We start from the raw sequence: 71898 nt of genomic DNA, 5'->3' as shown, positions 1-71898 counted from the left end.
CCCCCCCTTTCTTCTGCGTCCCTTCCCCACTCCGGTTCAAGCTGTTGTTTCTCACTCTAGTTGTGTAGGACACAGCTCCCTGGCCCATGCTGGTGTTATGAGCCTTGCGCTCCCCTCGGCTGAGGCAGTCGGTCGCCAATCGTCATAGACATTCTTTTAATGAGGGCTTGTTCATGGAAAACTCATTTATTATTTCTCTGAAAATTTCTTTACCTTGTCCTTTTTCTTGATAGACAGTTTTGATAGGTAGACAATCCTGTATTAACAGTTCATTTTCTCAGCACTTAGAAGATGGCATTCAGCTCTCTCCTGCTTCCATTTCTATGGCAAAGTCAGCCATCAGTCTAAGTGTAAAATAATCTCTTTAACTTTGTTTACACATTCCTTACAATACATCTGTGTGCAAATTTCTCTTTATCTTCCTTTGTGTTTCCTGGATCTGTGGATTCATTGGTTTGTCAGTTCTGGAATATTCTAAGATATGAATTCTTTAAACATTGTTTTCTCCTTGCTCTCTATTTCCACCTGAAGAGGCTGTGGTTAGCTGTATTTTGAGCCTCTTCATTCTGTCCTCAGTGTTTCTTTGTTCTGCATTCTGTGTGATTGTTTTGGACTCTCCCAGTGCAGTAACTATTCATTGCTTCTGCTGTTGAAACCCATCCAAGGAGTTTTTATTTCAAAGACTATTATTTCTAAAAACTCAATTTAATTCTTTCTCAAAACTGCCAGATCATTTGTTACATTTGTCTCTTGCTTGCTTTTTGCTTTTTTTTTTTTAACTTGAAGTATTTCAAACACAGTTATTTAAAATTCTGAATCTGAAGTGTTTGGGGGCCTCAATCTGTTATTTTTGTTTCAAAGTTCCCCGCGTCGCTGAGACTGTGTCATATGTGGAGTTAGAGGACTGAACAGTGAGGTCAAATCCTCATGTGGACTTTGAGGTCCACCCAGCAATAACCTCAAAACTCTCAAAAAAAAAAAAAAGGAAAAGAAATAAAGACTACATTGCATTATTTATAACATTGATGTTCTAACACAAAACATAACAACTTAGCTCTTTGTTAAGACAGGTGAAATAAGCGTGATTAGATGAGCATTTTGGTTAATGCAGTTATTACAGGATAGAGGCTCTGCATGGAGAGGCTCTGTAGACAGGTCGGGGTCCACGAACTCATTTACATTTTGTGCAATAGGTCAGGTTCATTTTGGGGGAAAGGACCCATGTGTCAACAAGATGCATAATCTCGAAAAAGGTTACAAATCGCAAGGAACTCCGAAAGTGAAAACGTGCTCTGCATTATCACCCTGCATCTTTCTTTACCACGTCTGCTCTTCTTGCTCCTGGTCCATCTTCCTGCAGCTTCCAAGTCAGGCCTTTGTCTGTTTTTCACTTGTGCTTTTGGAGTCACACAAATTGGAAAGAAAAGCATTAAAATCCCAGTAGATAAGTGAGCAAAAGAAAGTCTGCAAAACATTAAAATCAGATGGAAAACAGACATGTAAAAAATGGTGAACTTTTGTCTTAAAGAAGGGGATCACAGTTAAAATAAGGTCTTTGCACTAATGAATGAGCAAACACTTGGAAAAGCACATTTCCCAGTATTGGTGAGGTTGCAGTGAGACTTGAGGCCAGTGAGAGGCCACCATTCCAGCTTTCCAGAAGGTGATTATGCAATATGTACACAAAGCCCTAAGCATATGATGACTCTTTGGTCCATTGATCCCACTTTGGGGAGCCTTTCAACAGAAAATAACCCAAAGGGTAAAAAACCACCTGATTAATTTAGTTAAGATGAAAACAGCACACAGGAGAAATCACAATGTTCCAATAAGGAAAATTAATAATAATGTTACACTGTTGGGGAATGATGCGGCTAAAATGTGTAAGTTTGAAGCCTGGGTGGCAAACATGAAAAGTGCTTGTGACACTCTGGTACTGTCGTTGCACCCACTGGGGCTCCGGGAGAGAGGGAGCTCTGAGGGCGTGAAGCCAGGGTGCAAATTCCCCTCCATTGTGAGCCGTGGTTGTGCCTCCTGATCAACAGCCACACATCTGAGTCCCAAACCAAGAAGTCTGACTACACTTGTAGACTTTCTGGTTTTGAGCAGACAAACGCCACCAAAAGTGCTGCCCTGACATACACAATGAGCAACATGTGGCCACAGAACAGAATGCTGAGTGGCCCAGATGTTCATTTTCTTGGTTCTGATGAGGACCCAGTTGAAAGGTTAAGGGTTTTCTTTTCACAGTATCTTCGGTTGTCATCATGCCAACAGTGTCCCCGGATGTCATAAGCTCTTGACTCACTGTGGTGGTCACCAACCCACTCACTCTTCTCAAACATGAGGAAGTGTGTGCAGGGATGTCACTGAGCTGGGACCCCAAGAATCTGGCCTAGGTCCGTTAGTGTTCCACAAGCCTAGCGGCACAGCTGACACCTAGTGGGCACTTAGACGTGCTCACAGCCTATGAAACAGGTTTTCTTTGACCCATATTGTACTAATGAAGAAAGAGAGGTTCAGAGAGGCTCAGTACTTGTCCAAGGTCACAGAGCTAGTCAGTGGTGTGGCCAAAATTTAAAACCAGGTTTCTCCAACTCCAGATCCCATATTTGATTCGTTTTTCTGTGGCTTAAACGTGGTCTGATTTCAAGACACTTCCAGTGGCAGTGAGGAAACAGAAGGAGTCTCAACGTGCCCTCACACAGTGTAGCAACATGGAAATGAAGTGAAGGGGACAGAAGCCTTGGGAAGGTTCTCCTGCTGGGGGGAAATGTCTGTGCACCTGCTCAGTGCTCAGCATCAGCGAGTTCTTGCCAGAAGAGGGGCCTTCTGGGTAGAGGGAGAAACATGGAAAGACTTGAAGGGCCTAGGTCAGGTTCTTGGGCTCCCAGCTCAGAACCGTACCGTGTGGGCTGGGGGAGGCGTCTACAGCACAGGACGCCCAGCTCGTTGAGCCAACATGAGCCCAGCTCTGAGTCTAGAAATCAGGAGCTCCTTCCCCTGTCCCCTTGGAGCCCTCAGACACTGGGGAGATCCCTTCACACACTTCCTCCTGTGCCCACGTGGAGGACGCCCAGGATTACCAGGGCCAGGAGAAGTTACATACCCCAGACACTGCCCGGTCTCCTGCCCCCTCCTCTGCTGGGCCAACAGACAGTGAGTCATTGCTGACATCACCATGACACCCACTGGTCTGGGAGCCCGTGACCTCATAACATGATGAAAATTTCCTTCTGAGAAGCATCTCTTCTCCCACTGACATCGCTCTGAACTCTACTTACCTCTAACCTCTTAAAGTAACCCTCAACCCTGACATTACCTACTGGGGACCTCATCTGTGTCACTGAGAATTAGGACATCTGTCAGGAACTGCTTTGACTTCCTTCCTCAGAACTGCAGTAAAACCATAACACCACAAAATGATTTTAAAAAAAAACCAAACTAAGCGAAAAACAAAACAAAAAGCACAGTTTGAAATCAGATTCGACCCAGAGAAGAGTCTGGTTTTTGTCTGTTATTAGATGAGTAATTTGATCACATCTCCTGACCCCTGGCCACTCACCTGTGAAAATAAGATTAAAAAACAAAAAAACATCTCCGAGAGGTCCTAGGCAGCAGATAAGATAACTTGGTGAAGGAAACAGAAACCTTGTAGGTACCCAACAAATACTGGTTGTTATCCACTTCTTTTCAAAATACTGTTTTTTTCCTCCTGCCCCTGAACCTCCAGCTGTGGGATGGACGTCTCCCCAGTGGTGTGCACTCTACATGTGACACCCAGAGCCCCCACGACACAGTAGTCAGCCTCACACCCCACCCTTCTGACTACTCTCTTTCTGTTGGTGACGTGACCCTTCCTATGGTCGTTTCCTGTTGCTGCTGTAACGAATTGCCTCACACATAAGGCTGCAAACACAAATCTATTATCCTATAGCTCTGTATGTCAGAAGTCGGACACGAGTGTCACCGGGCAAAACCAGATGTCCGCACTCCTGGCTCCTTCTGGAGGGTCCAGGGCTGAAGCCTCTTCCGTCTTCTAGAGGTGCCCACATTCCTTGGTGCATGACACCACCTCTTTGACTGCTCCTTCTGTTATCCTCGGGGTTCTTGGCCACAAGGTGGATACCCAGAGAAGAAGTGCGGCCTTTGTTTCAGAAGACTGTTGGCTGAACTTTATCTGGTGAGCATGGGTCCAACAAGCCCTGCCTGGCTGTACAGCGTGGCTGGGCAGCTGGGGAAGGACACCCTGTACAGGGCTCCGCTTGCCCCACTGTCATACACAAGCAGCTTCTGGTTACTGCCCCTCAATAAAGATGGGCACAGGCCTCTAATCCCTCCAGCTATCCCCTCAGTGCCACCAAGGCTGAGAAATGAGGTTTCCAGCATTTCTCAGCCTGCTTGTAGCTGAGGTGCCACGTGTGACTTCAGTTCTGCCATCAGACACACTGTGGGACCTGGGGACTTGGGCCGATTCTTTGGGGGAGACTCACCCGTTCTCTTACTGCAGATTTTGGCAAGCACAGCACACCTCAGAGGCAGCGCTCTGGGCTTCCTGATCCTGAGCCAGGTTCAGCAGCCTCTTGACGACCCCCAGAAAGCTGTGTCTGGACGCCCAGCCTGAAGGCCACCCCTCTCGTCCCTCAGCCGACTCAAACTTCCAAAGGGACAATATGAAACATCTCCTGGTTAAATCAGCCAGAGTATTTTCTGTTACCTACAACTAAATCCTGACAAACACAGCACATTTCTCCATCGTGCTTGCCTCTGAGCTGAGCTCGTGTCCTTTGCTCTGAGGACAAGCCCTTTCACCCTGACTCATTTTCTGCCTGCTCCCAGCATGGGTCAGGCCCTCCTCTGCCTTTTTCCCAAGCACTCTCCACTTTTTTTCTTGATTTATTCATTGACCGCATTTATTACCGTGACACAGTCACTGGAGACACAAACATGCACGGGGCAGGGCCCTCCCGGGAGGCTACTTATAGATCAACTGAAGAGGCTCACAAGAAAATGTAGTTTGTCACCGGCTGGGATGGGGTGACCCAGTATCCCACAGGGGAGTGGGGAAGAGATTCGTAATCTGGCCACTGAGCTACACATCATTTATCTGAGGGGCTGAGTCCTTAGCTTTGCCCTGAAGGAGCAACGCGTGCAAAGACATCTAGTGGGAGAGCACAGCATCCAGGGGGACTGACAAGAGGCTCATGGTGGCTGTTACGTGCGGTGTGCTCAGGGACTCACGAGGGCAATGGACAGATGAGCTGGGGGTTGGCAGGGCCCAGACTATGAGGGATCTTGTTTGTGCCAAGAGCACAGGGGAACCATGGAAGAAAGTTGGGGACCACCCGATACAGCAGCAGGGGCCAAGGTGGGGCCCAAGGCGAGTGCGGCAAGGAGGCTGGTTGCGGGGTGGCTCTGGAACCCACAGATGAGGAGACGAGGTCCAAGCTATGGACATGATTGTCAGGGCAGACAGAAGGCCCTAGAAATATTTAGAAGGTAAATTCAACGGGACTTAGTGACTACTGAAGTTGGAGATCAAGGTTATTCTTGTTTTGGGCTTAGGTAACAGCAGTAGAATCATTTATTGAGAAAGAAGACACAAGGAGGACATGATTGTTCTGAGGGCAGCAGAGGGAGATGCTTAGTTTCAGTAGTGTGGTATTTGAGGCATGAGTGGGACCCCGGTGGGGAATGAGACCCCTGGGGGATGGGGTGGGAAATGGGACCCCAGTGCAGTTGGGCCGCTGGTGGGGATGGCCCCTGGTGGAGGTGTCTAGGTAACAAAGATATGTAAGTAATGGTTGAGGCCTGAGAGAGAAAGAAGAGGGCAGGTGATATTTCAGCTCATGTTATTTTGTAATGTCATATTTAAAACTGTTCTCCCAACTGGGTTATGAACTGTCACGTTTTTTTAAATCTCTGAGTCTCTAGTTTCTACAATAGTATCTGGAACATAGTAAGAGCTGGGAAAGAAAGAATACATGAATCAATAAAGAATGAGTTTAGTCATTTTAAAAGGGAAGGGTTTTCACTGCAGCTAGAACAACGTATCTGAAGCAGTCTAGGTGAGGAGACAATGAGCGTGTGGGGCTGCAGGGTTCCTGAGGCAGGAGAGCTAGGCTGGGGGGTGGCCTGGGCCTGAGTGGCATCTTGGGTGCCCTGGCTGTCAGGACACCCAACAGCATCACAGGAGTTACAGCTCTACCCGCCCCCCCCCCAGTATCATTCCTGGTGTCCCCCTACCTTATCCACAGGTCTATTAGGAGAGTAAATTTCCTATGTTTACTGATCCCTAGTAAGTGCAACGTACTTTTCTTTGCCCTAAAAAGTCTTCTCTAAGCCTCAAGGAGTGTCATGTCTGAAGTGCTAGCCACTTCCCTTTACTCAACTTCCAGAATACACCACTGCTCCCTGAGCTGTGTGCAAACTGCCTGCCGAGGCTGCCTCCTGCCCCCACAGCAAGCAGCTCCTCCAGTGGCTCTCGGCCTGTAGGTGGTGGCGGCGGTTGCGAGTGCCTATCATTGGCCCAGCCCGCAGCACAGGTACCTGGCCACAGCTTCTCCCGGAGGCCACAATGCCGTGAAAACCCTGGCAGCTATCGTCTCGCCTGATGATTTGCAAACCCTGGTGTCCACCAGCTTTCAGCAGAGCTGTCTCTTCCAGCAAACTTTCATCCAACAGTCTGTCTAGGCTTGCCATTGACAAGGGTTCCACTGCATCCTCCATTCCCCTTAGGGGACACCATTGTGACAGAGAAAAATCCCCACTTCCTCCACATACCCTTTGCTCTTCATCTGAGAGCCCCATTTACTTTTTCTTCACAATCTGTATCCCTATCCAAAATTATATTGAGTGCTTATTCAGGAGTTTATCCTCTGTCTCTCCCACTAGAATGTCCCACTAGACATTCCCACTAGAATGTCAATTCCTTACTCTGTCTTATTTATAAATACATCCCTGTGCCCAGAACAGCGTTGTACCCACCTGGTACATGATGGCTGCTTTGTAAAATGAGTGATTCTCTATAGCAGTAAGTTCCTTTTCCTAAACACCCCCTCAGTTCTTGCCCTGGCTGACACCTGGCTCTCTTCCAGGACATTGCTCTCCCTGCAGCCTTTTCAGGGAGAAACAGCTGACACCTCTACACCAGATAGTTCAGGCCAGGAAGTTGGGGTCAACATTGGATCACGTCTGCACTGACATCAGATGTGACAACCAAGCAAAATGAAACAACCAAGCAAATGAACAACTGTAAAATGAACAACCAAGCAAAACAAATGAAAAAGAGTCTCAGCCCTTCCAAGTTAGAGCACCCTACACCTCTCTGTAGCTGTTGGCTCCTGGCCTCCTGTTACGGCCCCTGCCACCATGTATCAGTGTTTGACACCTGGAACCATGTCCTACTCTTTGTTCTAAATCCCCAGAGACCTCTCAGTCCCTTGACTTTCTCACCTCCAGTGATTTCCATTTCTCTCCACTTTCAGGGCTACGTCCTATGTCTTGTCATCACTGCCAACCTCTCTAGCTCCTAAAAGTTCAAAATGCTACCCTCTAATGACAACAGACAGTCCTCATGGCCCATTTCTCCCTCCCTCCTCTCCCCCACTGTCCCTCACTCTCACTACATTTTCCCCACTACTGTGTCTGTCATCACCAGGGACCCAATTCTTTGACCTAGTCAACCTTGCTCTCCTCCAGTCTTCACTTCCTCCCTGCCCCTCCCTTGGGACATTCTTTTGTCAATGACCCCCCTCCACTGGCAAAGCTCTGCATTGTCCAATGTCAGCCCCCTGGACTCCACGCCAAAGCCACTAAGCATTTGGAGACCACCGCAGACTGGCCCTGCACAGCAATGGTACCCAATGCCACTGGCCTCTGTGGTTGCCCAGCAACCCTTTCATGATTGTACAATTTGCTGGCTATTCCATCTCTACAGAGAACATTGCAAACCTCCCTCACTTTGTTCTGTCTCCTCTCTCCTCTTCCCTCACTTACAGCCGTGTACCAGAACTCATGGAAGACGACTTTCCCAACTCCCCACAAACCCATACAGAAACCCATGAATACTTGCTGTCCTTTCCTTCTCGCTCACGCAGCACACACAGGAGCTGCCCCTACCCAACGCACCTCCCACAGCCTCCTTGGGGCTCCCCCAACCCCGGTCACTTGTAGTCCTTAGTGAACACCCTGTGTGCTGCCTCTGTGTCAGTTTCCTCAGTCTCCCCAAAAGCTGTGCCATGCCAAGTGCTGTCAGCACATAGTGGGGAACACACCTATGCTCCTTACTCCATCATTAAATAACCTGCTGTTTCATTCTTTTCCAAAATGGGTAAAATTAAGTGCAAAGGCGTGCCCTCTGCTGTTCATACAGCTGACATGACCAGTGGTGCTAGTCTTCATAGTGACAGGCAAGAAAGTCTCAGCGACACAGGTGTCCAGTGAGAGGATATGCTTCTGCCTCATAAACTAGTTTGAAGGGTCCATTTTGAGAAACAGTAAACTGAGAACAGCTGCAAAGCCATCACTTGTTTCTTGTACAAGGTGGAAACCTGCACGAATCTTCATTACAGTCACTGTCTTTTCTGTTCCTAGTTAAAATAAATGTGCCCTTGCAAGTATTATTTAAACAAAAGTGTCTGAAAGAATGAAGAAGGGTTCAAGAGTTGTTATGTCCTGTAAAAATCACCCTGAAAAAACCTGCAATTTTAATTTGTCATCTTAATGGGCAATGTATTGCTGTTCTTGTTTTTGAAACAAGCCCATATGTTCTTTGAGACTTTTGTATTAAGACCTGGAGTCTAATGCCCCCTCCCCCATCCCAAAAGCAGCTGACATTGGTGACACAATGAATGAATGCAGTGAGGTAGAGGTGACACTGAGTGACTTCCAAAATCAGGTCATCAAAAATAATATAGCTCCTGCCTGGCTTTGTCCCTCAAGACACACACTCTGAGAACCTAGTCGCCACATTGTGGGGAAGCCCAAGCTACCTAGAGCAACTGACAGGTCCCGGGGAGAGCCAGCGTTCTCTCCAGACTATCAGGTGACGCCAGTGCCGCCCTTGACACTCTCAGCTGACTCTGCGTGGGTAAGAGATGAGGTGTCCCCATGGAGGCAGGTCAACTGCAGGTTCACAAGCAGAATAAATATTGCCTTCTTCTCCTCCCCTCCCCACCTCTCCGTTGTTTTTTTTTAAGCTACTATGTTTTGGGACTGTTATTTCACAATAATAATGCGGAAATAATGTGGATAAAGCTTGTCCATATCGTTAACTGGCGTAGACATTAAAAAGATTTCTTAAGTCTGAGGACAATCATCAGTACTTTCCTTCCAGATGCATCAGGGAAAGATAAAAGCGAGTGACCCTGTTACATCTGTAATTTTAAAGGTGACTCGAGTGTGTCCACTTCATTTGACTTATTCAGATAAGAAATGGCAGAGTAAGAATCTAAACTCACACGAATTTTTCTCCAGAGCCCATGCACTTAGCCACAAACCCCTAGTGACCACCTGTCCCCTCCCCCCCATTTTTCCCAACCTGTCCTTCCCATCAGCTTTTACAGGTGTTTAAATCGGTCACGTTGAAAAATCCTTCTCCTTAGCCTCACATTCCCTCGAGCTACGCCATCCCTCTTTCCTCACCTCGAAGCAGACTTAGTGCAAATGTTGCCTGTGCACATGTCTCTGGGTCCTCATCTTCCACTCACCCCCAAAGCCCCTGCTTTGAGCACTTGCTTGGCCTTTGTCCTGACAGCGTTCGAGGGTCTCTGAGCTCCTGGGGACAACACACTCTCTGAATTTTGCCAGACTCGGTGCACAGTTCAGTGTTAGTGTTAGCGCTGTGGATTCACTCTGAGGCCATCCCCTGTCCCTATGTCCAAACTACGTGTCCCCTGGTTGTCCTCCCACAGCCCCACCATTGTACCTCTACCGAAGGCCCAGAAGCCTCTGCCCAGCTCTCAGATAGCTCTGCGTCCTGTTATACAACCCCTACTTCCCACTATCCCCATTTCACTTGCCCCATAAGTTCAATCTTCTTCTTTATGCTGAAAACTCCAACTTTAAATCTGCCACTCTTGAACTACAGGTCTACATAAATAATGGCCAAATGACCACCTCAAAACAGCACAAAGCAGAGCATACGAGGTCTGACAATTAAGTTCGAGAACTCATCCTGGAAAAAGTCCTCCATACCTCAGTGCTGAATATCACTATGGTCACCTTCGAAGTCCTCCCCTTGGGAAGCTATGCACTGATGCCAACACCTAGTCCACCCTTCAAAGCAATTTTGGAACTCTTTTTCTGGAATGGCCATCAGAGCTGTCATCGTATTAACCTTGATGTCCTGAATGTCATCAAAATGTCTTCCTTTCAATATTTTCTTTATCTTCGGGTAAAGAAAGAAGTCACTGGGGGCCAGATCAGGTGAGTAGGGAGGGTGTTCCAATACAGTTATTTGTTTACTGGCTAAAAACTCCCTCACAGACGGCACCGTGTGAGCTGGTGCATTGTCATGATGCAAGAGCCATGAATTGTTGGTGAAAAGTTCAGGTCATTTTAGTCTAAGTTTTCCACACAGCCTTTTCAGCACTTCCAAAGAATAAACTTGGTTAACTGTTAATTCATTTTTTAATAATCCCTCTGGTATCAAAAAAGGTTAGCAACGTTGTTTTGACTCTTGATTTGGACTGACGGAACTTTCTTGGTGGTGGAGAACTGGCTGACTTCCATTGTGCACTTTGATGTTTTGCTTCAGGGTCGTATTGGTAAATACATGTATCATCACCAGTGATAATACGGCCCAACACATCGTCTTGCCTCTCCAAAAGGTCTTGGCAAACTTTGACTCTCCTTTGCTTTTGTTCATTGGCGAGCTCCTTCAGGACCATTTTTGCACACACCTTTCTCATGCCAAGATGTTCAGTTAAGATTTTTTCCTGTTTCTCTATTGATGTTTACTTGGTCTGCTATGCTTCTCACAGTCAGGCAATAATTTTGACTCACAATTCAATGAATTTTTGCAATGTTTTCATCATTTCTGCTTGGTACTGGCCGCCCTGACCTCTCTTCATTAGTGACACATTTTCTCTCCTCAGAAAAGTGTTTAATCCATTTTTACACTGCCATTTTCTTCATGGCATTATCCCTATAAACTTGGACTAACATGTCCTGGATTTCATTTCCACTCGTGCCAAGTTTAACAAGAAATTTAATGTTTGTTCGTTGCTCTAATTCAAGCTCAGATTTTCTCGTGATGGCACACAAAAACATGCAACAACAATAATGAACGCCACTCAGAAAGACATCGCCACGCATTGACAGAAACACCGCTGTGAGACACTGATATAGCAAGTTATGAAACCTTCCCGAGCTGTTTGTCCAGTGCAGCCAATGGAAGCGCATGCTGGCAAGTTCGTGAATGTAATCGTCATGCCTCGTATCTCTGTCCCCAAGAAGGGCCCCCTTCTCCTCTGTTCCTGTCCGTGCCTAGAACCACCACACAGCCAGAGAAGCATCCCTCAGCTGACACCAAAGCTAGAAATTTGCTTATTGACTTTATTCTGCATCTGTTCACCAAGACCTGCCAGCCCTGCCTCCTTCCCAGGCCCACATCCTCTCCGTGCTCCCAGGACACTCAGCTCTCTGCTGGGTTAGGGGTGAGCAGCCCGCGCAGGGAGGCCTGTGAGAGGCTGTGACAGCCTTCACTCTCCAGGCAGCAGCCAGAAGCACTGTGTTCGGAGGTGTACCGGACACATCATTCCCCTGCTTGAAGTCTCTCATGGGGACCCTGTGCTGGCCTCCTGCTAAGACCAGGCTTCTAGCATGCCGGAATCCTGCCTAGAGCCACATCTGTCCCTCACCTCATTTCCTTGTGCTCTTGGCTCCAAGCACCTGTGGCTCCTTGGAGTGAATTTGCAAAAGGCTTCCTTTCCTGGTTTTATTGTCATTGGCCAGACAGTCATTAGAAACACTAGCTTTTTAAGCACAGGGCGATTTACTGTCAGCTCTTACAGCGTTGCTATCTCCAAAGCTATGGTACTAACATGTGGGTGCTGTCCTGAGCCTGCAGAGAGCCCTACCTAGTCATATGCAGTGACCTGTGCTCATTTGTGCACACAGGGAACTGAACATGCAGGTCTCTGCCCCCATGGCTCATGGTCCAGGGCCACAAAGAAGACATTGCTAAGAGACCAGCACCTGCTGACAACAGAGAGCCTGTGTGAGTGGACTGGGCTTTCCTACTCCCATGTTCTCCTGTCAGGAGCCCTTTAGAGCAGCGGCTCCTGTCCCTCCACTAAGTCATTGGCCAGCTTAGGAAGTGCCATCTGCAAGCGACAACAGAAGTGCACCTAAAGGACAACACTGTAAGGGGAGACACTAGACCTCCAGGACAGGACAGATCAACCTTGAACCGGCACCCAAAGGCCACGCCCCATCCCACCAGCCCCTGTCCTGCCTGGTGGAGTACGGTCTAGCCAATTCTCAGAACCAACTTCCCCATGTCTCCACACGGGCCACCCCGAGTGTGCATGGGGAGGTACTGGCTGACCAACAGCCTCCCAGTGACCATGATTTTCCATGACCTTCTGTGACTAATGAGCCCAGCAGAGAGTGATACGTTGGTCACATTTGTGGCACATGCCTTTGTAGGAGAATTATGTTTTGATTGTCAACTTCGTGTTTTAGTGATTCCTGTTTAGTCTTGGAAACACACATATGAGTGTCACGTGCACTGACCAGTGTTCAGTTTCCACAGGATTGATCCTGGAGCAGGTTAAGCTCAGTGCACTGGATCCTCGGTCCCCACAGAATCTCCTGGGGGCTTCTTGGAAATCAGGTGCCTGGGCTCAGCTCCGCACATTTATATCAGCCAGTTCAAGGCGAGGACCCAGAAATCTTCATTTTAAACCATCTGATCCTCATATAAAGAGGTGGGGGGAATTTGAGAACCTGTGGCACACCGAAGGCAAATTGCCACCTAACAATAAACTCGCCTGTCTGTCCACAGTGTGGCCAGCGTCTTCTGACTTGTACGATGTGCAAGGGACATAGCCTGCTCTTGAGAATACGTGAAAGTGGTCTCTGGTTTTTCTCTCAGTTCACATCTGCACTTAGAGGCACTCGGAGCTGTTGACTCGGCTGTCACTGTGGACTCCACACTGAATCCAGGGCTCTGGGTGCAGGGACGGGGGCACAGAGTGTGAGGGGCAGTTCTTGAGCTCCAGAAGGCTGGGAGGGGGAGGCGGGAGGTTGAACCTCATGCATATCTCCCAGCATGGAATCAAAAGTAGGACCCAGCAGATACACACAGGCAGGCGGGAAGGAAAGCACAGGTCCCTTTGTCACTGTAAAGTTGCCGGAGCACCGGAGGTTAGCTCTCTGAGACCAAAGGGACTTCTGTCCTTCGGAACCTAGTTTTGGGCCACAGACCCCTGGTTTTCTGACATTCCACCTCCACTCGTCTGGGTCTGTGCAATGCTGGTGTGCGACTGTGTCCAAAGGGGGCCCGACGTCCAAGGGCAGGAGGAGAGAGCAAACCTGCCCTTCCTCCACCTTTCATCCTGTTGGGGCCTCAGCGGTGGATGAGGCCCACCTTGGGGGTCTGCTCACTCTGTCACTGATTTAGGGCTAATCTCTTCCAGACACACCCAGAGATTCTGTGCCAGCTCTCCAGGCGTCCCTCAGCCCATCAAGCCAACACAATAAGTAACCATCGCAATGACAATGACCCATCTTCCCCATAAGCCCACAGGCATACCCTGGAACTGTTCCCTGGGACCAGTCTGCAATCCTCAGAGCAGAAAGGCCATGTGACCAGGCTGGTGTTTGTACCTCGTGGCTCAGAACATGAGCGGGAAATGTCTCATGTAGCTGAGCCTCACTCCAGCGTCCTTTGTCTCTCACCTGCTATGGCCAGAGCCTGGGCTGGGCATCCCCCAGGTTGAAGGGGATGAGGGTGGGATCAGAGGACTCACTGCAGTGTCACTGTCACAGGGAGGAGGGACCACGCCACTGACAAAATGCACAAAACCTAAGAGAGTGTGTTTATGTCTCTTCCCTCCCAGGTTGTGAGGTCCTGGGGCACAGGGCCCTGTCCCTCCTGTTTGGGGTCCTAGGATACTGCTGCCGGGAAAGGAAGGAGTCTGTGATGGGCACATGTGCTGTAGAGGCGGAAACGTGGGGCACAGGGCTGACACCAACGACAGGAACCAAGGGGACTTCCGTGTACTTGCTCACACCTCAGCCCTACAAAGGCTGTGGACCTTGATCTTTGTCGCCACCTGCAGGCTGAAGGCCACACTGCAGGTTCCTGGCGCTGGCGAGCTTGGGGTGTAGACTTGACAAAGCACTGGGGAACGCTTTTGGTTAAGCAAATGTGTAACACAACTGGCAATGCCAGTGCTTCTGACCAAGATAACAACCTTTCTCTTTATGCTCTTGTTCATGTCTGTCCTGTCCATTCTGAAATGTTCGCGTGTTTTAGCAGAATGGCACCCCATCAGAGTTTTCTTCCTCACTTTCACTTTTCCTTCCTAAATCTGAGTTTACACTGGCCTGAGAGCGCCCCGCATTGCGCAGCCGGTGGGGTTGTGTGTTACATGGTGAGAGCAGCAGTCTGCACCGCCTACAATAACGTGCGGCAGGATCATGAGACGAAACTGGGATCAAAAGGGAACGTGACCGAATCCTGGTTGGAATGGCACAGAGAGCCCTGAAGCGTCACTCTCTCCTATGACGCTGCCCCTGAGATTCCTGCAATAAAGACAGCTCTCTGCATATCAACCACTGCCCGTTCTGCAGCCTACAGTGCACACAGAGCACATGTGCACACAGCACACACACACCCAGACACTCATGCACACACATATGCACACATAGCATGTGTACACATGAACACAGGCACTCACGTACACACAGCACACACACACCCAGACACCCATGCACACAACATACATGTGTACACAGGTGGACACATGTTCATACATGCACACACATACACATGCACATACAGCACACACACGTGCTCATGAGCCCACACATATATGTGTGCAGTAACACCCATGCAGCCACACTCAGAACTTCCTTCAGGCCTGTATGTGGCCATCTCCTGTGCCTGGACCATCCTGAGCTGCCCACACCTCCCAGTTTCTCACCTGGCAGCCCCCTCACAGAGAGGGTAGCACACTGCATTCCAATCACCTGCCTGCTGTCTCTGGCTCTGACCTTCCAGTTCACTCTAACATGTAAATGGTGAGTAAGAACCGAAGCGTGCCTCTCCCGGATTTTATGTAATAATAGCTCTGACAGGCTGCTATGGTCACCAGGGAGGAAGAGAAATTTAAGGGACAAAACTTGGAAAGTGGAATCTCTAAACTGCAGCTGTCAGAAGTTACTTCCACCTCTTACCCTGGAATCCCCAGGCCCAGAACACCCATCGTTATTTCTACCAGAACCTGGCAGGCTCCCCGAGTGCTGGTTGCAGGGTCCTGCAGTCATTCTGTGGAAAGCAGTTTGTGAGTGCTGGCTTTTCTTCATAGCACCTGGTCTTCCCACCCAGACCGTGTCTTTGCAACGTAGGGATGTGTCTTCTAAAGTGTACCCTCTTCCTCTCTGGAGCACTAACACGGAACTGGCATATATCAGATGCTCTAAAGGTTTTCACTTAAGTGTAGAACTTGACCCAACTCACCTTGGCTGGCCCTTGTCTTCTGAGCTGTGCCCACGGCCACCCACACCTCCTCCACTCTTGGGCGCCGCTCAAGTTGGGTCACATTGAGTGACTGTGAATGAAGGAGACGAGCAGCCATGGGAAGGGATGGGTCAAGTCAATCTTGTACCAGGACACCAATCCTGACCCCAGGTCAACACCAAGCAGAAGTCGGGTGGGGGAGGAGGGCGCCAAGGTGAGCTGACCGAAGCTCTGCTGGGTCCCTTGCTGACCTTGGGGCATGGCCCCTCCAGACCTCTTGGGGACAGTCCACCCTCCTGCTCAAGGAATCACAGTCAGGCCCCATCTGCCTTCTTTCCAAATTTTTAGCAACTGCACAGCCACCAGCCCTGGGTCACAGCCACATGGATGACTTGCTTGTCCCAGATGTGCTGGGGGCTGTTGGTCATCACACCCTTACTCATTCTCTTCCTGGAACACCCCTCCCCTCTGTGTCTGGAAAACTGCTTTTTCCTCAAAGCCCAGGTTACACGTCCTTACATTTGTGGTGCCTGTGCGGCCCCTTCTGTCAGCACCACCCCCTTACTGCAGTGGCCTCTGTCCCCTTGCTATCATAGCTACAGATGAACCACAGTTGCACAGAACACGTCCTCAGAAAGCACAGAGTTGGCCTGACAGGTAAACGCCAGCCCACGGAGAGGTGGGCACTAGACTATTAGAGCCACGATGCCCAGCAGCTCTCCTCTGTGCAAAATCGCCTGCTTGCTCCCCAAGCACTTAGAATGACCCGAAGCCACTGAGGCAGCCCGGTGGGCTTGCCCACCTCCTCACCCCTCCATCACCCTCCAGGCTCCAGCTCCCAACTTCCGTGGCCATCAGAACACCCAGCTCCGTCCTGTCCCAGGGCCTGTGCTTTGCTGCTCCTCCCCCCACCCCACTCCTTTCTGTCCTTCAGCCTCAGCTCACATGTCCCCTCCTCAAAACAGTAGAGTCACCTCCCTGACCATCCTCTCGGTCACCATGAACAGCCACCACCCTCACACTTCATCAGGTAAGTTGCTTGTGTTTGTTTCCTTATTTGTTTATTTGCTTGCTTAGTGCTTTCCCTTGGGAGCTTGGTTTGCTGTCCCATTCTGCCCCCAGCTCCTGGAGTGTGCAGCACACATGTTGTGGAAGGCACTGGGATCCGACAGGCATGCAGCAGATAACCTCACTCCTCTTCGTGCAGTTCCCCACCTGTCAGATAGGATGAAGAGTTTGCCTTGCAGTGTCATTCTGGATGCGACCAACTGCCCTGAGATGGACACCCTGGCCCACAGCCGCCGTTGGGAAGGTGAGCGGTTATATGGCCAGCAGCCCACCATTCTAGCCAACGCCATGGGCTCTGCTCTCGCTGGAGGATCCTCAGCTGCTGCCTGCCCTTTCTCGCTGTCACCAGAGGCAGGATGGGAGGGGAGAGCCTGTGGTACCTGGAGCCTGGGCACAAGCCAGTGGACGGAGGCCCTAGGGCTCATTTGCACAGCGGTGGCCCACACTGGGGTCTCCCTGTAGGAGCTGGCCATCCCTCGTGTACAGAGCCTGCTGCCCTGAATCCTTAGTGCTAGAAGAGGAGGGCAGTGCTGATGGCCGCACCCTTGCGCCCCATGCTGATGGCTGCACTACATGGGGCGGGGGGTGAGAAGGAGGGCTCCACCCCACCTGGGAGAAGTAAGGGCCAGGTCTTGGGCTGTAAGGCTTCCTGGGCCCGTCAGGCTGCGCCTCCCTTACCAGGCGTGTGTGCTGCCAGAGCCTCCAGTGCAGTAAGGGCACCCGTACCTCCTGTGTCAATGCACGGTGGGGCAGCCCCTTTCGACCCTCTTCTGCAGAAACTTCCTCATGATGCTGAGTTTTCTAAAATTGGGGCAAGCCCAGAAAACCGGGGTCCAGGGAGCCGTGCCCAGGTTTTCTGGGCTTGCCCCAATTTTTCTAGGTATTTATTCTCGTTAGTAAAGGGATCAACTGAGTGTATAATGAAATATAATTTGCTTTTCACATATTTTAAAGACTTTTTCATAGAAGAAAATCTACAAATTGGGAAAAACAATCCTATGTGACGGTAAGTATGCCACACGGCGCTTGCCCAGGCAGGTGAGCTCTGTGGCACCCAGGTCACGGGTGCCAAGTGCCGACAGCTGGAGCAGGTCTGATGACAGTCACTGGGCTTGGCGGCAGTTCTCAGGATGGGCCTGGCAGGGTGAGTATGTCCCTGGGCTGGGGAGGAACCTGGTGAGCAAGCGTTTTCGACATCGAAGCCCTGAGGCTCACTAGCTCCTGGCCTGGCTGGTTTCAAAAATGTTCATCAGCCGTCTCAGGCCTGGGGAGCCCGCCTTATTTCCCAGGGCAGGGCCTCTGGGCCACTGCCTCTGCTGCCAGGACACTTTCCTTCTCAACAGCTAATTAAGTGTTACCAGGAGAATGACATTGAACACCTTGGCTCTTCGTTGTTTTGAAGGAATGAATTCAAACAAGAGACAGAAATTTATGCAGCATGAAAGCAGAAGTTTAAGAGTAAAAGAAAGTACACTCCGAGATGTGGAGCAGCCTAACCCAAGGGAGAGAAGCAGCCTCGCCTTACATTGCGTGAGGGCTTTTGTTTCTATGGGTAGGATTGCCTCCCCCTCGCCCTCCTCTTGTCTCTTTCTGCCTGGTCCTCTGGCATTTAGCAACGCTTTTCTTTGATTTAGGGACATGTATAAACACATCCCCTTTGATTTAGAGGCATGGGTACACACATCCCCTTGGTTTGGGGCCTGTGTAAACACATCCTTTATGAGCATGTGTAACCTGGAAGCCTGCTGGGCCAATGAGGTGGTGGTGACAAACAGGACAGGTGACAAGCAGGATGTCTTCTTCTCTTAACAATGCATTCCTTTGATTTGGGGGCATGGGTACACATGTCCCCTTGATCATGGGGGATATGTAAACACATCTCTTAGGGGGGTGTGAAACCTGGAGTCCTATTGGGCTAGTGAGATATCGATGGTCCTAACAAACAGCATGTGTCCCCCTTCTCTTGACTTCTAACAACAATCTCTTTGATTTAGAGGTACGTGTGACCCTGGGGTCCTGCTGGGCAGCTGACAGGTGTCTTGACCCAAGTAGGAGCTGTGGTGAGGGGCTTTCTAATTGGGGTTAAATTTCTCCTTCTACTCATTTCTATCATTAATACCCTATCATTAATACCCTTAGCTGATGACTATAGGAGTTGAAAGCAGGTTCACTTCTGCAATAAAAAATAAAAGTCTGAAGAGCTGAGCCACCAGGACCTTGTGTAACACACTGACCAGCAACAGGCTACTTGGAGAGCTGAATCTAGAGTGTGGCATCTGCTTTGTCACCTGCATGTTTTGGACATGTGTCCTGCCTTCCAGCCAAGTGGTAACTCCCTGGGCCCCCGACTGGCCCCCAAGTCAGGACAGGACGGGCATCGTAGGATAGGCACCCAGAGGGCAGTCTACTTCATTTTCATCAAGTTTCATCTCCATCCTCAAGGGGCTGGAGGTAGTTTATAGCAAAAGTCATGACAGTGAAGAGTAAACTGTAAGCAAACACCCAAATTTTGGAGAAGGTTAAACGCAGGTGAGACGCAGAAGCCCAGGCTGGGAGTAAAGACCACAGAGACCACACACAAAGGTGTCACTGAGACTCAGCATTGTCTCTGAGCTTTCCGAGAAGATGGAACACACAGAGAATGTGCAGTCTGAGCCCTGGCTCTGGTGACATCAGGGAATTCGTTTAAACTCTTCGAGCCTCAGTTTCCAGACCTATCAAATGGACTTCATAACAAGCCCTCATAGATTTCTCAGGATGGAGGCAAGACAGCACGATGACCGGCAGTTTGCAGGGTGCTCAGGAAGGAGACGTTGCTGTTGGGGTGGTGACTGAGCCGCATTTCTAAGGTGAGAAATGCACCTTGTCCCTCTGACTCAGCCTCCTTCCCTCTCCGTGTCACCCTGGGCCCCTGAGGACTGACACGTGGGGAGGGAGCACAGCCCTGCACTCAGACGCTGCTGGTCCTTGCTGAGGGGAAGGGGAGAAGGGTCATCAGAGGAGGAGGGCATGGGCAGGGCAGCAGACGCCTGTACGTCCCAAACCCCAGTCACAGGCTGAAGGGTCTGCCAGGCCGCTGATTCATAGCTGGGCTCCAGCATCCGCCGAGGTCTCCCCAGCCCCACACCTACCAGGAGCTCCAGCCGCTGTCACTGGGGCCATCTTGGAACAAGTGAGCTTGTGATCGTGTCCTGGGAAGCCGAAGAACCCTCAAACCCGTGAGCCAGGGACACTGCCCAGGGCTGAGCCTGGGTGGGTGGGCAGGAGCCTCACAGCTGTCACCATGTCTCTGCCCAGCTCTAGAATCAGGAGCGTGGCCGTTTCACCCCCATCGGCCCAGATTTACTGTCAAGCCAATGCCACTTCTCTGTGGGCATTAAATCCCCTGCAGGCATGGAATTTCTTCTTGTCTTCCCAGTGGGACACTCAGGGCTGGCTTTGATTGCCCTGCCTCAAATGTCACCCGTCCTCACTGCCATTCACACGGACCTTTGGCGTTTGGATCACTGAACAGCGAACCCTCAGGCTGAATATCTAGTTCTACCATATTAATTATCAGCTCAGAGTAACAACTCAGACATATGAAGTTGGCTTCTATACTCAGTGAACATGCGTGCTCCTCCCGGGCAGGGCACGGGGCCGTGCAGCAGACTGGACCAGCGAGGCTGTGTTCTGTGCTCAGTGCTGCTCGCAGTTTGTCTTGCCACCCTGGAAAGGCCCCTTTGTCCCTGGGCCTCCAACTTCCTGTCATTGGAATGAGGGTCTGGGCAGGGCAGTACTTTTCAAAACTGCGTTTCACAATGAAATGTTACACAGAAACCTGATGGAAGCTGTGGGGACAGTGCTTCCTCCTAGCCGACCCTTGGCCGTGGGCCGTAGCCCTTGCTGCAGCACAATTCTGGTCTCTGCCTCCGTCCCCACGTGGCCTTCTGCCCTGGGCCTCCTCTGAGTCTCTGTGTGTCCTCTCCTCCTCGCACAAGGATAGCAGGCCAGTCGGAGGGAGGGCGACACAATGTACCACGACCGCTTTGCTGATTGTACCCACACAGGCCTATGTGCAAGTGAGACCTGAACAACTTAAGGTTCCCAGGACACAAATTTGAGGGGACACTAGTCACCCAGTGCAGGAGACCCTTACAAAAGAAACGACAGCGTCAGGGGGCCATGGTCACTGCAGGCTAAGTGCAGGAGACTCCAGCTCATGACCCGGCACACCCTCCTGCATAGGCATCAAGCTCATTCTATCTCATTTCTTCCGCCACCGCAGAGCAGTCCACTGCAGATGTCACCTCCGGAAGGCAGAGCAGAGTACAACCAGAAACAATGTTTGTTGTGCTCACCTCAAGACTAATTCTTCTGACTACGACACAAGTCATCCACTGTCACCGTCAAACAATAAGCATGTACAAATAAATAAAAAGAACAGAAAGAAAAGTCCCCTAACATACCAGCACCCAAGCCCTCCTAAACTGGAGTAAGCTCTTTCAGACTTTTTTTCTGTACAGAAATATACAGAGAGGTGTTTTTTAATTAAAATAGAATTACAAGGCATGCCATTTTGTAACTTACTCTTGTCACTTAATAGGTCACGAGTATCTTTCCAAGTGAGTAGACTCCGAGTCTTGGATCTTAATTGTCCCCCGGGTCTCAGAAGGAGTGTCATGCTGCCCACCCTTGGTCTTCTGAGCTGGAGCCACCTTCTGGGGACCACCACCCTCTTCTATCCACGGTGAGCATGAGTGGGGATGGAAGGGACACATACAATGGCAGCCAAATTGAAAGGAATGGGGGGGCTGGGCCTTGGGTCCCCAACTCTGTGATTACCTTCCTCTCCTGCACGGGGGTGAATGACAGAACCTCAGATGGATAGCTGGTGGTCCTAATAGGCTCAACTGGGGACGGGCTGGTCTGAAGAATCTCCCCACGTACCACCCGACCCTGAGGAATCTTTTCATGTCATGTGGTTTTTACAAGTTCCACAACAGTGGAGCAACCCAGCAGGGGGAGACTGGGCTAAGCCCCAGATCTCAGGGTTCCCCTAACTGGGAACTGGGAGGGGACAGTTACTTTGTGCCCAGCCAGTCGGATGTGGCCTGGGAGCGAGTGGGGGTAGTCACCTGGGAGCCGGCCAGCACTGCCTTAGTCACACTACTGGACGTAGAAGTCTGTGATGGGGTGGCCCAAACCAGTGTCACCTGGGAGCTGGGTGCGTCAAAGAGGCTGGTCAGCCTAGGGTGCCATGCACAGGAACCTGCCCAGGAAGGCAGTCGACTCGAAGCTGGAGGTGAGCCCTGTGCCCCGCTGGTAGAAGGTGAAACCCCCGGACTCCTTGGGGCTGCGGTAACGCTCCATGATATCCACTGGTTGCGAGAGTGGTGGCTGGGGCCTGGTTCCAGCGTCTGAGGCTCGGTGAAGCGGGATGCCTCACAGGACTCGCCTCTAGTTTCAGAGCTCCTTCCTGCCCAGTCCCACACGACAGGCACTGGCTCCCTCCCTGGATACCCAGGATGAGTGAGGACAGGTTGATGTCCGGAAACTGACTGGGGACAGCGCTCATCTGCTCCCCTAGAGTAAGGATGCCAATGCAGGGGCATTGCCCACCTCCCGCCCCTCCTATCGTTGCCTCTGGGGAGGAGGTCTCAGCAGCTGCCACATGGAGAAGGGTGGTCTCCTGCCAGCTGGGCCAGCAAACGTCAAGGCACAGAGCACACTGTGCCACCTCTCAACCCCACGCCCACCTCTTTGTCCAGGGTCCAATCTTTATGTCTTTCCCAGTGTCACGGAGATCTCAGCTCCTCCTATAACCACCTCCCCAACCCTGTGGCCTCTCCTGAGTTGTTTACATGATTTTCTACCTCCTGTGGGATTCCTGAGAATAAGAGTGCCAACCCCCCACATAAGCACGCATGCACACACTCTTCTACATGCACACATGCGTGCACACACACACACACTGCACACACAGATCCATGCACACATGTACACATGTACACATACTCTTGTACATACACATGTGTGTACACACGCACGGCCTCACAGAGCACCTGTCTGGCCCCAGCATCCAGTGAGAATGTCCCAGGTGGGAACGTTGTGCTGTTTTAGAATACAGGCTTGTCACTCTGGGTGTGGGGGACAGGATGAGTAAGCACCAGGCTGGATGGTGCCACCAGCTCTCAGGGTCCCACCACCCTGAGTGACTGGGGTCCCCAAAGAGCAGAGGGGACCCAGGATAAAGGGGCAGAAGCCCACTCCCACAGGGTAATAAAGGCACAGCGAGCCTGCTCAGTTCTTCCTCAGCACTGGGTCCCAGGATAGGGAATGTGTGACCTATGTGCCCTATGGGGGAAGGACACTCACTCACCGTGGAAAATTTCCCACCTTTGCAGAGGCACCAGGAGGCTCTGGGGTATCTCGCTTTGCTGGAAGGTCTGTCTATCCTCGCTCAGAGCCTGGTGTCAGGTGGCCATCTGCGGTGTGGGGCCTGGCCTTGCATGACTGTCCTAAGCCCCCTCAGAGTATAGCAAGGGCCCTATGTGCCACCCACCTTTCACAACCTTGCCTGCGTGATCCCTCCAGCCAATAGCTGGTTGTAGTGCAGGTGAAGCACCTTCTGGGCTGTCTCCTTCATGCTGGAAATCAGGACAATGATAGGCAGGGAGGGTGGGTATCCAGCTTGCCCCCTCCAGACTCCCCCAGTCCTAGGCACTGCCTCCCTTTCCTCCTGCTGTGCTGGAAAGAGCCCCACTGGGCTCAGCCTGACCTGGGGGTGGGGATGGGGGGCAGCCCCACAGCCAGCCCCTGGGTTTGAAATGGACCCTTCTCCCTACTCCATCTTTTTTATAGGAAGCAGTTCCTCTGTGTGTCGTCCTGGAAAGTCAGAGTCCTGGGTCCTCGCCTGGCTCTGCCACCATTGCTGTTGTCACAGCAGACAACTGTGCCCACTTATAAGCTAAGAGGATGAGTCAGACAATGCCAGCTTCTTCCAGATTATACTCTGATCTTCCTTTGTCACTGAAGACACCAAGAGGCATTTACTTCCACTCTCCACACAGCCCCCACTAAGTTAAGAATTTCTTTAACTCTAAAATTCTTTCATCTTAATTTTCACGTGTATTTCGCATCTGTGAGCTATTGTTTTTCTGGAGCCCTGTGAGGAACACTCTGCAGGGCGTCTCCCCAGACATTACACGGAGGAAGTACACACTGGCTCAGTGCTGCGTCAACACAAACAAGTCTCTACCTCAAAGACCCTCATGTGCCGAATTGTTCGGTGGTCCTCTTACAAGGAGCCACAAAAAGCAGGTTTTCCCACATTTGCTTGATCAGGGAGCCCCACTGTGAAAGGCAACTTGCAGGATTGGGGTTCCATACGAGACCCTTTGGGCAAAGCTGTTCTAGACTCAGACTTCAGTGACAACAAGGCCTCCTCTCATTCACAGAGGTGACGTCCAGAGCCGAGTGCCCGGTCAGCGCACACCCTAGGACATACAGGCCAACGGACTGAACAATCCTATTGCTACTGTGTGTCCCAAAGAGCAGCTGGGGGCAGTGAGCAGAGGGCTGAAGTGATGTCAGGTCACGTCAGTGGGAGCCACAGCAGGACATCGGTCAGTCTTCTGACTTCCACTCTCACTGTGACACGTGAGGCTGCAGCTCCACACAGGTGACTCACCTGTTCCCCACGAGGGGCCACCTGACTGAAGAGGCTAGAAGCAGTCCTCCTAGGGCAGCGGGGGGCTGCTGCCAATTGCCCAGCTGCTCACCCCTCCCGGAAAAGGCTGGGCAGTTGCCCACCTAGTACTCCCTCCCCTGAAGCTCAGACACTGACCGGAAGCACAGGGCCCCACTCAAGCCCCACTCAGGACTGCACTGCTGTGAAGTAACAGAAAACCGTAGGTGGGGACAGGCTGAGCTGGTCAGGCCTGGGTACCAACGGCCACCCGGCACCCCAACCTGTGAACAGCCCTCTCAGAGTGGGGTTCTAGGTCTGGGGTCAGGAGGGAGCCCTGACTTGCTGAGGAGGATGCAGCGAGCTACCCAGGGACACCTGAGACACTTCTTCGTCCTGGTGGTGTCTGCCTGCTCCTCTGGGGACCAGGATACGGACGCCCTTTAATTATGTGCTAGGGAGGGGTCCTGAAACTGACACATATGGGAGGAACAGGGCTTCTCAGGTGACCTCATGCCACCCTGACCTCCAGGAACACTCTGCTCATCACCTCTCCCTGGGAAGGAAGGTTCTAGAGACTTCCTGGGGGTTCCTATCTCCTCCTGAGCACAACAGGGCCTTCCAGACCCCAGGGCTGCTCTCTCCCAGACCCAGCTCAAGGACCTTAAAACAACCCCTCCTCCCACCCTCCTCTCCCTCCTCGCCCTCCTCCCACCCTCCCCTCCTTCTGCTCCCTCCCCACTACTGCCTTACCTCTCCCCTCTCCTCCTTCCCCTCCCTCTCCCTCAGGCCTATGGCAGGTGCTGGAGGTGCAGCTCTCTGCTCAGAGGATTTTAGTCTTCATACTCATTGCAGAAAAACCTGAAAGTCCAGATTGGCAAAGGAGAAAGCCTGAGACTTTCAGCGCACAACCAAGACCCATAAACAGAGCTTTCCCTCTAGACGTGGACACAGACACGCATGACCCCTATGACTCTCACACAGACACACACGACTCCCACGGCTCTCACATGACCACATTGCAGGACCTGCGCTTTCTCCCACCTGCTCTTCCTGGAGCTAAGCAGCGGGATACTTTCCACACCAAACAGACTGACCGTGTCATCACATTCAGTAACTATATTTCATTAAGGACATGCCGTGCCATTTATTTATAGCCAGCAGTTATTCTTAGTCCTTATATCACTACAATTATTTGCTGTTGAATGTCATGTGTGATGGACATCTGTGTATCAGCACCTTGACTCACGTGTCTGATGATTTCCTTAGAAATAAAATCTGTCTCACACAATTTATGATTGATCTTTCTTTAGTCGCTAGTTGGTAAAATAAAATTCATGTGGTTTTTAACGTTCTTTATACTCTCTGTGCTGGATCCATGAAAGGCATGGGTCTGCACGTAATAACAAACAATTTAACTACATCATGACGACCACTGATAACATCATGACAAGCACTGATTTACTGGGAAGATATAATCTTAGAGAAATTGTGTTCAGGCTTATGGGCTAAAAAGTCCCCAAAGCGTTCAAGAATAAATATAATTCAAGTTGTTCGAAGGATAGAAAATAACCTATCATTCACATTAAGCCACGACTGTGATCAACGCCTTCCAGGAAAATAACAAACGTAGAGGCCGCCTTATGCAAAACTATTAAGTTGACCATAACTGACCAAATAAAAACGATACTGATAAAATAGCTGCAAAAAAATTAACAAACCCACCCCTCACCCCCCAAAAGAAAATAAATTGCAGGAGCTAGACTATAGGCAAAGTGTTTTCCAGCAAACACATGTTTATTTGCAAAGTGATCATAGAGAAGCGATTTGTCTCACCTGGAAGGTGAAATGCCATCTGCCCAGGCTGCCTCCTCTGAGCTCCTGACCCCAGTGAATTTCACATGTGCCCACAGGTCACTGTCCGGCTTCACAACGCTCCTACCTCATTCTTCCTGACAAGGAAAAATACCAGAACATGCCCCCCCATGGAGGGAGTTGAAGATGCGGGCAGGTGTCATCCAGCTCTGTCTGCACTTCACTAAGAACAGACACAGAATGAATGGGTGAGAGGAGAAGGTGGGAGTGGGAAAGAGTAAATAAACCCATAGACAAAAATTCTCCACACTTGACAGCAAGACAAAGTGATGAATGTGTGTGCTTTCCATGTCCTGCTGTAGCATGTCAGGGCACCTTTGTTTGACATTAATTACTATGGATGAGATACCAGACTCTGTGAAGTTAGATGTGAACTAAGAGAAGGTTGATAATTTGTGGACTATTTCTGCCTGATAGAAATGATAGCCCCCCCCCAAAAAAAAGAAATGCTAGCCCCAAAGAGCACAGCTTTACTGTCTTGCAATTCATTAAGCATTTTATTTAATCTAAGTGAGCCAACCTATCCCACAGTTCTCTCCGCTGTTCTGAATTACTTGTGGTTCAGCTTTGTCATCTGCTGGCCTCTTCATTCATTATAATGATAAATCTTTGACACAGGCTCACTGTGCATTTGTGTTAGTCACAGTTTGGACATTCTGGAAATTAAACTGGCCTAAGACAGTGTTATTTCACTTCAAACTCACACAGCCTGTGTGGTGGTTTTAAATTGTCACAAATTATCTGATAGTCAAGCTTGAGTGTGAGCTGCACTCAGCAATGTGCTCTGAAGAACAAGGGGCCTGGTGCAGCTGACAGTGTGCCCCATCCAAGGTCACATCATAAAGGGCACTGCAGCCTCGTGCTTGGTCTTTCCCGGGCCACTCACCCAGGGAGAAGCCCTCTGCCATGTCCCCAGGATGCCCGGGTGGCCTGTGGAGAGGCCCCTGTGAGAGAGTGGACTTGGACAAGGCCCCGCTAGGCCCCCACCGACAAAGCCGTGACCGACATCTGCAACCTCATGAAAAGCCCGAGCCAGACCCCCAGCAGTGCCGCTGCTCTGACTCCTGATTCTGAGAACCCATGAAATGACAAGGCCTTGCTCAGTCTGGGGTGTTTGTTACTCACCAGTAGGTACCAACCACACCTTGTTCTCACCAGGGACATTTTCTCCTCCTGCTGTCTTTTCCGTCTCCAGAGTCTTCAGTGCACACCCTTCCTTCTTAGTGAAATCTCAATTCTTCATGGACCTGACAACCATAGAGGTGCCCCGAAGCTATCCCAGCCTTCAGAGGGGTGAGAGTGGGACAGCAGATGGGGACTCGCTCACACGCACAGCCACACCTATTTAGTGTGAAAGCATGAGTTCACAAACACCTCATTATAGTAAAATAGTCACCTTTACGGGAAAGGTAAACTGAACAGTAACTGAAGTAACCAGTGTTCACTGTGTCCCCACAACTGTGTTTGGTGATTTTGCCTGAACTTTCTCATTGTATGCTCAGGACTGCCCTATGTGTTACTATTATCTCTGGTCTCTGGTGTGCAAACTAAACATAAAGACATTAATTATGTTGCCTGATGTTAGTAAGACCAGGAATTAGTGTCACAACCAAATCTGGGAAACCTCACTCTAAAGCTAACAACCCTGAGACACACCACCCAGTGACAGTGATCCTTTCTTTTTTTTCTCTCTTTTTTTAAATTAAAGTTTATTGGGGTGACAATTGTTAGTAAAATTACATAGGTTTCAGGTGTACAATTCTGTATTACATCATCTATAAATCCCATTGTGTGTTCACCACCCAGAGTCAGTTCTCCTTCCATCACCGTATATTTGATCCCCCTTACCCTCATCTCGCACACCCACCCCCCCTTACCCTCTGGTAACCACTAAACTATTGTCTGTGTCTATGAGTTTTTGTTTCTCATTTGTTTGCCTTGTTCTTTTGCTGTTTTTGGTTTATATACCACATATCAGTGAAATCATAGGGTTCTCTGCTTTTTCTGTCTGACTTATTTCACTTAGCATTATACTCTCAAGATCCATCCATGTTGTCACAAATGTTCCTATATCATCTTTTCTTACCACCGAATAGTATTCCATTGTGTATATATACTACAACTTCTTTATCTATTCATCTATCGAAGGACATTTTGGTTGTTTCCATGTTTTGGCCACCGTAAACAAAGCTGCAATGAACATTGGAGCACACGTGTCTTTATGGATAAATGTTTTCAGATTGTTTGGGTAGATACCTAGGAGAGGGATTGCTGCATCATATGGTAATTCTATTCGTAATTTTTTGAGGACCCTCCATACTGCCTTCCATAGCGGCTGCACCAGTCTGCATTCCCACAAACAGTATATGAGGGTTCCTTTTTCTCCACAGCCTCTCCAACACTTGTTGCTATTTGTCTTGTTGATGATAGCCATTCTGACTGGGGTGAGGTGATATCTCATTGTGGTTTTCATTTGCATTTCTCTGATGATTAGTGATGTTGAGCATTTTTTCATATGTCTATTTGTCATTTGTATGTCCTCTTTGGAGAAATATCTCTTCAGGTCCTCTGCCCATTTTTCAATTGGGTTGTTTGTTTTTTTGTTGTTGAGCTTCATGAGTTCCTAGTATATTTTGGATATTAGCCCTTTATCGGAGGCACTGTTTGCAAAAATCTTCTCACATTCAGTTGGCTGCCTCTTTATTTTGTCGATAGTTTTTTTGCTGTGCAGAAGCTTTTAAGTTTGATATAGTCCCATTCGTTTATTTTAGCTTTTACTTCCATTGCCTTTGGAGTCAAATTCATAAAATGCTCTTTGAACCCAAGGTCCATAAGTTTAGTACCTATATTTTCTTCAATACAGTTTATTGTGTCAGGTCTTATGCTTAAGTCTTTGATCCATTTTGAATTAATTTTGGTACATGGTGACAGATAACAGTCCAGTTTCATTCTTTTGCACATAGCTATCCAATTCTCCCAGCACCATTTATTGAAGAGGCTGTCTTTTCTCCATTGCATGTTTTTAGCTTCTTTGTCAAAAACTATCTGTCCATATTTATGTGGTTTTATTTCTGGGTTCTCATATCTATTCCATTGGTCTATGTGTCTGTTTTTCTGCCAATACCATGCTGTTTTGGTTATTGTAGGCCTGCAGTACAAGCTAAAGTCAGGCAGTGTGATACCTCCAGCGTTGTTCCTTTTCCTTAGGATTGCTTTGGCTGTTTGGGGTCTTTTGCGGTTCCAAGCATATCTGATGACTTTTTTGTTCTATTTCTTTAAAAAATACCATTGGGATTTTGATGGGAATTGCATTAAATTTGTATATCGCTTTGTGTTATATGGCCATTTTAACTATGTTGATTCTTCCAATCCGTGAGCATGGAATGTCTTCCCATTTCTTTGTGTCTTCTTCAATTTCTTTCAAAAATGTCTTATAGTTTTCAGCATATAAATCCTTCACATCCTTGGTTAAGTTTATTCCCAGGTAATTTATTATTTTTGCTGCAGTTGCAAAAGGAATTTATTTTTCATTTTCTGAGATTTCATTGTTAGTATATAGGAATGCAATGGACTTTTGTTCGTTATTTTGTAGCCAGCAACTTTACTGTATTCATTCATTGTTTCTAACAGCTTTTTGGTGGAGTCTTTAGGGTTTTCTATATATAGCATCATGTCATCTGCAAAGAGTGACAATTTAACTTCTTCATTCCCAATTTGGATGCTTTTTATTTCTTTCTCTTGCCTGATTGCTCTGGCGAGGACTTCCAACACTATGTTGAAAAGCGAAGGTGATAGGGGACAGCCCTGTTGTGTTCCTGAACGTAGAGCAAAGGGCTTCAGTTTTTCACTGTTAATTATTAGATTAGCTGAGGGTTTGTCATATATGACCTTTATTATGTTAAGGTAGTTTCCTCCTATACCTATTTTATTAAGTGTTAGGTATTCATCATAAATGGATGTTGTATCGTGTAAAACGCTTTTTCTTCCTCACTTGATATCATATGATTTTTGTCCTTTATTTTGTTTATGTGATGTATCACATTGATGGATTTGCATATGTTGAACCATCCTTGTGCCCCTGGGATAAACCCCACTTGGTCGTGATGAATAATCTTTTTAATGTATGGTTGCATTGATTTGCTAGAATTCTGCTTAGGATTTTGCATCTGTATTCATCAGAGATATTGGTCTGTAGTTCTCTTTTTTTGTGTTGTCCTTACCTGGTTTTGGTATCAGGGTAATGTTGGCCTCATAAAATGAGTTAGGGAGTACTGTCTCTTCTTCAATATTTTAGAAGAGTTTGAGCAGGATTGGTATTAGATCCTCTTTGAAGGTTTGGTAGAATTCACTAGTGAAGCCATCTGGTTCTGGACTTTTATTTTTGAGAAGGATTCCAATGACTGATTCCATTTCCTGACTGGTGATCGGTCTATTTAGATTTTCTAATTCTTCATGGTTCAGCCTTGGAAGGCTATATATTTCTAAGAACTTGTCCATTTCTTTGAGTTATTTAATTTGGTGGCATATAGTCCTTCATAGTATTCTTGGATGATCCTTTCTATTTCTGTGGTGTCCGTGATAACTTCCTCGTTTTCATTTCTGATTTTGTTTATTAGTGTTTTTTCTCTTTTTATCTTAGTGAGTCTAGTCAAGGGTTTGTCAATTTTGCTAATCTTTTCAAAGAACCAGCACCTCATATTAATTTTTTCTATTGTCTATTTGTTCTCTGTTTCGTTTAATTCTGCTCTGATTTTTATTATTTCCTTTCTTCTGCTGACCTTGGGTTTCATGTGTTCTTCTTTTTATAGTTCTTTAAGGTGTAACATGAGGTTATTTATGTGGGATTCTTCTTGTTTCTTGAGATAGGCCTGTATATAAATTTCCCTTTTTAAACTGTTTTCACTGTATCCCCCAAATTTTGGTAGGATGTATTTTCATTCTCATTTGTCTCTATGTGTCTTGATCTCTTACTTTTTTCTTTGACCCGGTCGTTCTTTAAAAGTATGTTGTTTAATCTCCATGTATTTCTGGTTTTTCCTACTTTTTTTTTTTTTTTTTTTTTGCAGTTGATATCCAATTTCGAAGCCTTGTGATCAGAGAATATGCTTGGTATCATTCAATCTTCTTAAATTTGCTGAGGCTGATTTTATGTCCCAATATATGGTCTATCCTTGAGAATGTTCCATGTACACTAGAAAAGAATGTATATTCTGATGTTTTAGGATGAAGTGCTCTATATATGTCAATTATGTCCAATTCATCTAATGTGTCATTTAGGGCTGCTATTTCGTTATTTATTTTCTGTTTGGATGATCTATCCATAGCTGTCAATGATGTATTTAAGTCCCCTAGTATAATTGCGTTTTGGTCAATTTCTCCCTTTAGTTCTGTTAGTAGTTGCTTGGTATATTTTGGTGCTCCCTGATTGGGGGCATAAATATTGATGACTGTTATGTCTTCTTGTTGTATAGTCCCCTTTACCATTATGAAATGTCCATCTTTGTCTCTTGTTACCTTTTTCACCCTGAAGTCTGTTTCATCTGATATCATTATGGCTACACATGATTTTCTCTGGGTACCATTTGCTTGGAGTGTCAATTTCCACCCTTTCACTTTGAGCCTATACTTGTCTTTGTAGCTGAGATGCGTCTCTTGGAGAAAACATATGGTTGGGTTTAGTTTTCTAATCCAATCTGCTACTCTGTGCCTTTTTATTGGTGAGTTCAGTCCATTTACATTTAGGGTGATTATTGATATGTGAGGATTTCCTATCATTCTAGCTTTAGTTTTCTAGTAAGACTATATCTCCATTGGTTTTTTTTTTTTGAATTTTTGTTGCTGTCTATTATTTCTGTGTGGTGGTATTCTACAATTATTCCCTCTGTTTCTTCTTTTAGTACAGTATATATTTAAATTCTGGATTTTTTTTTGAGTGGTTACCCTTAAGTTAATGTTAAAAAGTTTGATATTTATTTATTTTAGGGGGGAGGGCTTGCATTTTATTGCTAGGTGATGGAAGGAGAACTGACTCTGGGTGGTGAACACACAATGGGATTTATAGATGATGTAATAAAGAATTGTACACCTGAAAGCTATGTAATTTTACTAACAATTGTCACCCCAATAATTTTAAAAAAACCTTTGTGGCAGCAATCAAGATGAAGTATATTGATTAAAGTTTGATATTTAGAGTGTTTTATTTTCTTTATCATGCTTACTTTCTCCATTCCCATATTCCGGTTCAGGCCTTGCTCTCCCCCTTTTTACATTTTGGTTGCCACAAATTGTCCCTGTCGATGGTGGTCAAATAGCCTCCTTTGGTATTTCTTGTAGTACAGTTAGTGTGTTAGAAAATTTCTTCAGGTTCTGTGTGTCTGGAAAGGTCTTTATTCCTCCTTCATATCTAAAGGATACCTTTGCTGGGTATATTATTCTTGGCTCATAATTTCTCTCTTTCAATAGTTTCAATATTTGGTTCCACTGCCTCCTGGTTTGTAAAGTTTCTGCTGAAAAATCGGATGATAATCCAATGGCCTTTCCTTTGTAAGTTACCGTCTTCTTTTCCCTGGCTGCCTTGAGGATTCTTTCTTTGTCGTTGATTTTTGACAGCTTCAATACAATGTGGCTTGGACAAGGCCTGTGGGGTTGAGGTAATTAGGTCTTCTATTTGCTTCTTGGATTCGAGGATCCTGTTCTTTCCACAAATTTGGAAAGTTCTTATTGACTATTTGTTTGAATATACTCTCTGTTCCCTTCTCTCTTTCTTCTCCTTCTGGTATGTGCATTATTCTTATATTGTTCTTTCTGATGGAGTCAGAAAGTTCTTGTAGAGTTCTTTCATTTCTTTTAAGTCTCAAGTGTCTTTCTTCTTCCATCCGTGTCATTTCCAGATTTCTATCTTCAATGTCACTGATTCTTTCCTCTATCTGGTCAACTCAACTACCTAAGCTGGCTATTTCATTCTTCATATCTTCTATTGAGTTGTTAATCTCTAGAAGTTCTATTTTGTTCTTTTTTAAAATTTCAGTCTCTTTGGTAGAATGTTCATTTGTTCTTTGATTGTGTTTCTGATTTTATTAAACTGCCGTTCTGTGTTTTCTTGCATCTCGTTGAGTTTTTTCAGAACTGCAACCTTGAATTCTCTGTCATTTAAGTCACATATTTCCATATTGTTAAGGTCATTTCTAGAGACTTTTCTTTTTCTTTCTGAACTGTCTTGTTGCCTTGGTTAGTCATGGCCATTAATGATTTATTATTTCTCTTGCTGGATATCTACAGGAGTGGGTTTTGCAACAGGTTGATAGGAAGAGATCTTTCTTTTGTTTTCCAGTAGGTTTTTTTAGACTGTTTTTTATTTTCTATCTGACTGCAGCCTTTTATTCTCTCTCACACTGTAGTATTATGTCTTCTATGCACTATTCCAGCTTCTCACACAATGGAGGGATTCCCTGGAAGACGAGCTTCTCCTCTGTGAACAGTTCGCCTGTGTCACAGGGCACCACATCCGTGTGGGGATGCGGAGAGCTTTTGAAGTTCCAAAGCACTTTCTGCACCAGATTCAGAGCCCGTATGTTTCAGCAGTTCTGTTTACTCCTGCAGGGATCCTCCCAGATAGGTGGGGACAGGGGCGGAGTGGTTTGTGAGAGGTGGCCCAGAGCAATGGCGGTGACCACCACCACAGCCCGTCCTGCATCCACAGCTCCCTCCCCTTTGCTGGAACTAGTTGGGCTGTAAGTCTGTGTCTCTGGACCACAGTTCTCAGAACTGCAAATATTCTGTTCTTTTGATCTGACACTGCTACTGTTCCGCTTCTAGAACCGTGCAGGTGGGGGCGGGGCAAGCTCTGGGAGGGTAGGGAGGGGGCGGCTAGTCTCAGTGCCTAAGGCTTCCGTTCTCTGCTCGGCAGTGAGGGCTTAAACCACCCTTTTCAGGCTTCTTCCCTCAGTCTTTGCTCTGAGGTCTCTGCCATGAGCGTTAGGTTCAGCCGTGTTATATGCTTTCCCCTCAGCCCTGTGGGCCACAAGTGGAACTACCACAGCTGTGGTAGTTCTTGGATGCAGTGAGCTCAGAGCACCAAACCAGGACTGCATCCTGTGCCCGTGTGGCCCCATCTCTGCACTTCTCCCTTCCCTCTTCCCCCAGCTCGTGCAGTTTGCCCACCTTTAGGTGATTTCAGTAGTGTGCCTCTTAGTCTTGCCTGCTGTTGCACAGGGAGTCTGTGGAGTTATAGTTGTTCAATTTGTTGTAAATTCCAGAGGCCCACCGCACGCCACCATTTTTATGACATCACTCCAACAGTGATCCTTTCACAGTCTGCGTCTGATTTTGTCGTGTGTCTGACAAAAAGCCCTGTCTTCACCATGTTGTATGGTCCACAAAACCAGGCTCCCAGTAGCTTTTGGCCTCTGCTTTCACCTCCCATGCAGCAACCTCAACCACATGGGCCTCCTGCTCCTGGTGCAGGACCTTTGCACTGGCTGTCCATCTGCCTGGAGCTCTTGTCCAGGATGCCACATGGCTCACCTCCTGGCCTCCTAAAGTCTTGGCTACAATGTCACCTTCTCCGTGAGACCTAACTCACTTAGCGTCACGGGGACAGGAGGAGACAGAGGCTGTGAAGAGCCAGGTCAGCATTTAGCACAGACCCACAGACATCTGTCCCCTTTCCCCCATGTGTTCCCTCCTACAGTCCTCCCAGGACACTGAGAATGTGGCAGAGGCAAGTTTACATTGACCTAAGTCTGAGGTTTGTTGGAGACCAGGCACATGCCTGCATGGCTCATATGCCACCAGCCTGGCTGCATGACTGCAGAGAGCCCTGTAGGGTCTTCAAGTCACATACAAGGAAGGTTGATGTTTGCTGCACGCTTGCTGTGTCTGGTGCTCTCTCAAAGCTGGATGGCCTTGTGCACAGTCCTGTGAGATACAGGTAAGACAAACTAGGTTTGGGGAGGGTCCCCCACCCCAGGTACAGATTAATAAAAGACAGACGATACTGGCGTCCTGGCAGTTGAACCCTGGGACTCACCCTCTGTCCCAACTGTGAAGTGTGATGCGTCTGGACTCAGAAGTAGGGGGTGGAGGGCAGAGAAGGTGGGGACCACCACCAGGAGCTCCAGTGCAGGGACAACCAAGGTTGCCTTCGGGAAAGACCACGGGAACCAGCAGACTTGATCCAGAGACACAGACAGGGTGTGACACACTTGAGATGAAGAAAACCCTCCACTCCCTGGGGTGACTGGAGATGCAGAACACCCAGCATGGGCCATGAGGCCTCCGGGGAGCTGCCCACACACAGAGACCTCCTGCCCCACCTCCAGGTACATGCTGGGGTCACTGTGGGGAGCAACATAGGAGAGGCACCACCAGGCTCAGGACACACATTACATGGAGGCAAGGACCCTGTGAAATCACAGAAGCCATGTTCAGTGAGACGTACTTGCTGGGTTCCAGGGTGGTGAGCTGGGAGGGCACCTCACGAGATGGGGTGAGGCTTGGAGGTGTGTAATAGCCATGGGCAGTTTCTGCTGACTGAGTCACGAAGGGCAGGGCCAGCTGTTTCCCTTGTGTGCACCACAGAGGCCTCATGGCCTGGAGAGTCCTCCTTGGCCATGGGGTTTGGCCATTGCTGGACCTCTGTCCCCAGAGCTAGGTGTTGAAGCAGCCTGGAGCTGGGTGTGCAATCAAGCAGAGCAAACATGGGCAGTCCGGAAGCCTCTGTCTTGTGACCTCGGACTCCCTTTACCTCCATGGACTTGCAGCTCTGTCTCTGCTCAGAAAGAATTCCAGGTCCTCCCAGGTTTCCCCTCCAATTATTGGGGTCTCACTGCTTTAAAATCATCGTTTCATAGGTTTTTATCTTTTTCCTTGTTTTTAGTAGATTCAGGTGAGGCATTCATTTGGTTCTTGTTACCCCATCTTTCTGGAAGCAGATATACAGAAACCAATTTTCACGTACTGAGGGGTCTCAGAGTCACTTCTGCGTGATGTGGATGAACCAGACCCAATGTGCCTGATGAGCGAGTCTTGTCATGATTCACTGTGTGGCTGGAGACACATAATCCACAGGCAGAGGGAGCCATTGCTAGATCACAGTGAGGGTACAAGTGACAATTGCAATAGATGTAGTCTTCTGGTACAAGAGTGGCACTCAGGTATGGAGAGACAAACACACTCAGGTGGTGCCTGCTTTTGGCCTGTTATTGCCTAGTGGGGACAGGCTATGTTCACTGTCACATCCAAGGGGAGTATGGACAGGCATCATTGGGCTGGGATCTAGGGGTTGGCCAACTTTCTCTGTAAAGGGCCAAATAGTAAACATTTTAGGTTTTGTCAGCAATATGGTCTCTGTGACAACTATTCATGCTTTTTGTTTGATTTATTCTTTTCTTTGTTACATTGAATTTTCTACTAATGTGTTAGAGCCATACAATCTTATTTTTATTCTTCTATTAGTTAACTTAAATTTTTGACACACATATTCAAACTCATTCTTTTCTCTAAAAATTCATGATTATTTGTTATTCAGCATGCTATATTCTATAAGACAACTTGGTATTAATTTTATGTGCTTTAAATAAATTAGATTTTTATTTCTTAGAAGAAGTGAGGGATTAAAATATCCAGGTCAGTTTAGAGGGATTAAGATATCCAGGTCGGGGCAGGGACCCAAGTCTCCCCTTGTCTCCTCTGCTTACATGGAAGAGGAGTTTTGGGGACGAGGAATGGATGCCGTGACATTACAGTAAGTGTTAACAGCTGGGGGTCATCCAAGTCAGGTCTCCTTCCTTACCCTGAATCATCTAGGATTGCACAAATGTTACTTTCACTCAGCGGTATACCCAATGAAATAAAACGTCCATGTCCCAGCACTTCTCTCCTTAGCTGCACAACCACTCACCTTAAGCTGCAAAGTCGGATGGCCCTGAATTTCCGCACAGAAGAGGCAGAGGTCGACACCCTTGAGTCCCAGGTATAGTAGGCTGCCCTTTTGTTCATCGTGGGACTCTGTGTCTGTGCATGGTACTGAGCAAATAGTGACTGGAACAGAGACAAGAACAGGTGTTTGGCTCCAAGCAACGGGACACCTGCCTGACACATGGCTGCTCCTCCCACCAGGGTGCTGACCAGCCAGGCTCCCCAGTGAGCCACGTGGTACAAATCCTGTGTCATGAGCTGACACCCATTCTCTTTTCCCTCCTTAGTTTAGACCAGGGGTCAGCACACTCTGCCCCATAGGCTTATTCTGACCCACCAACTGGTTCTGTACCGTCTTTGAGCTAAGAATGTTTTTTTTACATTTTTAAATGGATGAAATAAATTTTAAAAATAATATTTCATAGCAGTGAAATGTATATGAAATTTAAATTTTAGTGTCTATGAGTAAGGTTTATTGTAACACAGCTTTGCTCACTGACTTCTGTCACAGGAGAAGTAAAGTGTCATGGACCTCAAAGAAGACGAGGTGTGGCATCTGGTTGGGGAGATGATGAGAGGTCTCTACACACTTCAGACAGGTGTGGGGTGCTTGGAGACACGGGCAGGAGAGATAGTGAGAGTGAGAATGTTTGACATGTTTGCAAAAGCACGAGAACAGATGTGGAGGGAAGAAGCTCATTTTAATCGAGTTGTCTCAGCCTAGGTTTACACCAGAAAGTAGAGCCTGACACAAGGGTTAGCATGCGGGATGGTGAGACATAACCCCAGAGAACAGGAGTGGGGCCTGGGGAAACCGAGACAGGGAGAAGAAGAAGGCCAATGCAAGAATGTGCTCTTGGGCTCAGTGCTGCCATGGGTGACGATGACTCAGTCCTGCTGGGACCATCTGAAGGCCATGTAGATGGAACGCATGTCCGCATTGCCCACGGAGTGCTGGAAGAGGTAGGACTGCCCCACCCATGGCCCTCTCCAACCAGTGAAGGGTTCCCCACAGAGCAGCCCCCTCCTTACTTCCAGGTTTGTGCATGTGTGACTGCAAGCGTCCTTCCCCAGGTGTCCCAGGAGGCCCAGAGTAGGGAGAGAGAGATGGCTGGTGCAGAGGACACAGTGTGCTGTTGGGTTAAAGCTACTTGAAGCACCACAGTGAATGGAGGAAAGAAAAGGCAGACTAACAGGCTGTCAGGTGAGGTGCAAGTGTTACCCGTGGAGCAGCAGGGGGCAATGCCAGGAGAACAGGCCTTAGAACAGATTATGCTGAGACCCGTCGCAACACCTGAAACTCCTGTTTGTCACGTGCAAAGAAAGGCAAATTCTCCTGAAGGAAAAGCCCACGTGCTCACAGTCATGTCCAGGATGTCACAGTAAGTTGCAGCCAATGTGTGATAGGTGAAGTCAGTTTGTAGATTGTATCACAGGCTTCAACTAAAGTAACCTCACAAAATGGACAAGGGGCTTAAAAGCATCCTAAGAAAGAAACTGTTAGTAAAATTACATAACAATTGTCACCCCAATAAATTAAATTTTAAAAAAAGAAAGAAACTGTTGATTGGAACTTCAAAAATCTCATAGTTGATGCTTTAGATAGTAGAAATAAGGGCAATACAAAAAGTTCTGAGAAGCTTCAGGAAAATATATCCAAACTGATATAAATGATTCTTTGAAATATGAATCGATTTGCTTTCACTATTGTTAACAAGCTTAAGCAAAGAATATGCTATGGGTAAAATGATTAACGAATGATTTAAAAATCTGTCAGGATTACTGACATGTGGAATTTTAATTTCACATTCATCTGATTCCTCAGACTTATCTCTGGGACACATATTACAATATTTATAATGCACATGCCTAGAATTAATAAATAACATTTTTATCGAAAGGACTACATGAACAAATGTTTGGCATTCGTATGTCTAGGCGGTGGGTTGGCAAGAGGAATAGGACAAGAGGGTGCGTACAAGGGAGCAGCACTAGGGATACTGACGTCACTGGACTTGGCAGGTACGTGGATGGTGGGACACGACCAGGAAAGAATAAAAAACGACTCTCAAGTTTCACACGGGGACCACATTCAAAGGGGGCACACGGCGCACAAGTGCACGTCTCGAGGAGGTGGTCAGGGCAATAAGCACAAGGTGGGCGGCGGACTAGGGCTGTGTGGTCCCAAGACGACCTACTGTTTTCAGACAGAAGGTTCTCTGGCTGCTTGACCCTTTTCCTGGAACCAGCACCCACTACCTAGGCCTGATTAACTCCTCAGGGCTGAAATAGAAATTGGTGTTGTAGGTTTTTCCCCTCTCGTTGGTGAGGATGACAGGCTGTCCCACCGTGGAGGAAGTGGCTATGAACCAGCCAGGGTAGGCCACTGACTGGAAGGTGGAAGTTGAGCCCTCGATGCCTCGTAGAAACAGAAAGGGCTTTTGTGCACTCTTTTCCTCGTGCAGGTCTATGATCTTCTTCTCCTAGGAGCAGGACAGAGGCCTGTTGCAGCAGGTTATTGAAAGGAGGGTGCTAAGCTAACTCAGCCCTCAAGTGACCACTCTCCCCAGGCAAGGGTCAGGCAGAGGGCAGGAGGGTGCACGTGTCACAATAGGCCTCCCTCTGTTTCCCAACAGCGTGCCAACCCCCAGAATCCCACACCACCAGGGGGGTCTGCTCCTTCGAGGGGGCACTTGATGCCCTGAGAACAGAGGGGTTCACTGCCTCACTGGTGCCCCTGTGGGCATGTCTGCAGCTCAGGCCGGTGGGCTTGCCCATTGCAGCTTCTATTACAGCAGAAAGATGGCTTCATGATGGCAAATGCTGCTGTCAAGGCAAGGACCCAGATTAAGTGTCCCCTTGTCTCCTCTGCTTACATGGAAGAGGAGTTTTGGGGACGAGGAATGGATGCCGTGACATTACAGTAAGTGTTAACAGCTGGGGGTCATCCAAGTCAGGTCTCCTTCCTTACCCTGAATCATCTAGGATTGCACAAATGTTACTTTCACTCAGCGGTATACCCAATGAAATAAAACGTCCATGTCCCAGCACTTCTCTCCTTAGCTGCACAACCACTCACCTTAAGCTGCAAAGTCGGATGGCCCTGAATTTCCGCACAGAAGAGGCAGAGGTCGACACCCTTGAGTCCCAGGTATAGTAGGCTGCCCTTTTGTTCATCGTGGGACTCTGTGTCTGTGCATGGTACTGAGCAAATAGTGACTGGAACAGAGACAAGAACAGGTGTTTGGCTCCAAGCAACGGGACACCTGCCTGACACATGGCTGCTCCTCCCACCAGGGTGCTGACCAGCCAGGCTCCCCAGTGAGCCACGTGGTACAAATCCTGTGTCATGAGCGACATCCATTCTCCTTTCTCTCCTTAGTGTAGAAGCCAGGTGTCACCAGGGCACATTGCTTCCCAAAAATAAAAACAGAATTGCCCACCACACTTACAGCTAATTTTGATCTCATGCTTAAGTTGTAGCTGATGGGCTGTCTGTGGAAGTACTGGGTGGGATTTCTAAGGAGCTCCTTCAAGGGGAGCTGACTCAGCTGGAAGGACCATCCCTGTGCCCACGTCTTCCTGCTGGACACTCTGCTGGGGTTGAGGTTACCTCGGGGTTGCTAGGGCACCAGGGCCGCAGCACACTGGCCTCAGTCCACTCTCAGCCTTCCTCCACATGAGAAAGAACAAAACTTTATCCTGTGGAAGTTCCAGTTACGTGGCTGTCTGTCGCCATCAGCTGAAGTTAGTTCCCGCTAAGTGAGCCCAGGAACCCAGGCGGGGTGGGGAGCAGGGAACTCATGCACCCCGCCCTGAGGACGAGGCTCTGTGCACGCATGGACAGTCAGCTGAGGACATGGGAGATGCTGTCAGTGCCCCACAGAAAGTAAGGAGAAAGAAGTAAGCAGAGTAACAGCAGAGCCACAGTCAATTACAACGGCTTCTTTGGGGGAAGTGATCAAAGCTTGGGACAGTGGGACAGAGACCAAATTCAGGTAGAAGAATCCAGAAAGACCTCTCTATTCAGATGAAGTCCACCCAGAGTCTTAAAGCTAAGAGGAAGCTAATAAATGAGGAGATGGGGGCAGGGGACTGGAGAGGGTTCGGGGGAGAGTGTTACAGGTAAAGGCCGACGTGGGAAAGAGCATGTTAAGTTCAAGACTGCAAAGACTGATGAGCCTGAGACCCCCATCTCCTACCCCCAATTCACCAGCACATAGGAATGACACTCTTAATTAACACAGTAAGGTCACTTGTGATACTCTGCCTGCGGACGATGGAAAGCTGCACAAACGGGAGTGTCAGCAAGGACGTGGTGGCTGTGGTCCAGGTCATCTTAGAAATGAGGCCTACTTTGCACAGACTCATCAGTTTTTGTGATGGCCTGGATGGAGACTGAGGAGAAGGAGGAATCGAGTCTGTGCCTGCATTTCTGGCTCAGGCACAGGATGACGGTAGTGCCAGTCACTGGGGCGGGGAAGAGTGGGTCCAGCAGCAGTTCTGAGAAGTCAGATCCACAGTTGTACTTGGGACAGATAAAATTAGAGGTGTCTGAGAGGACATGAAAGGGGCATAGCTAAAAATGTTTGGAGGAGACAGCAGGGCTGGCAGAGGTGACAGACGTGGTGCATCAATCCTGGAAACTGGCTCATAGTCCCTCAGGGGATTATCGTGTGCTTGCAGACGGAGCTCTGAGGGTCCCCAACACTGAGGCATTTTACAGAGAAAGTGGAGTCAGAAAGGAGGGTGCGGGGGAGGACCAGTGAGCCACAGACAATGTTCTTACAGAAAGAAAATGGGGAGTGTTCAGAACAGAAAGTGTTGTCAACCGTGCTGACTGCCCATGAGGAAGCACATGTGAGTGCACAGGGCGTGTGTGCTGACCTTGGAAAGCTCAGCTTGGGGGTGTAGCCAAAAACCATTTCAGAAGCCGAATGTTTTCATGCAAGCATAAAGAGGGGCAAACGGGAGGCAGACAATGTGGCCAGTTCCTCCGAGGACCGTGGCTGTGGCTGGTACACAGAACGGTATTCAGGTCAGTGTGTAGGAACACACAGTGACAACAGGCATCAAACGTGAGCATCAAGACAAGCTTTTTAGCATTAAGCTTGGAAATGTCACATGAGAGCATGTCTGCCAGTGAGAGAAAGGAACAAGTGGACAGACAAAGGTGGGTTATGCAGGGACCAGAGAAATGGGATCGAACACTGAAGTCCCAGGAAGGGAGAGGGCTCAGTTGGACTGACTTCCCCAGCTCTATTGAGGCATAATTGACATGAGATGGATTGACTTTTGATGGATGAAGGAATATGCTCTTATTACTAGAAGAGAGGACCCCCGGCAAGACAGTGTGTAGCAAAGGTTGAAATTTAAGAGAGAAGCTCCAAGGACATGGTCAGCTGCTGATTGAATGGACAGTTCCTTTAATTAAGGACAGCTGTCTGTCCCTCACACCTCAATTCTAGCTACAGGGTTCACTTTGTGGGAGGGAAGTACTATGAGCTTTCTTGTACTTTCTGTGGACACTGAGCTGGGGCCCAGAAGTAGGAGAGGCCATAGCTAGGCCTATGCAAGCTTAGCGCCAACCCCAGTGGAGCTGGCATCCCTTTGAGAGGCAATAGTGGCTGTGATTGTAACTCACCAGGTTTGACGTTGCTGCTAAAAGGAACTGAGAATAAAACGTTTCCCTTCAGGACCCACACCATCTGTAGAGAATCACGAATTCTATGGGATTCTGGAATTTCCACCTCTGCCAGGTGACAGACAAGCACAAAACATACATGAGGTTATTATAAACCTCAGGACTCTGGCTGCATCCTGGTAATACAGTGGTCAACCTACCCCCCACCCCAATCCATGGTTTTGCTTCCCACAGCTTCAGTTACCATTGGTCAACTGTGATCTGAAAATATTAAATGGAAAGTTACAGAAACAAACAAGTCATAAGCTTTTTTTTTCTTATTAGTTTCAGGTGTATTGCACACCATTCTAAGTAGTGTGATGAAATGTTGCACTATCCTGTTCCATCCCTCCTGGGATGTGACTCATCCCTTTATCCAGTGTCTCCACTCCTTGCCCCGTAGTCACTTGGTAGCTGCTTGGGTTACCAGCTTTCCTGTAGCAGTGTCACAGTGCTGTGGTCAAGTCACCCTTCATAATGGCCCCAAAGTGCAAAAGCAGTGATACTGGCCATTCGGATATGCCAAAGAGAAGCCATAAAGTGCTTCCTTTCAGTGACAAGGTGACTATGTACAGTCATATAATATAGATAGGGTTTGGTATTATCTGTGGTCTTGGGCATCCCCCGCGGATAAGGCTTTTGAACTCCTGGGGTAGGTTTACTGCTCTAAGAGGCTCTATAATGGGAACGGCAAGGCTGCTTTCTGGACATAAGTGTCTGAAAGGATTTACACGCATTCATGGTCCTCAGAGATTTTTCAAAACTTGCCTTTTTTCTAGGGTATCAGTGACCTGTCTTTTCTGATTGATAGTTTCTGGGCACAAGCAAACCCAACAATATTTAAATTGGTCATCAATATGTTTGCTTTTTTCCTTTACCCTCTTAATCAAAATAAAGAAACAATTCTAAATGCACATAATAAGACAAGAGCTAAATGCACTGAGATTTTCAAGTGCAGGCTTCATGATCTGAGTATTTTAGCAAATACATCTGTAGCTGAGCACATGGCAGGGAGCTGTGTGCCCTATTGTCGTTAGTGAGGCAGGATGGAGACATTTCCAAGCTGCTTTGTTACTCATCACTTACTTTGTGGGGTGGCCATGCTGGCTTCAGGGCTCTCTGTAAAGAGGACAAGGTAGAGCAAATGGTGGCAAAGAGGTTGTCAGCAGTGGGTCTTGTGAAGAAAAGAGGAAAGAAAAATATATTATTCGTTGCTCCCCCCACCTCTGGGAATTTCATGCAAAAATTCTTTTGAGGGAGGTGCCAGATGCAGACTTGAGACTAAGGATGGGACAGCATGTTCCAAAGTCCAGACAACTCCAAACAGAAGCTGCCATTTCCTCCCTGGCTTCTGGTGGTACTGGCTGGGCAACAGCTGATGACCTTGAGGTGCCCTCTAGCCATCACACCTGGGATTGCAGGAGGCTCTGCAGCACCCTCCCCAGGGACGTCCCCAGCACCCTCCTCTGGGTTTTGACAGGGGAAGGGACAGTGTGTGTCCATCCCCATTCAGCCACCAGTTATCCTGCCTTCAAGCTTGAGCGCCTGAAACACCTGGCAGCAAACCTGCATGAACCTTACCGCCCCCACCCCCCACCCAGATAGGCATTTCGGTGGGTTCTGCCCACGGGCATCCACAGGCTCATTGTCACTGCCAGGAGACATCTGTCTCTGGGCTTCTGCTTATGGCACCAGGACAGCTCCCTGAGGAGACCACAGACCCGTGTCAAGCACCAGTTGTTGACCTCCTTCCCTGCCGCAGGGCCTTTGGGGCCTGATTCTGTGGTCATCCCTAGTGAGGCAGCCCGCAGCCCCCACACCATGAAGCAACCCCAGCTGCTCTGATGCCCTGTGCCGTAGACACCAGATCCTGGGCCCAGCGGCTCCGCAGGGCTGGACACCATGCAGTCAAAGAAGTGGAAGTTACCTTTGTCCAGAGACGTTCTCATCCCTGGGCCAGCATTAGGCTCCACCTGCATGTGAGGGCTCTGGAAAGCTGTCCAGGACTTTGGGCCTTTTAATGAGCAAGGAAAGAGGAAGGTTATTTCCTGGTTCTGGGTGTGTCCACATTGTCAAGGAAGCTGTGTAGTACAGATTCCTGTGGGGTGTCAACAAGTGATTGGAGGCAACACAGGTGTGGCCAGTGTCAGGTCCTGGAGAAACCAGGGCAGATCAATTGGCAGGAAACAACAGTGAAGAAACACAGATGAGGTCAGATGCCTCCCTAGGGAGGTCTTCCTTCTGGATTGCCCTGGGACACAGGAGACTCCTGATAAAAGCAAACTTGCACTTTAAGGAAATTGACCAGGGAGCTGGGAGGTCTATGGCTGGAGCTGGGCTTCCTGTTACTCTCTAGTCCTGACTCCCTGTGAAACTTTATAGTTCTAACTTCCTGCAGGGTGGGGAGTGTGTGTGTGTGTGTGAACGCGCTAGAGGCCTATTTGTCTATGTTGTCTGAGTACTTGTGGCACATCAGCTTGAATTCTTCAGAAAAGAAGATGTCCTTTCAGACAAAGACTGGTCTTCACCTAACGTGCATTTGGAGATAGAGGTTATTTCTACTGAAATTGGTCAGTCTTGGCCAATATTAAACTGTGCCGTCTCAATGAAAAAGTGAGAAGAGTGCCACCCAGCTCCGCCTATAACTTGACTCCCTAGGAGTTATTTCCCTGGAACTGGCGTTTAGCCTTCGGCCTGGTTCTCAGTGATCAGACTGTTCCAGAGTGAGGGGGGCTGAAGCCCTGCAGGTTGCTCGAGTTGTGAGCTGTTTCAGGCCTAGTATTAAAAATGAGATCTCTGCTGTCTAAGCCTTCTAAAACTGTCCCTCCAATGGGACACCAGCCGAGTATGTGTTTAAAACCTGTGGGGAGTTTTTGTGCATGTATTTAACTAAATGGACTAAGAGTAATTTAGAAAATCAATGGCCATTTTGGGGAACTTTTGAGATTATGAAACTTGATTTTCTTAAAACTAAATTGGATAATAACAGCACTGTAATTAAGAAAGAGGAATGGAATGCCTATTTTGAGTGGTATATTGAGGCTTCCAAACAAGACCATGAATTTAAAATTGCCCATTTAGAAAATAAAGTCTCAAAGTTAACAAGGGCTGCTAAAAATTCAAAAAGAGCCAAAATGGGCCCTGAAACCTCGTGCTCTTCCTCCACAGCATGGTCTTGCCCTCCCCGCACTCCTCTTTTGTCTCAAGCTCCGCCTCCAACACCATCTTGTCTTTCTCTGCTGCCTCTTCTATCTTCAGCTCAGTTCCCAGCAGCACATTCTCTTGAATCTTTTTTTTCTTCTTCCTCAGAACTTATCAGTACTTTCCCATTTAAGATTAACCCCCTGGAGATCCTAATAAACCCTACGTCTCTTATGTCCCCTGACTAAAGCTGAGTTACGAGCCATTGTAAAGGAATTCCCTAAAGTAACTGAGAACTCTAATAAGTTTGCTGAGGAATTTGATATTACTATTCAGTCCCACCAGCCTGGGTTTTCTGATTCATATCAGCTAATTAATATGTTAGTTGATGAAGACCAAACTAGAAATTGGATGAGGATTGCCAGATGAGAGCATCCTTCCAATTATTGGGAGGAAGCCAGGGAACTTGCTTGAAAACTACATCGACCAATTCCTAAGGCCTTCCCAAGGTCTATTGAGCGCAGCAAGACACACTTGCTCACAAAGGCCTAACAAATCTGTTCATGACTACTATAATAAGTTTCAGGTATTTTTTTTAAGGAAAATTCTGGTCTTCCTCCAGATGTTGACATCACACATGTATCCTTTAAATCTTTGTTTGTTGAGGGGCTAAATAAAGACCTTTCCATTCTGATTAGGAGATCCAGGATGGGATGAAGAACTATGGCTACCCTACACTTGGTAAATTTCGCCAATGAGCTTGCCGGTACCCTAGATGAGCCATCTAAAAGTAAGATTGCCAAGACTTTTGACTTTCAGCCGTGGTAGATGAGAGGCCCCAAGGGAAACCAAAAAAAAAAAAAAACCCTTCAATTTTTTGCCACTTCTGCAAGCAGGAAAGACACTGGAAAAGGGATTTCCATCTGTTCCTTATGCCCGCCAATCCTGGACAACAGCTGTTCCTGATCCATGTACTCCCCCCTTGATGTAAGAGATGATACCCAGAGGAAGTTTTTCCTGACATTGAGGGACGAAAAGACTGAAGACTGGAAAACCTGAGACCTGAAGACCTAACTGTTGATCAATGATGCTTTTGGAGAAAAGATATTGATCAAAAGGAGGGTATGATAGAAGCAAACTGGCATTTTAAGGAAATTCACCAGGGAGCTGGGAGATCTATGGCTGGAGCTGGGCTTCCTATTACTCTCTAGTCCTGACTTCTTGTTAAACTTTATGGTTCTAACTTCCTGGGATGAGGTGGAAGGGGGAGCTGTTATATAAGGGAGGCATCTTCAGAGAGAGCTCTCTTTTGCATGTGGACAGCCAGCTGCAAGGTGCATGTTCCCACACTGCTATTGTGGTTTTGTTTTGTTTCCCTTTTTGTTTAAAAGGGCCCGAATAAACCCTTTTATTATGAACTATTTAAAAGGTTATTTTTGTCCAAATAACACACCTGAATCACTGATGGCAGGGGCTACACCTTGTTCACACCTGGTACGGGACCGTTCCAAACACCCTTTACATAACCAATATTGAGAGTTTATTGTGTGTCCACAATGTTGTAAGAGATGGACTGATTAGTCTTTTAATCCTCATGACAATCCTTTAGGGCCCACCAATCTGTATTTCTTATGTAGGAAAATAGAGATCCTGAGAGATGACAAATCTTACCCAGAGTCACATCCCGAGTTACAGGACAGCTCTCTCTGTTCTTGAGAGAACTGTTGTGTGTGGTGTGTCCTCGGGGACATGGTTCCCCATGTCCCACTCCAGCTGAGACCCACAGGTGGGTGCTGCAACCTGCAGTGTGTCTAGCTCAGGAAGCTCATGGGGTGGGAGGGACCTTGGGGACTTTGTGGCTTCCTAGTACTGAACTAGGCATCAGACTTGGCCTCAGTGTTGGCTTGAAATGAAGTCCTTATCCTTGAAGCCCAATAGTGTTAGTGAGTCCTAAATGTTAGAAATTCCTCCTCATTCTATGCCAAAGTCTGCTCAGAGCCCCTACCCAGGATGGGATGATCCCACCTTCCCAACAGTGCTACTGGATCCTTCTTAGAAATGGCAGCCTTTATGAGAACCTGCCTCACAAACTCTGAGATTCCTTTTAAATCCAAAGAATCAGTGTTATGGCCATGACTCTCCATGTCCATCATCCTGTCCATCACAGAGCAACGGAGATGGTGAAGTGTGTATTGCACAGGCTTCCCTCTTTGTGAGGCTCAGGGAGACGACTGCAATTGCTTCATCCAAACCAGTGGACCCAGCAGCTTCATGGACATGAGCTGAACCCATAAGGGGTCAGCTTCCTGTCTGGTCTCTTCTTGCTGATGGGATCATCTGCTTCTTCCTGTTGTGAGTCACAAGGTCCTGACACGACACCAGGAAGCAACAGGTCTAAAAACAGCAGACTTGGGTAGCAAATGACAGACTCACCACACTTTTCTCTTATTTGGGGCATTTTTAGCAAGTATGTTTAGAGTTTTTGTAAAGGTGCCATATTGTAGCCACGTGGCCTCTGGGAGAAGACACATAGGTTGGCCAACACCTAGGTCTCCACGTGGATATAATAGGGGGGGCAGCTAGATGGCCTTGTGTGCAAAGCCCGACCACAGATCCTACCTTCCTATTGCAGGCTGGGATTTGCCTGCTTATCCCTGTTAGCCTGGCTCCCTCTTCTGAAAAATGACATAACGGTGGCCACTCGTCTCCCTTGCTGACCAGGTTGGTATGACAATGTTCACTTTACAAGCACTTCACAGCCAGAATGGAGGGACCAGGGCATAACTGCTGGTTCAAAGCACAATCTCCAAATGCACGGTGACCATAAGTCATCCCTTGTATCATGGGGGATTGTTCCAAGACCCCCGCAGACACCAAAATATGCAGGTGCTCAAGTCCCTCCTATAAAACGGTGTGGAACTTGGATTTGCACACAGGGGACAGCAGGGCGTGCCTGCACATCACCTTACGCACACAGATCCAGGGTTTGGCACGTGGCAAGTTCAAGTTTGCTTTTTGGAACTTTCTGGGATTTTTTTTTTCAAATTTTGTCTATCTGGTTGACTCCATGGATGTGAATCCCTCAGTTACAGAGGACCGAAGGCTGAGTAAACCCAAAGCCCATGGTGTGGTTCTCCCCAGTTCTCTCCTGGGTAACTCTCCTGGGTAATAATGAGGGGACACTCTTCTTTGGAGCAGGTGGTTATAATGGAACAGAAAGGGCTGCATAGCTTGGTTTGGTGGCACAGACCGATGTGTCCCATCCTGAAAGACAAGAAGGAGGCCCGGGGTTAAATGTAACTGCCTGATAGCCCACATTCTTTACAACCTGGCAGAGCTGCTGTCCAAGCCAGCCATCCCACTCCTGAGCACAGGCCCTAAGATCTCTATTTCCTATGGGATTAAACATCAGAGCCCAAGATACTTTGTATGTTCAGGTTATGCTTGGAACCTTAGGCTACAAAATTCAATGGTTCTTAACGTAAGACTTTGGAAGAAGATGTTGTTGACATAAATGCTTCTGAGAACACTGGTGTAGTCATGACCTGTGGCCTGGAAATGGAGACACCCAAAGAATATCTACATAGAATTTGCCATTAATTTTCATTAAAACATAGTTGCTTTATGTCAGGTCTCTTCAGCTGCAGGCCTACCGGCATCTAGGCATGATGACCCTCTGTCATCGGGACCGTCCTGTATATGGTGGGATGTTGAGCAGCTTCCCTGACCTCTACCCACTAGAGACCAGTGGCACAGCCATGGCCCCTTGTTGTGATAACCAAAAATATCTCCAGACCCTGACAAAGGTCTGGGGATCAGAACTGCACTTGGTTGAAAACCAGTGTTTTATATCTTGTCATCAAATTAAGTATCTACCTTACTCTTGTTGGATTTAGGTGAAGAGATTTTCTCTAAAACACGTGGCTTGGTTTCTGATCCCCCTATAACTTCAAGCATTTCTTAAACATTGAGAGTAGCCATTATGAAAATGTTTGCTATGTTTTATCCACATAGGGAAGGAAGGAGCTTCTGCCTCACAGGAGCCAGGCTGCTCGACACGCTGGTGGCAGAGGTTTTGATGAGGTTTCACGTGAATAAAGGTGACTGCAGCATGGGTGTAACATGTCTGGGCACCCGGAGAAAAGAGGAAACACCTAGCCTTTGGGAACAACCAGGATATTAGTCATCAGCCTTGAGTTTGAAGAGAGAAATATTATGGGACTGCCCCAGGGCTGATGACTAGATCCTGATGCTGCAAAAATGTTGTTCCAGAGAATGGAAATCTTCAGTAGGCACAAGGTGGACTGAGGAAGGGATGGGCCTCCTGAGACCTGTGTGGCTTCTGCCACTCCTGGTCCAGAGTTGCCGTATTCTCTGCCAGTCTCACCAAGAACAAACACCCCCGTGTACGGTCATCCAGCTCCTCAACTCCAGTGGGCGAGCTGCTTGTCCACTCAGGGGCACCTCACCTGGGCAAGACCAGCTCCTGGCACCCTGCCCCTCATGGACCCTTAATCAATACCCTGGACTAGTGGGGAAGGGAGCCCAGCTCCCAGATCTCCAGTGCCCTGAGTTAGCCAATGTGCACAGGTCCTCCATGCAGGAAGTTGAGGTGATGCTGTCAGTGCTCCAGTCCACCCTTTAGCCCACCTGAAATCACCTGTCACCCTCACACCTCCACGGCTCACATCTCAGGAGCAAACGTTGGACACAAGGTTCAGGCCCAATCCAAAGGTTATTTTGCTGTTTTACATTCCAAAGTTTTAAGACATAAGATGTGCAAGGTGGTACTCTGACATGGCACCTCCTACTCCATTTTAAAATGGTACTGTTTATATTATTGTTTACGTTACCATAAAAATGTACAACACACTGTTAAAGGTAAGTATACAGTCAATTTCAGAATACTCTAATACTGTAATTTGGGGGTGTGTTAATTCCTTAACTTGAGTATAAAGGTTAAAGGACAAAAGTACTAAATATAACTATAGCCAAAAGAATTTGTTAATGTATACACAATATAAATACAAGGCAAATTGGAGATCAAAACTATAAAATGTTGGGGGGATATTAAAAAGGTCGAGCTTTTGTATGTGATCAAAGTTAAGTTATCAGCTTAAAATACACTGTTATAGCTTTAAGATGTTTTATGTATGCCTCATTGTTACCACAAAACAACAACATACAATAGAAACACAAAAAAGTAGAGAAGGGAATCAAAGCATACCACTATGGAAAATCAATAATTCACAAAGGAAGACAGCAAGAGAGGATGAAAGGAACAAGGGAACTAAAAAACAGTCAGAAATAATTAATGAGATGGCATTAGTAAGTTCTCACTTATCAATAATTACTTTAAATGTAAATGGATTAAATTTTCCAATCAAGACAAATGTGCATTGAAAACTAAACTGTAGAGTTCCGGTCATAAAAATGGAGGCATGGGCAAACCTCTGGAAATCTCCCATGGAATTTACAACACATTAAACAACTATAACTCCACAAAAGACTCCCTGCACAGTAGACAGGCAAGACGAAGAGGCTCACTACTGAATTCACCTAAAGGTGGGCAAATTGCGTGAGCAGGGGAGGAGAGAAAGGGGAAGTGTGGAGATGGAGCTGCGTGGGAGCAGGACGCAGACCTAGCTGGGAGCTCTGAGCTCACTGCATCCCAGAATTATGGCAGCTGTGGGAAAGGGAAGGACTCGGACTGCTAGAGCTCTGCTTATGGCCCACAGGGCTGAGGGGACAGCATATAACATGGCTGACCCCAACACTCACAGAACAGACCTTGGAGCAAAGACTGAGCGAAGAAGGCTGAAAACGGTGGTTTAAGCCCTCACTGCAGAGCAGAGAACGGAAGCCTTAGGCACGGAGACTAGTCACCCCGTCCATACCCTCCCAGAGCTTGCCCTGCCCCCACCTGCACGGTTCAAGAAGCGGAAAAGTAGCAGTGTCAGATCAAAAGAACAGAACATTTGCAGTTCTGAGAACTGTGGTCCACAGACACAGATTAGCAGCCCAACTAGTTCCAGCAAAGGGGAGGGAACTGTGGAAGCAGGACCGGCTGTGGTGGTGGTCGCCGCCATTGCTCTGGGCCATCTCTCATAACTCACCCTGCCCCTGGCCCCACCTATCTGGGCAGATCCCTGCAGGAGTAAACAGAACTGCTGAAACACAAGGGCTCTGAATCTGGTGCAGGAAGAACTTTGGAACCTCAGAAGTTCTCCAAATCCCCCCACGGAGGTAGTGCTGTATGACCAAGGCCAATGTTCACAGAGGAGAAGCCTGCCTTCCAGGGATACACCATATTTGTTTACTCATTCAACAATTGATGTAATTTGGGTTTCTATATTTTGGCCCATGTGAATAGTGCTGGTATGACGTTTTGCGTAAAAGTGTTTGAATACCTGTTTTGAACTCTTTGGGGGTATATATCTATGGTCATATGGTATTTCTAGGCTTAATGGACAAATGCCAAACCATTTTCCACAGTAGCCATATCATTTCACATTACCACCAGCAATGTATGAGTGTTCCAGTTTCTCCGTATTACAACCTCATCAACACTTGACATTTTCTGTTTTTGTTGATCACAGCCTCCTTGTGTCAGTGTTGTAGTATCTCATTGTGGCTTTGATTTGCATTTCCCTGACTACTAATGTGTTAGTCTATTTGTAATAAAATGTTATAGCCTTGGTGGCTTAAATAATAGACATGTATTTCTCCACAGTTCTGGAAGTCCAAATGAAGGTGGCATTAGAGATTATATTTAATGAGGGGCAGGTAAGAGGAACCTGTTCAGCATGGTCTGTCCCTGAGGGCGTCAGTAGGTAGGCCCACCGTAAACAGAACCAAGGAGCCCACTCTCTGCACAGACTAACCATCTGGTGTCAGCCCAGGAGAGGTGCTTTTATCCTCATCCATGGGCCACCTGACTAATCCCAGCTAAGGCAATGCATATGTCACAATGGGACATCTGTATATGGTCAGTCCCCACTCCACGTGGCAGCATCCGCAGAAGTGCCTTGTCCCAAATCCTGCCCCAGAGCCATATCCCACAACAGTCCTTCCCCTTCCAGCTCTGGTCTCCATCGGTACCATACTCTGCTATGTAGAACCAGATGCCCCACTCTACAGAGGTACCATTGGGGCCCAGGGACAATAAAAAGCCTAGGGACACCTTGCCACTTAGAAGAGCAGGAAGTTCCCAAGCATCTGTCTTTTGGAGATGGTGTGTCCAAGAGATGCTGAGTGCTAGAGGGTTCAGGGATGAATGTGATTACCAAATCAAGCAGAAGGGGGTTTGGGGTCTTTGTTGGTGCCTTAAAACAGTACCCACTTGTTATACCTCACACATTTGGGGGTTAGGAATATGGTCAGTTGATCTTAACATATTGAGAAAGGTCAAGGGGATATTGGCGAATAGAGAGGATGGTCACTTATATGTCTGTCTCTCTGCCAGCTCAGGTGGGCAGGCTGGTTTCAGCGGGATGGCTAACCAGATAATCCTATGCATGTCCTCTCAGTAGGGTGATTTGGGTTTTCTGAAGTAGAGGTCAGGGATTCTAGACTGTATAAGTGTTAGTAAAGGGAAGTGCCACTTTCCCTAATATTTGGCTCTGATCTGGCACAGTTTTTTCTATGGTCTATTTATTCTACTGGTAAAAGCAGACTTCCCAATGCTGAGAGGAAGGTCTCACTACCACCTCTTAATGGGAGATGCATCAAAGACTTTGAAGCAACAATACATTTGGTGGCCACAAATTATATTCTCGAATGCAAAATATATAGACCCTATACAAAAAGTGTGGAAAAGGGTATGGTTCTTGAAATCTTACAATAAGAATTAAAGAAGCAACCCCCCCCCACACACACACATGCACAAAATAGGTAGGATTGCTGCAGGCAACACTAAATTTTAAAGGGGAGAGAATAGGAGAAGCACAGCTAGTCCACTGCAATCTAAGTGTCAGACTAGGCCAGACTGAAGGTCCTTTAATATAGCCCACACTGCTCCTGTAGCTCTTGGCTCTGCCCTATGACCAATCCTTCGGACCCAGAAGAAAATGTCCATGCAACTGAGGAGCCAGAGTCTAGAAATCCCTTTCCAATTTGTACTGTCTCTGCCCCTTTCACTTCTAATTGAATGAAATCTGTTAAAATTCCTTCCAAAGTTTGTGGTCTCTCTCTAAAACTATAATCTACTCTATTAGACATAATACACCACCACATACCTTTCTAACATGAGTTCTTCTCCCATTTGGGCCAAATCTTCAAGTGTGGTGGTTAATGTCTTTAAAACTGAAAGTGCTTTCTCATGTATTTGGAAGGCAGGGCCTTCAGAATATTAGAGAACTTTGATAAAATTTTCCATTTCAGTCATTACAAAGAACAATTCACTGACATTTTATATTCTAACAATGTTGTGCAATCACCTCTATATAATAAACTATCAAATTCCAAACCATCAAAAGGAAACCTCACATCATTGAGGAATCACTTCCCATTCTTCCCTTCCCCTAGGCCCTGGGAAACACCTGCCTTCTGCCTATATGGATTTGCCTACTCTAATGTGTCGTGTAAATAGTCACACAATGTGTCTTTTGGTGACTAGCTTCTTTCACTTACCATGTTTTCCAGACACATCCACATTGTAGTCAGCATCAGTATTTCATTATTTTTAACACTGAATAATATTTCATTTTAGGGATATACCATATTGTTTTATTAATTCATCAGTTGATGGGAATTTCGGTTTCTACATTTGGCTATTGTGAAAGTGGTCTTATTAACTTTTGCATACAGGTTTTTGAACACCACCTTTCAGTTCTTTTGGGTACATATCTATGGTCATATGGTACTTCTAGATTCAACTTATTGGAGAAACACCAAACAATTTTCACAGTATCCATACCATTTTACATTTGCACCAGTGATGTATTAATCTATTCAGACTTTCATAACAAAATGTTACAGACTGGGTGGCTTCAATAACAGAAATGTATTTCTCCACTGTCCTGAAAGTCCAAGATGAAGGTGCCATTAAAGTTGCTTTCTAATGAGGGTCAGATGAGAGGGACCTGCTCAGCAGGGCCTGATGCTGAGGGTGTCAGTAGGAAGGCCCGGCCTGAGCAGGACCACAGAGACCACTTGCTGCACAGACTCTCATTCTGGTGTCTGCCTGGCACTGGGGCTTCTATCCTTGCCCAGTGAGCACCTGGGCAATTCCAGTTGAGGATCCACATGTGTCACAATGGTACAGCTGTGACATTGTCAGTCCTCTCTCCATGTGGCTGCATCTGCAGAAGTGCCTTGTCCCACTTCCTGGCCCAGAGTCTTATTACACGACAGTCCTTCCCCTTCTAGCTCAGGCCTCCACTTGTGCCATACTCTGTGCTCTGTAGAACCAGCTTACTCACACTAGAGAGACACTTGGGTCCAAGGGTAATGACTTGCCTAGGGTCACCTTGCAAGTTGGAAGACAAGAAATGTCCCAAAACACACTGTCTGTGTGAGCTGCTGGGTCCAATAGGTGGAACCAAGCAGAATGGTCCTTGGAGTATTTGTTGGTGAATTAAAACAGTACCTACTTATTATATCTAAAAAATGTCAGCATCAAAAATCTGGCGAATTAAGATATGGAAACAACCGAAATGCCCATCAGTAGATGACTGGATTAAGAAGCTGTGGTACATTTATACAATGGAGTATTACGCAGCCATAAAGAAGAAAGAAATCTTATCATTTGCAGCAACATAGATGGATCTAGAGAGCGTTATGTTAAGTGAAATAAGTCAGAAAGAGAAAGACAAGTACCATATGATCTCACTTATATATGGAATCTAAAGAAAAGACTATGTGAATGAACTAATCAGAAACAGTTTTGGGGACACAAAGAAAAAACCGAGAGTTGTTAGATGGGTGTGTGGGGGGGTTGGGGATAAGGGGAAAGGTGAAGGGATTTGGAAGCAGCTGGTAACCACAAGATGGCCTCAGGGTTTTTTTGAAAATTAATTTGGGGAAGGTATTCAATAATGTTGTAAAGATTTTGCTGGGTATCCGATGGACATGCGTCCTATTTGGGAGACCACCTCAGGGATACTGTGGATACCTGATCATGGCATTGTACACCAGAAGCTAAACATTAATGAATGCCAACAATAATTTTATATATATAATGTGATGGTTCAGTGTGAGGTCGGAGGGATAGTGGATGGGGGGAGGGGGGTTCACAGTGTGAGGGATATAAATGATGAACGTCTAAGTATTACCTTGTCTTGTACACCTGAAACTAATAAATAAATAATAATAAAAAAATCTGGCGAATTGATCCACGAGTGTTGAGAAGGTTCAAGCGGATATTGGAGGACAGAGAGGCAAGTCGCTCATTTATCTGTTCCTCTGCCAAATCTGATGGGCAGGCTGGGATCAGTGGGCTGCCAACCCTATACACATGTGCATGTCCTCTCAGCAGGGTGATTTCAGAGAGTTAGACTTAATACAATATAGATCAGGGGTTCCCGACAATACCAAAAGTAAGATAGAGAAGTACCACTTTCATTAGGTCTTAGTTCAGAGCTGGCACAGTTTATTCTGTGGGTCTCCTTATTCTACTGGTCAAAGCAAAATCTGAAGTGCTCAGGGGAAGACTCTAACTGCCACCACTTAACAGGAAATGTAGCAATGAATTTGCAGCCACAATACATCCTCTGGCCACAAATAAATTCCCATATACAAAATGTACAGACTCTCTCACAAAAGAATGAAAATTGAAATGGTCTTTGAAAAATAAAAATCTGAGATTGAAGAAACGCACCCAGTGTGCACCAAATGTAATGGAAGAAGCACAGCAGGCCCACAGCCACCTGAGTTTTAGCCTAGTACAGACGGAAGGTGCTTCAGTATAGCCCAGGCCTGCTCCCTGGAAAAGACCACAGCCCTTGGCTCTGCCCTCTGAACAATCCTTGTTTTTCACAAGAAAAGGTCCATGATTGCACGTGAATAGTCCCAGACAAATTTGGTTGCAGAGACTTCTTTCCCATTTGTAACGTCCATCTCCCTTTCAATTCAAATTGAATAAATCTGTTACATATCCTTCCCAAAATTTGTGGTCTGTCTATAAAATTATAATCTACTCTATTAGACAAAAATCAACACCACATTTCTTTCTAAGATATGCCTGTATCCACTTTGGACCAATGTTTGAGGTACAGTGGTTAATGCCTTCGTAACTGAAGAAGCTTTCTCATGTAGCCATAAGGGCCTAGGGGGCAAGGCCTTCACAGTAAGAGGACTTATTGACAATCAGAGGGGCCCTACTAGGAACAATTCTTACATTCTTTTGGTAAAATGCACATAACCACATATGCCATCTGAGCCATTATAAAGTACATTCAGTAACATTAATATACTCACAGCATTTTTCAATCATCAATCAACTCTACCTAATTCCAACTATCTGATTTGAAACCGTCAAAGGAAACTCCATGCCATTGAACTATCACTTCTACGTTTTTTTTAAATTAAAGTTTATTGGGGTGACAATTGTTGGTAAAGTTTCATAGATTTCAGGTGTACAATTCCGAAATACATCATCTATATATACCACATTGTGTGCTCACCACCCAGAGTCAGTTCTCTTTTCATCACCATACATTGGATCTCCTTTACCCTCATCTACCAACCCCTTCTACCCTTACCCTCTGGTAACCACTAAACTATTGTCTGTGTCTATGAGATTTTGTTTCTTCATTTGTTTTTCTTGTTCTTTAATTGTTTTCAATTTTATATACCACATATCAGTGAAATCACATGGTTCTCAACTTCTTCTGTCTGACTTATTTCGCTCAACATAATAATCTCAAGATCCATCCATGTTGTCACAAATGTTCCTATTTCATCTTTTCTTAAGGCAGAATAGTATTCCATTGTGTATCTATACCACAACTTCTTTATCCATTCATCTATCGAAGGACATTTTGGTTGTTTCCATGTCTTGGCCACCGTAAATAAAGCTGCAATGAACATTGGAGTACATATATCTTAACGGATAAATGCTTTCAGATTTTTGGGGTAGATACCCAGGAGAGGGATTGCTGGGTCATATGGGAATTCTATTCTTAATTTTTTGAGGAACCTCCACAATGCCTTCCATAGTGGCTGCACCAGTCTGCATTCCCACCAACAGTGTATGAGGGTTCCTTTTCTCCACAGCCTCTCCAACACTTGTTGCTATTTGTCTTGTTGATGATAGCCATTCTGACTGGGGTGAGGTGATATCTCACTGTGGTTTTTATTTGCATTTTTCTGATGATTAGTGATGTTGAGCATTTTTCATGTCTATTGGCCATTTATACGTCCTCTTTGGAGAAATGTCTATTCAGATCTTCTGCCCATTTTTAAATTGGATTGTTTGTTTGTTTGTTGTTGTTGTTGAGTTGTATGACTTCCTTATATGTTTTGGATATTAGTCCATTGTCTGAGGCGTTGTTTGCAAAAATCTTCTCCCATTTGGTTGGTTGCCTCTTTATTTTGTCGATGGTTTCTTTTCCTGTGTAGAAGCTTCTAAGTTTGATATAGCCAGATTATTTAACTCTTACTTCCCTTGCCTTTGAAATCAAATTCATTCATCAAAATGGCGGAGTGAGGTGAGCCTCTGTAAAGCTCTCCTGGAATTTACAACTAATCGGACAACAATAACTCCACAAAGAACTCGCTGCACAGCAGACAGGCAAGACAAAGAGGCCCACTACTGAATTCACCTCCAGGTGGGCGAATCCCGCGAGAGGGGGAGGAGGGAAGGGAGAAGTGCGGGGATGGAGCCGCGCAGGCACAGGACGCGGACCTAGCTCAGTGCTCTGAACTCGCTGCATCCCGAAACTGCTGCAGCTGCAAGAGAGGGAAGAACTTGGACTGCTAGTGCTCCGCTTGAGGCCCACAGAGCTGAGGGGGCAGCATATAGCACGGCTGAACCCAACGCTCATGGCAGACACCTCGGAGCAAAGACTGAGGGAAGAGTGCTGAACACTCGTTTGAGCCCTCACTGCCGAACGAAGAACGGAAGCCCTAGGCACTGAGACTAGCCGCCCCCTCCCCACCCTCCCAGAGCTCGCCCTGCGCCCACCTGCCCGGTGCTAGAAGCGATAAAGTAGCAGTGTCAGATCAAAAGGACAGGATTTTTGCTGTTCAGAGAACTGTGAACCTCAGAAACAGATTCACAGCCCAACTAGTTCTGGCAAAGGGGAGGGAGCTGTGGAAGCAGGACAGGCTGTGGTGGTGGTCACTGCCATTGCTCTGGGCCACTCTCACAACTCACCCCTCCACTGGCCACACCTATCTGGGCGGATCCCTGCAGGAGTAAACAGAACTGCTGAAACATATGGGCTCTGAATCGGGTGCAGAAAGAGCTTTGGAACTTCAAAAGCTCTCTGCACCCCCACAGGGACGTGGTGCCCTATGACCCAGGTGTACTGTTAACAGAGGAGAGGCCCGTCTCCCAAAGAATCCCCCCATTGTGTGAGAAGATGCAAAAGTGCAGATAAAATATAGCACTACTGTGTCAGAGAGAGAGAAAAAAAGGCTGCAGTCAGAGAGAAAATAAAACATTCTTCCAACAAGTATTGGAAAACAAAAGAAAGACCTCTTCCTATCAACTTGTTGCAGAAGTCACTCCTGTAGATGTCTAGGAAGAGAAATAATAAATCAGTAATTGCCATGAATAACCAAGGCAACAAGACAGCTCAGAAAGAAAGTGAAAAGTCTCCAGAAAAGGAACTTAAAGATATGGAAATATGTGACTTAAATGATAGAGAATTCAAGATTGTAGTTCTGAAAAACCTCAACGAGATGCAAGAAAACACAGAAAAGCAATTTAATGAACTCTGAAACACAATCAAAGAACAACATGAGCATTTTAAGAAAAAGATTGAAATTTTAAAAAAGACCCAAACGGAATTTCTGGAGATTAAGAACTCAACAGAAAAAATTAAGAATGAAATAACCAGCTTAGGTAGTAGAGTTGACCAGATGGAGGAAAGAATCAGTGACATCAAAGATAGAAACCTGGAAATGACACGGATGGAAGAAGAAAGACACTTGAGACTTAAAAGAAATGAAAGAACTCTACAAGAACTTTCTGACTCCATCAGAAAGAGCAATATAAGAATAATGGGCATACCAGAAGGAGAAGAAAGAGAGAAGGGAACAGAGAATATACTCAAAGAAATTGTTAATGAGAACTTCCCAAATTTGTGGACAGAACTAGATCCTCGAATCCAAGAAGCAAATAGAACACCTAATTACCTCAATCCCACCAGGCTTTCTGCAAGGCACATTGTATTGAAGCTGTCTAAAATTAACATCAAAGAAAGAATCCTGAAGGCAGCCAGGGAAAAGAAGACGGTAAACTACAAAGGAAAGCCCATTAGATTATCATCAGATTTTTCAGCAGAAACTCTACAAGCTAGGAGGGAATGGAACCAAATATTCAACTATTGAAAGAGAGAAATTATGAGCCAAGAATAATATATCCAGCAAAGATCTCCTTTAGATATGAAGGAGGAATAAAGACCTTTCCAGACATCCAGAAGCTGAGGAAATTTTCTAATACACGACCTGCACTACAAGAAATACTAAAGGAGGCTATTAGACCACCATCAACAGGGACAACTTGTGGCAACCGAAACATAAAAAGGGGGAGCGTAAAGGCCTGAACTGGAATATGGGAATAGAGAAAGTAAGCATACTGAAGAAACTGGAATACTCTAAATATCAAACTTTCTTTTACATAAACTCAAGGGTAACCACTCAAAACACATCCAAATCTGAAATATATACTGTAATAAAAGAAGAAACAGAGGAAAACATCATAGAATACCACCACACAGAAATAACAGACAACAACAAAAAGGCAAAGAAACAATGGAGACACAGCCTTACCAGAAAACTAAAGACAGAATGACAGGAAATCCTCACATATCAATAATCACCCTAAATGTAAATGGACTGAACTCACCAATAAAGAGACACAGAGTAGCAGATTGGATCAAAAAACTAAACCCAACCATATGCTGTCCACAAGAGACACATCTCAGCTACAAGGACAAGCATAGACTCAAAGTGAAAGGGTGGAAATTGACACTCCAAGCAAATGGTATCCAGAGAAAATCAGGTGTAGCCATAATGATATCAGATGAAACAGACTTCAGGGTGAAAAAGATAACAAGAGACAAAGATGGACATTTCATAATGGTAAAGGGGACTATACAACAAGAAGACATAACAGTCATCAATATTTATGCCCCCAATCAGGGAGGACCGAAATATACAAGCAACTACTAACAGAACTAAAGGGAGAAATTGACCAAAACACAATTATACTAGGGGACTTAAATACATCATTGACAGCTATGGATAGATCATCCAAACAGAAAATAAATAACGAAATAGCAGCCCTAAATGACACATTAGATGAAATGGACATAATTGACATTTGTAGAGCACTTCATCCTAGAACATCAGAATATACATTCTTTTCGAGTGTACATGGAACGTTCTCAAGGATAGACCATATATTGGGACATAAAACGAGCCTCAGCAAATTTAAGAAGATTGAAATCATACCAGGCATATTCTCTGATCACAAGGCTTTGAAATTGGATATCAACTGCAAAAGAAAGCAGGAGACACTACAAACATGTGGAGATGAAACAACATACTTTTAAAGAATGACGGGGTCAAAGAAGACATAATAGGAGAGATCAAAGGATACATAGAAACAAATGAGAACGAAAATACATCCTACCAAAATTTTTGGGATGCAGTGAAAGCAGTTTTAAGAGGGAAATTTATATCATTACAGGCCTATCTCAAGAAATAAGAAAAATCCCAAATAAATAACCTCACATTAGACCTTAAAGAACTAGAAAAAGAAGAACAAATGAAACCCAAGGTCAGCAGAAGAAAGGAAATAATAAAAATCAGAGCAGAACTAAATGCAATAGAAAACAAAAGGACAATAGAAAAAAATTAATGTGACAAAGAGCTGGTTCTTTGAAAAGAATGACAAAACTGGGAAACCCTTGACTAGACTCACTAAGACGAAAAGAGAAAAAACACTAATAAACAAAATTAGAAATGAAAGAGGGGAACTTATCACAGATGCCACAGAAATATAAAGGATTATCGAAGAATACTATGAAAGACTATATGCCACCAAATTCAACAACCTAGAAGAAATGTACAAGTTCTTAGAAACATATAGCCTTCCTAGGCTGAATCGTGAAGAATCGGAAAATCTAAATAGAGCAAACACCAGTAAGGAAATTGAATCAGTCATCCAAAACCTTCCCAGAAGCAAAAATCCAGGATGAGATGATTTCACTAGTGAATTCTACAAAACCTTCAAAGAGGATCTAATACCTTTCCCGTTCAAACACTTCCCAAAAACTGAAGAAGAGATAATTCATTTTATGAAGACAACATTACCCTGATACCAAAATCTGGTAAGGATAACACAAAAAAAAAAACGAATATCTCTGATGAATCCAGATGCAAAAATCCTCAACCAAATTCTAGCAAATCGAATGCAACAGTACATTAAAAAGATCCTTCATCACGATCAACTCGGGTTTACCCAAGGGGCACAAGGATGGTTCAACATACGCAAATCCATCAATGTGTAACATAAACACATAAACAAAATAAAGGACAAAAATCATATGGTTATACCATTGATGCAGAAAAAGCATTTTACAAGATACAACATCCATTTATGATTAAAACACTTAATAAAATAGGTACAGAAGGAAAATACCATAACATAATAAAGGCCATATATGACAAACTCTCAAACAATATCATAATTAATGGTGAAAAACTGAAGCCCTTTGCTCTACATTCAGGAACACGACAGGGCTGTCCCCTATCATCTCTGCTTTTCAATATAGTGTTGGAAGTCCTCGCCAGAGCAATCAGACAAGAGAAAGAAATAAAAGGCATCCAAATTGGGAATGAAGAAGTCAAATTGTCACTCTTTGCAGATGACATGATGCTATATATAGAAAACCCTAAAGACTCCACCAAAAAGCTGTTAGAAACAATCAATGAATACAGTAAAGTTGCTGGCTACAAAATCAACGTACAAAAGTCCATTGCATTCCTATATACTAACAATGAAATCTCAGAAAAAGAAATTTAAAAAAAACAATTCCTTTTGCAATTCCAACAAAAAGATAAAATACCTAGGAATAAACTTAACCAAGGATGTGAAAGACCTATATGCTGAAAACTATAAGACATTTTTAAAAGAAATTAAAGAAAACACAAAGAAATGGGAAGACATTCCATGCTCATGGATTGGAAAAATCAACACAGTCAAAATGGCTGTACTACCCAAAGCAATATACAGATTTAATGCAATCCCCATCAAAATCCCAATGGCATTGTTTTAAAGAAATAGAACAAAAAATCGTCAGATTTGTCTGGAATCACAAAAGACCCCGAATAGCCAAATCAATCTTAAGAAAAAAAAGCAATACTGGAGGTATCGCACTCCCTGACTTTAGCCTGTACTACAGGGCAACAATAATCAAAACAGCATGATATTGGCAGAAAAACAGACACATAGACCAATGAAATAGAATTGAGAACCCAGAAATAGAACCACATAAATATGGACAGATAATTTTTGACAAAGAAGCAAAAAGCATACAATGGAGAAAAGACAGACTCTTCAATAAATGGTGCTGGCAGAATTGGAAAGCCACGTGCAAAAGAATGAAACTAGACTGCTATCTGTCACCATGTACCAAAATTAATTCAAAATGGATCAAAGACTTAAGCATAAGACTTGAAACAATAAACTGCATAGAAGAAAACATCAGCACTAAACTTATGGACCTTGGGTTCAAAGAGCATTTTATAAATTTGACTCCAAAGGCAAGGGAAGTAAAAGCTAAAATAAATGAATGGGACTACATTGAACTTAAAAGCTTCTACACAGCAAAAGCTTCTACATCGACAAAATAAAGAGGCAACCAAGTGAGTGGGAGAAGATTTTTGGAAACAGCACCTCTTGATAAGGGGCTAATACCCAAAATATACAAGGAACTCAAAGAACTCAACAGCAAGAAAACAAACAACCCAATTGAAAAATAGGCAGAGGTCCTGAAGAGACATTCTCCAAAGAGGATATACAAATGACAAATAGACATACGAAAAAATGCTGAACATCACTAATCATCAGAGAAATGCAAAATAAAAACCACAATGAGATATCACCTCACCCCGGTCAGAATGGCTATCATCAAGACAAATAGTCACAAGTGTTGGGGAGTCTGTGGAGAAAAAGGGACCCTCATACACTGTTGGTGGGAATGCAGACTGGTGCAGCCGTTATGGAAGGCAGTGTGGAGGTTCCTTAAAAAATTACAAATGGAATTACCATACGATAGCAATCCCTCTCCTGGGTATCAATATTCTGAAAATATTGATTCATAAAGACAAGTGTGCTCCAATGTTCATTGCAGCTATATTCATGGTGGTCATATTCATGAAAACAACCAAAATGTTTCAATAGATGAATGGATAAAGAAATTGTGGCATATATACGCAATGGAATACTATTCGGCAGTAAAAAAGGATGGAATAGGACCATTTGTGACAACATGGATAGATCTTGAGATTATAGTGCTAAGTGAATAAGCACTATATGATTTCACTGATATGTGAACCAAAAACAACAACAAAAAAAGAGACAAGCAAATGAGAAACAAAAACTCATAGACACAGACAATAGTTTAGTGGTTACCAGCGGGTAAGGGGTGAGGGGGGTGGTAGGTGAGGGTAAAGGGGATCAAACATATGGTGATAGAAGGAGAACTGACTCTGGGTGGTGAACATACAATGTGACTTACAGAGGATGTAATACAGAATTGTATATCTGAAATTTATATAACTTTACTAACAATTGTCACCCCAATAAACTTCAATTTATAAAACAAAAAAGAAACAAAATTTAAAAAAAAAGATTGTCACGGGGATACAAAAGTCAGCTTGGGGAATATAATCAATAATGTCGTAAAGTTTTTGTAGGGTGTCAGATGGGCACGTCTTATTAGGGAGAACACCTCATGGACAGTGTGGGTGCTTAACCACTGCACTGTACACATGAAGCTGAAGCTGAATAATACTGTATGTTAACAATAATTTAATATATATATAGTCATGGGAGATGGAGTACAGCATAGGGAATAGAGTCAATGGAATTGTAATAGGATGCCAGAGGGGCAATAGATTGGGGGAGAGGGGTGAAGTGTCTTTGTGAGGATTTAAGTGTCTATTACATTGTTTTGTACACCTGAAATGAATTTAAAAAAACACAATGAGACGCATATGATTAATGTAAGAGGTAAAGACAAACTCCTTTGTCCCAAACTTTTGCTAGAAAATAAATATATTTTTATTTAATTACTCTAAATTAAATTATTTTTATCATAATAGGGTGTATTAACTCAGATTGAAGTATTTCAAGATACAATGATTACTTCTAAAATATCCCTGTTTTCATTCAGTGTTATGACTACATTTACACGGATCATTATAATTATCGTTTTATATTTATTTGTTTAAAGACCCATTTTTTATTCTCACTTTTTATTTTGTTGCAGAAAAAGCGGCGAGGACCCAGAAACTCAAGCGGCACGCAGAGATCAGGGAGAACACAGCTTTATTATGCTAGCGGGCTCAGTGGGACTGTTCCCAAAGAACTGAGCACTTACTGGGGTCAGGCGCTTTGTTTTATATGTTTAGGCCTCCAGGTTGGGGGGGAAATCTGGCCGGGGTGCCAGGGAGATCCATCCCTAGCAACTGTGATATCTCAACATTGACAGGAAGGCCTCTAACCATAGGGCCCGCGGGAGACAGCTCCGATAAGGGATGGGAGGAGGGGGATGGAGCTCCTGGCCGGGGGCCTGCAGGAGACAGCTCCGTTAAGGGGGGATGGAGCTCTTAGCGGGGGTCTGCAGGAAAAAACCATCCCAACAATTTAAAATTGTATTAATTAGTATTATAATTAATTTTCAAGATACTTTTCAGAGACAGGACATTTTAATTTCTTTTCATATGAATATACTTTCTTTTGTCTTAGAAACAGATGACAGTTTTACTGGTTTTATTAAGTAATTTATGGTTCCTCTTAAAACCATGCTTCATTTATTTGGGGCGTGGGGCACTGAGATTTGCAGAAAAGATAAGATCAAATTCGGTTTTTACGTTTGAGGAAAGTCATTTTCTTCAATATTGTATATTTGATATTATTTCAAATGAAAAGGATTATATTTAATGTTAAAAAAAACAGATTCAGGGCCCCATTAATCGGAATGTACCCAACGGGCTTCGCACTTCAACTTCACACAGCCGGCAGATTCAGGGTGGCTGAAAGCTAATAAGCCAAGGATCCATCTTAAGTTAGAAAAGGAACCACCAAGAAATTAGAAGAAAAGAGAAAATGACAAGAAGGATGAATATATCAAATAAAGATTGACAGAAGGTCAACCAGGCCACAGGTTAGTCCTTTGAAAGACTCAGAAGAACAATTTCTTTTTAAATGACATGAATGAGAAGCAGCACATACAGATAAAATAAAGATTCAAAATCTAAGAAAATATTATCAATGACCGTAAGCTGACAATTTGGAAAAATTAAATGAAATGAAAAATTTCCTATAAAAAATAAGAAATAAAGGCTGAATTGTCCTATAATTATTCAAAAAATAAAGCAATTAGTTAAAAACATACACATACACACACAGAATTCTACAAAATTTTCAAAGAAGAAATCATCCCAATTTAAAACAAAATCTTTCAGACAAGGGAAAAAGAAGGAATCACTCCCAACTCATTCTACCTAACCAGCATAACCCTGAAATCAAAAGCACACAAAAATATTAAAAGTTACATATTTATCTCACTTATGAATATAGTTGCAAAAATCCTCAGGAAAATAATAGCAAATTGGATACAACAATACAGGGAAAAATAATATAGCACACCCATAGTGGGGCTATCTTAGACATCCAAGGATGGCTTGACAATAGGAAATGCATAACCCAAGGATTAAAATAGAAAAAACAAGAAAATCATCCCAATCGAAGACTCAACACCCATTCATGATTTAAACTCTTAGTAAATTAGGAGAACAGAAAATTCTTTAACTTGATAAAGAATATCCATATTTAAAACAACAACGAAAAAAATCAAGGATGAAAACACACCAACCAAAAAACCTAGGCAAACATCACCCTCGTCGTGGAAATACTGGAAGCATTGCCTTTAAAATCAGGGACAAGACTGAATGGCCACTGGACTGGAGGTCCTGGCCAGAAAAAAGCAGCTCAGAAATAGCAATCTGAGACTCAAGGATTAAAAAAAAAAGCAAAGGAAACTATCATTATTTGCAAGTGATATGATCATTTATGTAAAAAACCCAAGAGTCTGCAGGCAAATTAACAGAAATAATAGTACAGTACAGCAAAGTGTCTGGAAATGTGATGAACGTACCAAAGATAACCGTTTTTCTCTGCTCTGACGGCAAACAAATTGAGAACACAATTTCAGCAAAGCAACATTTCCAAGAGTGTCACAGACACTCAAGTACCCAGGAATAATTCCAACAAACTAAGTATGTGTTCTCTACAGGGAGAACCACACAACTGCATAAAGAGGTACTTAGAAAGGAAATATATTAACAGAGAAATATGCCAGATTTGAAAGCTAGATTTGGTATCATAAAGATGTCAATTCTGCCCAGATTGATCTACAGATTTCATCTGATTCCACAGGCCCTGACAGACCAATGCCCCCACCTCTGGCATCTGAGCTGTCTGTGTTTTACTTTGGCTGACAAAATGCAACAGAGATGCCAGTTCCAACCAGAGGGCTCAGGACGCCTGGCAGGTCTCCTCCGCCTCTGCCATCATCCTGAGAATACTCCCAGACTTGCCTGCTTGAGGATGACTTAAGTGGAGCCAAGCAGAGTAGCCCTGATGGTCCCCAGGGAGACCCGCCAACCCCTGGATGTGTGAGTGAGCGGGGACCACGACCCCCAGAGCGGCCCGCCCTGCGCGCAGCGGTAAGAAACCACTTGCTTGTAAGCCAGCCAGCTTTTGTGGTTGGCTGTTACACGGCATTTCTGGGGCAACAGGCTGCGATGTTACACTATCAAAAATAACGAAATGAAAACAAGGCTTTGCATGGATGGGGCAGGGCGATTGTGATTAATCCAACTCTATGCCCCTGAAGTCCAACAACAATCAAAAAGGAAGGTGGTGGTCCGGTAAGCACGGTTTTCACAGCTTTTCCTTGCGCTGTGTACAGGAACGTCTGGACTCCTACACCCAGCTGTGTGCAGAAGACACAGGACATAGAAGACAGAATTGAAGGCAGGCAATAAAGTCCAGACAGTGAAAGCCACTGAATGGCTGCCACATATGCATGTCCTTGGCTAGATGCTGAGAACAACACCGTGGCCTCTGAGAATTCATAAGTCTTAGAATAATCTAAATACGTAGATGAGCAGGGATCGTCCTTCTAATTCGAGTCATCCAGTAACTTCCTATGTGATTTCTGGAAGCAACATTTTTTTTAAATTTTATTTTATTTATTAGTTTCAGGTGTACAAAACAAGGTAATACTTAGACGTTCATCATTTATATCCCTCACACTGTGAACCCCCCTCCCCCCATCCACTATCCCTCCGACCTCACACCGAGCCATCACATTATATATATAAAATTATAGTTGGCATTCATTAATGTTTAGCTTCTGGTGTACAATGCCATGATCAGGTATCCACAGTATCCCTGAGGTGGTCTCCCAAATAGGACGCATGTCCATCGGATACCCAACAAAATCTTTACGACGTTATTGAATACCTTCCCCAAATTAATTTTCAGAAAACCCTGAGGCCATCTTGTGGTTACCAGCTGTGGAAGCAACATCTTTTTATCGAAGACTAAGTTAAAAAAAACAACTGAAAGCCTTTTTAGTTAGTGCCGAGCAGCAAAGCACCGACAAGAATTAGACGTCCAAGGGGAAAGTTCCCAAGTTCAAAGTGCTTCCACCGTCGGGTTTTTACACAGGTAACGTGAAGCTTCAGTTTAAAACCAAGTTGGCGACGGCACCGTCTCCTTATCTTTTTGACACACATAACGTGTTGCAGTAACAGTTGGCTGCAGTTGGATCTAGTTGGGTGACTGCCACCGTTTTGGCCCTTACCCAAGCCCCACAACATTCTCTTCTGGGCTTTCCCAAACATTATTTCTGAATAATTATGATTTGGCCTCAATACGAAATACCATAGGGACAATCCCCATTTTCAGAAAATCTGTGCTCTAAAAATTCCATCCATTTTCCAAACACAGGAGGCCTCCCAGGGAGGTACAGGAGACCGGCTGGGCACGCCGCTGCGGCTGCACGTGTCCCCGGGGGCCCCCCCACATCCGGGCGAGTCGCGGAAAGGAGAGGCGCCGCCCTTCCCCACCCCCACCCCCACCCCCACCCGCCGCCTCCGACGACCCCCGCCATGCCGCCTCACTTCCAGGTGCCCGGCCCCAAAACTTAACAGGCATCTTCTCCACTTCAGGGGGACGTTCGCGGCTGCTGCGCGACTCTCCAGGGGAGCCGCAGCGGACGCCGATTGGCTGGCGGCATCACAGGGCGGCGCTGGCGCGGACACCTCGATTGGCTGGCGGCGTCACAGGAGGGGCGGCGCTGGCGCAAACACCTCGATTGGCTGGCGGCATCACAGGGCGGCGCTGGCGCGGACACCTCGATTGGCTGGCGGCGCCAGCGGCGGGAGGCCCCGATTGGCTGGAGGCTCAGAGGAGGCCGGCGAGCTGACCGGGCCTCGGCCGCCAGCGGGCACGCCCACATCTCTGACGGTCGGCCACCGGGGAAAGGGGCATCGCGCGCCACGCATTGAGGCCCAGGCGGGACCAGGCCCGGCCCCAGTCTCCCGGCAAAACTCCCGTGGCTCACCGCATCCCGAGGGGAGCTACTCCAGGCCGATGGGCTGGGGTCCCGAGGGTCCCAGTCGGTCGTGCCACCCAAGGGCAGCCTGGAGAGGACGGGGTCTGGAGTGCGGTGTCCACCGCTCTGGGCGCCTGCGACCAGGACAGGCCCCCATGGGGAGGGTCCTCCAGGATACAGAAGGAAGACCTGATTCCTTCACTGCAACTGGAATGTACTTGGGGCAGGGACCCCGAGGGTCCTACAGGCTCGTAGGAGGCTGTGTGCCGTCACTGTTCTCCATCCATGACCCACTGCGCTGAGTCCAGGAAATGCTTTCTACCCGGACGTCCCTGGGGCGGCGGCGGCCTGGGAGCCAGGGGCAGGTACGAGACTGCTTCTCGGGGATCAGCGGCCGGACCACCCATGCCGGAGCCTCCGGGGGAGACTGGGCACCCCAGGGCAGTGGACATAAACCGGGACATCGAGCGTCCGAGGTTCCTCTCATCTCTCCTGGAGCCAGCTCCACTGCTTTGAAGACCCCAAAGGGGTATTTTGCCCCCGGTTTTCCGCCTGCGGCTGCAGTGCTGAGGATGACCACCAGGGGGCGGGCCGTGCCCACTGTGCTCAATGGAGCGACTGGAGAGGGAAGGGGACGCCCGGGGGTCATTCTGGGCTTGCGCCTGCCTCCAACTCAACTTGCACCTTGTATTGTTAGACTCCAATTCCACAACGTGAGCTGCTCAGAGGCGGGAGACCCGCTTCCGAGACCCTCTCATCGACTAATTCAGCTACTGTGAAAACAAAATTACTTTTGCCGGGATATCAGACAATTCTTTAAATACTGCTTTTACGTCACATCGTGGCCATAAGTATTTTTGCAGTTTGATAGTATTCGTATTGTTTGACCCGTTCCTCTTCTGTCCCACCCCAGTGTAAAACTAATCGTCCCGGAACCTGGATGAGACCAGCAGGGTGGGGACGGTGAATGCAGGCAGGCCAGAGAAGCTGCTAGAATATGTAGTGTCTGCCCTCCAGAGCAGACTCCGTGTCTCCATCTTCCCATCTACCCACTGAAACTTCTCCAGCACCCAACAGGTCACACGCCTGCTGTGGAAAAGGTGGCTGCCTCTCCCCGGTACAGCACAGTGGTTCCTCTGCCACCTCCTAGCTGTGCGTCTTGGGCATGTCACCTCACTTGGGCATGTCACCTCACCTCTGAGCCTGTTTGCTTGTGTGAAAACTGGGGTGCTTGCGGGCCAAACTCCCTTGTAGGGATCTTGTCAGGATTAAATGAGATAAGCCATGGAGAGTGCTGACCCCGTACCTGGTCCTGTGGAAAGGGCTGCCAAGGGCTGTGTTCGTTCCTACTTATGATTTTCTCTCTCCCATGAAGGAGCTTTCTGCCTCAAGCCTCACTTATTCTGTGGCCTTGGGAAGAGCTGTTTTTTATCTGTAAAGGCTTCACGTTCTTTTGGGGGGGTGGCGGGGGAGAGTCCCCTGTCCTGGGTGTAGCCAGAGCAGGAAACCCTAAGAGCTGACTGAGGTATCTGAGGTTCATTCAGTCACTTAATATAATATTAAGTGCTTACTTAATATTAGTCACTTAATATAGTCACTTAATTATTATAGTCTATAGTGACTATAATATTATATAGTCACTAATATTAGTCACTTAGTTAGTCACTTAATACAGTCACTTAATATAATATTAAATGCCTACTGTGTGCAGACCCTTTTCTAGGCGCTTGGTGTAGTTCACTGAATGGAGCAGACTGAAGTCCCTACTGCCCCAGGCTTCCTTCCATTCCAGCCGGGGACTTAGCCAGTCCCAAGAGACATC

The 71898-nt window shown here is 46.4% G+C and overlaps 2 protein-coding genes across 4 annotated transcripts; both read right to left on the bottom strand.

Moving 5' to 3' along the window:
* Positions 1 to 21910: 21910 nt before the first annotated feature.
* Positions 21911 to 37304, bottom strand: IL36RN (interleukin 36 receptor antagonist; the record flags this gene model as incomplete). The annotated part of the gene is given in 9 exon segments (XM_081068420.1): positions 21911 to 21973; positions 21977 to 21991; positions 21995 to 22122; positions 22196 to 22327; positions 23307 to 23330; positions 23333 to 23391; positions 24591 to 24634; positions 35621 to 35642; positions 37207 to 37304. Coding segments are annotated over 9 exon segments (585 nt in total).
* Positions 37305 to 37905: 601 nt separating this feature from the next.
* On the bottom strand, positions 37906 to 69755 carry IL36B (interleukin 36 beta). 3 transcript variants are annotated; one of them, XM_081068670.1, is made up of 7 exons: positions 69643 to 69713; positions 48667 to 49311; positions 44834 to 44920; positions 43993 to 44080; positions 42868 to 42975; positions 40303 to 40442; positions 37906 to 39706 (listed from the first exon to the last, which is right to left on the bottom strand). In XM_081068670.1, exons 4-7 carry the CDS (start codon positions 44006 to 44008, stop codon positions 39479 to 39481), a joined length of 492 nt encoding a protein of 163 aa, XP_080924796.1. In that variant the 5' UTR covers positions 44009 to 44080; positions 44834 to 44920; positions 48667 to 49311; positions 69643 to 69713; the 3' UTR covers positions 37906 to 39478. The 3 variants fall into 3 exon arrangements, with proteins under 3 accessions (XP_080924796.1, XP_080924797.1, XP_080924795.1); XM_081068671.1 differs by having other exon boundaries at positions 37907 to 39706; positions 69671 to 69732; XM_081068669.1 differs by lacking the exon at positions 48667 to 49311 and having other exon boundaries at positions 37907 to 39706; positions 69671 to 69755.
* Between the last annotated feature and the right edge of the window lie 2143 nt (positions 69756 to 71898).

The sequence above is a fragment of the Rhinolophus hipposideros genome, assembly GCF_964194185.1.
Source record: "Rhinolophus hipposideros genome assembly, chromosome: 12".
Classification (NCBI taxonomy): Eukaryota; Metazoa; Chordata; class Mammalia; order Chiroptera; family Rhinolophidae; genus Rhinolophus; species Rhinolophus hipposideros.
The sequence above is the reverse complement of the archived record's forward strand: the minus strand, read 5'-3'. Positions and strand labels throughout refer to the sequence as shown.

Coding starts and splice junctions, on each gene's coding strand:
- IL36B (XM_081068669.1), bottom strand. Junction 40,443..42,867: donor TAGCAGCAACGTCAAACCTG/GTGAGTTACAAT, acceptor TCTCTGTTCCAG/TCACTATTTGCTCAGTACCA. Junction 39,707..40,302: donor ATCCGACTTTGCAGCTTAAG/GTGAGTGGTTGT, acceptor TCCTGCTCCTAG/GAGAAGAAGATCATAGACCT.